Here is a 72,089-nt window from a genome sequence, read left to right as displayed (position 1 = left end):
TTGAATAACCTTTACAGAATTACAAATAAAATAGCCACTCCTCCTTCTTGGCCTACAGTTTGACAAAGTAGTAAATACAGCTAATTGCCTATAAATTTTTAATACAGTTATATAGTCATAAACCATTTTAATACAGATTCCAAAATGTCTAAATTTGAAGCATTATAAGATGCTCAAGAATAGAAAAATTAATTTGGGGAAGATATATAAATAAGTATTTTAATAAAATTTACAATGTTTTGAGCACTGTGCCATCTGCCCCTTCCCCCCCACAGTTTATTTATGCATATTCTTTTTTTTTTTTTTAATATTTTAAGTTCTGGGATACATGTGCAGAACGTGCAGGTTTATTACATAGATATACATGTGCCATGGTGGTTTGCTGCACCCATCAACCTGTCATTTCTGTTAGGCATTTCTCCTAATGCTCTCCCCTCCCCTATCCACCCAGCTCCTGACAGATCCCGGTGTGGGTTGTTCCCCTCCCTGTGTCCATGTGTTCTCATTGTTCAGCTCCCACTGATGAATGAGAACATATGGTATTTCTTTTTTTTTGTTCCTGTGTTAGTTTGCTGAGAATGGTGATTTCTAGCTTCATAGATGTCCCTGCAAAGGACATGAACTCATCCTTTTTATGGCTGCATAGTATTCTATGGTGTATATGTGTCACATTTTCTTTATCTAGTCTATCATTGATGTGCATTTGGGTTGGTTCCAAGTCTTTGCTATTGTGAATAGTGCTGCAATAAACATACGTGTGCATGTGTCTTTATAGTAGAATGATGTGTAATCGTTGCTAAGTCAAATGGTATTTCTGGTTATAGATCCTTGAGGAATTGGCACACTGTCTTCCACAATGGTTGAACTAATTTACACTTCCACCAAGAGTGTAAAAGCATTCCTATTTCTCCACATCCTCTCTAGCATCTGTTGTTTCCTGACTTTTTAATGATCACCATTCTAACTGTCATGAGATGGTATCTTATTGTGGTTTTGATTTGCATTTCTCTAATGACCAGTGATGATGAGCTTTTTTTTTCATATGTTTGTTGGCTGAATAAATGTCTTCTATTGAGAAGTGTCTGTTCGTATTCTTTGCCCACTTTTTGATGGGGTTGTTTGTTTTTTTCTTGCAAATCTGTTTAAGTTCTTTGTAGATTCTGGATATTGGCCCTTTGTCAGATGGACAGATTGCAAAAACTTTCTCCCATTCTGTAGGTTGCCTTTTCACTTTGATAATAGTTTCTTTTGCTGTGAAGAAGCTCTTTATTTAATTAGGTCCTGTTTGTCAATTTTGGCTTTTGTTGTCATTGCTTTAGGTGTTTTAGTCATGAAGTCTTTGCCCACGCCTATGTCCTGAATGGTACTGCCTAGGTTTTGTTCTAGGGTTCTAGGGTTTTTATGAGGGCCTCTAAAGCCATTATAAGGATTTTGGTCTTTACGCAATGTGTTCTGTAAAGACGCTGGAGGCTTCTAACAAGAGAAATGTTATGATTAAACTCAGGTTTTTATTGTTGCTCTGGTGGCTGGGTGGAAATAAACAGTAGGAGGGCAACAGTAAAAGCAGTGAGAACAGTTAAGTAGCACTTTCTTCAAGGGTGAAATACCAGTGGTCTGAACTAGGATGATGTCAGTGGAGGGAGATAAGAGAAAAATAGTTAGATTACAGAATAACAGATTTGTTGATATGCTGGACATTTTAAAGAGAATAGAAAAAAATATCAAAAGAGATTCTTATGTTTAGCCTCAGTACCTCAAAAAACAAGATTAAGTGACTTTGAAAATTGCATTTATTTTGGCTCTGTAGTAAACATACTAAAGATTAAATAAAGATAACCAAGTGAATCTCTAGACAAAGGGAACCAGAAAAAAAAATCTTTAAATAAATTTTTGATGTTCCGATATCAGAGTGTAACTATTCTGTCAGTATGAGAACTGATAACTTGACAAGTTACACAAAGGATAGTAAGCATCCAGGACACATAGGTCATCAGGAGGCATTCCTGGATCTATTATCTAAGAAGCAATCTACTGAATTATCTCCACTTGAAGGTATAAGCATGAAATATTGTTGAATTTCCCCTCCACACTAGTTAAGTATTCTGGAAGGAAACTATCATTTTCTTGGTTCTTTTTCCTCCCACATATTCAAAGTCCAACCTAGACCAGTCTAAAATTCCCATCTCATATCTGGATCAAAGGTTTCACTCTCTCATTGCCTGCCTGGCTTCAGGCAATGGTTTGTGAATGTGTGTTCTACCAGTAATTTACTCTTTCATGGCTGGGTACTACCAAGACAATGGATGGAAGCCTGTCTCCTTCTAAGCATCTTTTAACCCAAACAGAAATTTCTATACTCTTTCTATACCTTAGCCATTTGTATCTCTGCATTGCTACTTCTTTTCAGTCCTCTATTCTCTTGCTCAGGTAGGCTCAGAGCAGATTAACATGTCCACTAACCAAGTAGATGTCTGACTTAGGGATTGAGGAACCAGCACTGCAGATGCCTCAATCCCTAGCAAGCTTGTCCAACCTGCCTTATTTTGTTGTTGCTGTTGTTATTGTTGTTCTATTTTATGCTTTTAGCTTCTGAAGCTGTGGTCTTCAGTTTCTGTCTCTAGGGATAAACAGAAAAGAGGGATGAGGAAGGAGTTTTACTGACCCAACCAGAAACTAAGAACCCATTGCTGTATTCTCAACCTTGGACACCTGAGGATGATGATTCTCTTGGACCCTCCTTCTCCAGCTTAAACCTATGGGGATCATAATATTCTTGATGACCCAGATGACTCCTGGATGCTTCCTCTATCTAGCCTGGGATGGTGTCGAGGTACTGAGTAGTGGATAGAGAGATCAAAATTAGCCCACAGGTCTCTTAATAATAAACCCTGAGAGAGTGGTCTGGCTCTTACTGTTGTCAGCTCCCTTCAGACCGTTTGTCCTCAGCTCTAGGCCCAAGTCAGCAGTTTAAGGTGTCAACTGAAATAACAGAGAGAGCTGCTGTAAAAGAAAATGACATTTACTTCGGAATAGGGCATTGCAAGGGGAATACATGTGCCATAGTAAACTATATGCATCATCAGGGAGGTAAAGGAAGACAGGGTTTTTAAAGAAAGAATAAGGAAAATTACGTAATTGGTTTGAGGTAATTATCTTTGGCTACAAGGATCTATAGCAACGGTGATGCCAAGGTTGGACATGCAGTTGCTGGGCAGTTGTCCTCAAAAAGTATTTATTGGGTAAATACTTCTTTTTGTTTAAGGCCTTTGTACAAGATTGCAGTTTTTCTAGTTTTCTATGGTTGTTTTTGTTATCAGGTGTTTATGCATGAGAGCCGTTCTCTTCAAGGCCTTCTCTGGCTCTATTTGTTAGGTGTTCTTTCTTTGTTAACACAAATGAATCCATTTTGATCCTGACAACTTTCACAAAGACAAGAAAAATCTCACTTATATCCAGCTACGCATGCTTAAATTTTCTGAAACCTTCCCAAACAGTGTTATTAAAATACAGCTACTCCAAAAGTGGGTGGACAACTAACCAATTTAGATAGAGCTGCTGCAGAAACTGACTCATTGAAAGTAATGTTGAAATCTGCTATCAATACTCTTTGATCACATGCTCACATACATACACACATCCACCATGCTCAGACAATTAATGTTCAAGGCTGTGACAGAATGAACAGTTCTATTCCTCAGAACTGAGTCCAGAGAAGAAAATCAAAAATAGAAGATGTGAAAATGTTTGCCAACTGATGAACTCTTGACACTACTGATTGGGTAAAACATGGTTACTCGTTATCAGAATTTAAAAGGGGTTCCTTTAGTTAGCATGCAGCCAGGATCAGAGCTACAAGGAGTATAATCAGATGTATATTTATGAGCTGTTCCTAGTGAATTTGTTCCCTTTCTACACATTACACTTAAAAACTATTTTCTTATTGAGGTAATTTTTCTAATTACCCATTTATTCTGATCGGTCACTCTCACTGTGATTCCGATTGATCCATTCTCTATTACCTGGTAGGAGCCTATTCTTAGGCAAATGAAGCATCTTCAGAAGTTGATTAGAGAAATTATTTAGAAAAGAGTTCCAAAATGCTGAGGCAGAAGCAATTGGTCTTTTCTCCTCTCCGTGTAGCTAATTGTACGCTCATCCTGAGTAAGTAAAAGAGGAGACTTTTTAAAAATTGTTTTGTTTAGTTTGAAGGGGTAGTTCCTAATAGCAGTGTTTCCTAGAAATGATGGTCCCCCAAGTAGCCATTGTTTAACATGACACATTTTAACTGGCAAACAATCACACATGCCAAATACTTCTCCAGAAAAGTCTGATCATGTATCTAAAATAATTAGATTTTGTTCAGTTATAAAACTCAATCAGATGAATTCTGTGTGAACTACTTTTATTCCCACGTTGAGAAATGTGTGTCATATCCTCTGTAAATTTGCATATTTTTCCATAAACCTAAAACCAATCAATTTTGAAGAGTTATGATAATATAAAGAATCTGAGGCAATTACAGCCTTTTAAACAGGGATTCTAAATGCATTTCACTGCTGGTATTCATGTAGTAAAATAGTTAAAACTTCTTTAACCCTTTTCATGACATCTCAATTAAGCTGTAATGATTGAGACTTGGGACATTTCTTAGGATTAATGACTGGCTACGAAAGTGGTTGGCCTGAGGTGAAGCCAAGGGCCATTAATTCCCTCTGGTCATTAATCCCCCAGGAAATTTCCTACTCTGGTTTGATGTTAGCATTACAGGCGGCAAATATATTGTTGGGTTTTCTGTTTGGTTTTAAAATGGTTTATTAAGATGTCATATTTTAATTTGTGCCCTGTATACCCAACATTTCCAAATTTCTATTCCCCGTTTCTCATCTCACATTGTTGATTGCAACATAATAAAAATTGATTCCTTGGTCATATCTCACATTTCCTTTAAATAGTCAAAACTTGTTAAAGTTGTTTCCAATACGGAAGCCTCAAATGGCCATTTGTCTTTGTGGTGTTATTTTTTAGTGAAAATTTTGGCCTTGACAGTGGGTGGTATTTTATTCAGTTATACGTGTGCTGTGTTCTACTTGGTATTGCCCAAGTTCATAAAAAGGGTTAAAATCCACCCTTAATTTCGCCTGATATCCAGTGTATATAAATCTGCCCCTAATTTCCAAATAGGGGCTTGACACAGTGGCTCGTGCCTGTAATCACAGCACTTTGGGAGGCTGAGGTTGGTGGATCACTTGAGACCAATAGTTCAAAACCAGCCTGGCCAACATGGCAAAACCCCATCTATACTAAAAATACAAAAATTAGCCAAGCATGGTGGCACATGCCTGTAATACCAGCTACTTTGCTGGCTGATGCACGAGAATTGCTTGAATCTGGGAGGCAAAGGTTGCAGTGAGGTGAGATCACACCACTGCACTCCAACCTGGGCAACAGAGTGAGACTCTGCCTCAAAAAAAAAAAAAAAAAAAAAAAGAAAAAAAAGAAAGAAAGAAAAGAAAAAGAAAAAAAACCTCCAAATACGATATTTAAATTTTTAGCTTTTGTTAGAAAATAATCAACACTCAGTCATAAAAATCAAATTTTTGGGAATTACCTGAAATTTGTATGGCCTCCATCCCTCTAGACATTCAGCTTTAAATTAATTCACCACTTTTTAAAAAAGTTTGAAATATAACTGTTTTTGTGGAAATCTACTTGGGAGTTATATCTGTATTAAATATGAAAAAAGTCTTTTTTTTAGAAAATCTAACAGAACTTACTGTTTTTACCACAAATATTTTGTTAGATATTGCTTATTGTATCAAAGTGTCCTCTTACAAAGTACAGGAGAGATATTTCTTAGAAATAGCTGGGATTAAACTAAGAATTTGATCCTATTTTACCCTTGAACACTATCAATCTTGCAACTGATGTTATTTCACTTCTTTGCTCAGAAGCCCAAAGTCAAGTTTGCAAGCCATCTCTGGCAAAGTTCTTAGAGGCAATATTTAGAATATAATCTTTACTTTTGAATTTGTTTCTCTCTCTTCTACCCTAATTTACCTTCCTCATTTATTCACCATCAAGTTCAGAATATGTATCTTTATTAACTCCTGCTATTGTGTTTGGAATGAGGTGGGATATAATTAACTAGTTAATCAATCAATTGTTAGCTACATTGAGCGCCTTGTTTTTCCTTCCTCTTTGGTCCAACATTCGCTTCTATTCATCCCTCACATCTAGTTATATCTTCTTGTGACATGATTTCCACTGGTCCATCTGCTTCAGGCTGCCTGTCAGGACAAATCAGATGAAAGTCACAATCCCACAATACCTGAAACTAGAAGTCCCAAAGGTCTTTCCCAATTTAGTTAGCAACATTGTTATATATTCTTGTCCCTTACCCTAAATTACACTTAACCTCTGAAAGGTAGTTTTAGAAATTAAAAGTTGCTTCTGTTTCTCCAAATAAACCTCTGTTATATTTTCAGTCTTAACACACTGGGGTCAGTTGGAGAGAAATAGGGGAGGGATGGTGGGGGGTGGGGAGTTGGGGAGAGATAGCAAGGGGAAAGATGCCAGATGTAGGTGATGGGAAGGAAGGCAGCAAATCACACTGCCACGTGTGTTCCTATGCAACAATCTTGCATGTTCTTCACATGTACCCCAAAACCTAAAATGCAATAAAATAAATAAATGAAAAAAAAAAAAAGAATATCTACCTTATATGGTAAATTTCCAAAGCCTCTACCTGATAACATACAACATATCAAGAGTAAATAGTTGCTTAAGTTTTACCTTTGTTAAAACTTCAATGGAAAGTGACTCAATGAAAATAAAATACCACAGTAAAAATAAGTTAAGACTACTAGATCTCCCCCAGCACAATGACTCCTTCAGGGGTTATAGGTAGAATCAGCCTTGGCAAAATAACATTAATACGTAAAGGGTAAAAAAAGATTACCTGCCCCTCTATCTGTCTGACTGTACTTATCTTTCCCTATCTTTACATTTGATGATCGCCATGAAATCCTTGAGTCAACTGAAGGTCTGTATAGGAAGCATAACGTGGGCTTATTGATCTGAGCTGCGAAATGACAACACAGGTCCGTATTCTGTCCTCAGATCAATGCCGCATGTGTGTGTGTTCCTGAAGCACATGGTATATGCTGTGTCTGTCTGGCAGAAACATTTGTGCTTAAAATACAGCCTGACAGTTCCCTGCCATCTTGCAAAACAGTGTAGCTTATTTAGAACAAATCTGTTATGACTGACCACAGAAAGATGCATGTGTGTTTCTGAGCCTCTCCCTATGAATAGGCAAAAGGACCATCTGGGCACGTGGCATTTACACATCTTTGAGCAAAGTTAGCATTCCGCCTCCCAGTAAAATCCATCTCTCAGGGACTCTGTGGGTTTGTGATGCTTCCTACAGAATGGAGGAGGAAAACAAATGCACTTCAGTAAAACAGGAGTATCTTTTTTTTCATCTGTCATAGCCACAGTTTGATAGTATCTGTATTTCATTTTCACTTCAGAATATCACAAGAGAGAGAAATGGCAGGAAGCAAGTTGCTTCCACATGGTTGTGAAAAGGAGTTGTTATATTTGGTTGCTCTCTGTGGCACATCTCTGTGAAATTAAAAAAAAAAAAAAAAAAAAAACTAGCTACCATCCTGGTGGCGGAAAAAAAGTAAGGCCCTTATCTTTTCCTAAGAGGAATTATTTGGTATAATAATAGAATGATCATAATGGCATTCCCTTTTTGTCTATCTTTATTTAAAAACTGATATGATTTATGCTTCAAACAAAATACATACCCTGATGTGTTTATCTTAAAATATGCATTTTAACAGGCAATCTAAAATACTCAGAGAAAACATGAATTAAGATGGATTTAATTATTCTGTAATTGAAAGTTATTAATAAAAAATTTGGTTAGTCATAAAGTAAAGTGATGTTTTTTAAGGAAATTCACCAGAATTTATACAGCCAAACAGTTTACTGTCTGCTGCTAAAAATGACCATTTTTCTTATTGAGAATATTTTTTATTTCCTATTTGTAAACTAGCTTTTATGACATATGGCTTATTATTTTCACTATTCTTGATGGAAACATGTCTTTCATCCTTAAATAATAAATTTATTTTTAAAAAGAGTCAAACTTAGGCAAGTATTGTTAATAGGAAAGCAATCAACTGAGGGCTAATCTTTTTGGTTGAAGGGGATATGGGACTATAAAACAATAAAGATGATGTGAAATGTCTTTCAACTCTAAAATTCTACATGACATCCTTCTCTGGCATCTTTTGCAATGTGTAATTGCAGGGGGCATCTCCAAAAGAAGGGTATCAAAACGTTTGGGAGCAATAGCAACATTGTTAAATTTCATGAGCAACTTCATGAGGGCACCATTTTGAGAGACAATGATGTGTTGTCCCTTACTCTGGACAAAAATTGTCAGTCACATATTTTACTTAAGCTTTAACTGTTTCCCTTCTATCAAGCGAAATACTGAATGGGCTAAAGTGTTGCCAAATCTTACATCTTTTAATTCAACTTCCTCTTCCTCTCCCTCTTCCTCTTTGTTTCTATAGTCCCTGCAATGCTCTAGGTCAGGGGTTGGAAATTTGGGGGAATCAGACAGAGAATATTTTAGGTTTTGTGAACCACAAGGCAAAATTGAAGGTATAATGCATATACTTACTTAACGAGATAGAAAACCCCTCTCCCTCCTGCCCTGTTCGCCTGGGGAGGATATTCTGGGAAGCAGGGACACTTTGCAGCCAGCTGCTATCTAAAGAACCTTCTCAGGGCAAGGATGGACTAGACCAATAGGGAGGGGCCCTGCGGGCAGTGGAGTACGTGGCAGCCGTATTCGGTTTCACTGTCTGCCCCAGTGACACCTAGATGTAGCATGGCCATTTCAACTTGTGCGACTGCTCAGAGGTGAGGTGATTCACTAGACTGGTATTCTATCATTTGGTGCCCACCAGTTGCCAACAGGGGAGTCCCCAACATGGAGTTGGCAACATGTACTGACCCTGGCCAGGGCATGGAGAGACTAAGAAGCAGTTTCTGGGTGTGGAGGGTGAATGAGGAAGGAACTCCTTGGCCTCCTATCTCCCTCTGGCCCAGTGGTCTCCATGGCTTGTGGCACTAGCTCACTGGAGTAGTGGCCACAGATGGTATAAAACCAGCAGCCAGCTAGATTTGGCCATCTCATGATTTAGCACCCTATAATGTAGTTGTCACTTGTCAAGAAAGTTGGTATCTCTCCTTTAACATCTCTGTTTTACAACCTCCTTTACTATTCTAAGAAGAGGTCATATCTCTGAGCAATAGTTGTTTCTGCAGCAAATAGATACAGGCATAAAAAGATCTTGCCACCAATCTCAGGAATCTGTTTGGGGTTTTAGTTGCTATTTCTTCCAATAAATTATTTTTAGGCCTATCATAAATTCTTCCTTTAGCAGTTCCTCATGTTCTTCCTCAATTCAGCATAAAAATTAAAAGCTCCCAACCCAATTCCTTTGGAGTCTAAGTGGCTTAGATTCCTAACAAAGTCCAAGTGGCTTCTTAGGTGATTCTGCATTCCTTCTCTTAGAGGCTAAATTGCACTGTGTTTTAGAGCAAGGATCAGCCACCTACAGCTTGTGGGCCCAGACCGGAGCCCCTCATCCCATTTTTGTATGATTCATAAGCTAAGAATGATTTTTACATTTGTAAATGGTTAGAGAGAAAAAAATCAAAAAAGAATACTATTTTGTGACACATGAAAATTATATGAAATTCAAATTATGGTGTCCATAAATAAAGTTTTATTGGAACACAGCCATGCTCATTCATTTACATATTGTCTATGGCTATGTTGTGCTAAATGGCAGAGTTGAGTAATTGTGACAGAGACCGTATGGCCTGCAAAGCCTGAAATATTTACTATTTGGCCCTTTACAGAAAAAAAAAAAAAAATTGCTGACCTCTAGTGTAGAGTATGGTCTCTAAAATCAGACTGCGTTCAAATCTCTTCTCCCCATTTTTAGTAGTTGCATCCTCTTGGATAATTTATTTAACTTCTCCTTGCATCAAGTTTCTTAATTTATAAAACAGAGATAAGATAATATCTACTTTATACACTGATGGGAAGAATAAATGTATTCTTCTATGTAAGCAACTCATACCAGGGCCTGGCACATGGTAAGCATTTAATACATGTAAGCTACTTGTGTTTTTCTGAAATTGGATTTTGTTTGTACAAAATGCATAATAATGAAATCAATATGGTCTTTCCACCTGTAAGAAGTAATCCAATGGCAAAGATTTTGAATTTTCACAGAGTGCTTTGGTATTTTATATGTGAATAAGAAATTCTGAGTTGGCACTATATGTTGTGTACAGGAACACGGAATACATCATGACTCCTATCAGCTGTCAGTCTACTGAAGGAACAAACCTCAAACACATGAAACAGAAGCATCCTTAAAAAGATTACTTTCTCTACCAAAGAAATTAGAATACATACATTTTTTCTATTTCAGTAGCAACTCCGTGTATTGAGTTATCTTGAAAGTCTCTATCTATTGAGCCTGATAAGAGTGCTGAGCTGTAATTCATCTTTAGGACCTGCTATTCTTTCCCTTATCAACATGCTTGCCACCTATAACCTAATGTTCATTAGTCCCACCCATGGGGTAGAGTAATAGCTGAATAATGAATTGTAAATTAGCTTTTTGTTCTTCTCACTGACATCAGTGATTATAAATAGACTTGAAATTTCCCAAGGCATTTTAAATGGAAAACATTGTTAGTACATAAATTGTAAAACTCTTAATCAAGGAAACCTGTTATAAACATGAAGTTAACAATTACAGACTTTCCCAATAAGAGAAACATGACCATTTCATTAATTCAACAACTATTTACCGCATACTACATAGTACCCAGAGTTATGAATAAACCAGATAGCCAACATTCCCCTGAAACTGGAACTCTTGGCATTCCAGAAGGGTACTAAATGATTCTGACTTACCTCCCTCAAAGCTTCTTTCTTTCATTCCATCCTGCCAAGAATTGCAGACTAACTTCCCACTTTTGTCAACCCATTTTGCTCTTCAAAAAGCTTTGTCTCTCATTGTACATCACATCAAGTGCAAACTCCTTAGCATGGCATTTAGAGCCTTCCATGACCTGACCCAAGTCTATCTTTCTGTTTTCTCTTGTAACTGCATTTCCACACTCTCATTCTTAAATTCTCTGCTTCTGTCAACCTCACCTACTTTGTGTCTTTTGCTTCTCTACCTCTGAGTCATAAAAATGATTACTTCAAAAGCACTTGGGAGGCCGAGGTGGGTGGATCATCTGAGGTCAGGAGTTAAAGACCAGTCTGGCCAACATGGTGAAACTCCACCTCTACTAAAAATACAAAAATTAGCTGTGCGGTGGTGGCACATGCCTGTAATCTCAGCCACTCAGGGGGGCTGAGGCAGGAGAAGCTGTTCAACGGGGGAGGCAGAGGTTACAGTGTGTCAGGATCACGTATTGCACTCCAGCCTGGGTGGCAAGAGTGTGAAACTCCATCTCAAAAAAAAAAAGGAAATGAAATGAACATTGGCTGGTGTTCATGGAAAATTCAATTTTAAATTTTGACTACATGAGCAAAGTACAAATTGGATTTTATACTTTCCCTTAGCTATATTTTTGTCCCCTCTCCAGAATGATGCTTGACTCTTTAACCACAATATCACAAGACGGAGTCTTAGTCTAATGCTTCACACTGACTCCCGTAACTGTTCCTGCCATATCAAAAATACGTTTTTCTTCCTTTGCTTAATTTAAAAGTCATTGTTGTGATAGGCCGGTCTTTTTTAAATTTCAAATTCTCATGGTGTTAAAGTGGTTAAAATTTACTGGAAGACTTCAAAAACCAGATTCTGCCAGACTGGAAGCTTCATGAGGACAAAGGCATGTGACAACCTTGTCAGGGGTTATATCTCCAATAGAGAGTTATTCACAAACATTTTTATTAAATTAATACATCCTACCTTCTTTCTTAAAGATTTTAATATTCTTCATCTCTGAGAGGTCTGAGAAAAAAATTAAAATTAAAAAAAGCTTTTAATACTCTTCTCAATTTTTATTAATCAAAGATTTATTTAATACCTCTTTTGCATCATTCGGATACTGTGCTAATCTACAATAATGTAAAGATAAAAAACACTGAAAGAATTAACACAATATATTTTCCTAAAGCTAAAAGGAGTATAATCATTTCCCCACTTTCAATAGAATTTTATCTGAACCTTCATAATAATGCTAAATAGAGCCCTTTGCACAGTATTTTTAAATATATGTGAATTATTCCACCCATAACACCGTAAATATTGGGAGGTCAGGGACCAATCTGTTTCCTCTTTGAATTACCTACAATTTTTGGACAGTACTTTGTATGTAGTCAATACTAAATAAAAGTTGTTCTGTTGAACTGAACAATTTAGGCAATAAAAAACCATTAACAGATGAACAGCCCTTACATTATAAATGCATAATGCCACTTAGCAAACTTCACACTTGATAGTCACATATACAAGTTCAGCTTTGGTTTGTGATTTAAGTTTTCTATTCTGTTTTTGTTGTTATTTTACTTAAAGAGTGAAAACTGCCTTCAAAACCCAAGATCCCATGCCTGGGTTTGTCTTGCCAGTGAACAAACCCTTATCCACAATACGCAACCTATAATTCTCCATTACTACAGCCCTAACCTGTACTTTATTGGAAGCTAATTCCAGAGAGCAGTGTTCATGTCTCACTCTTCACCATTTTGGTTACAGCTTATCTTTTTTCTAATTCATTCACCAAGTAATGATTTATAGAACAGACCTTAACTCAGTCATATTGATCTGCCTCTTGTGGTTATTGTGATGGAGTCAAATTTTACTGCATTTTCAAGATTAAGATTCTATGTAGCCCTATCAAGTTTTCAAGTAATACTTTCACTGGCTTTTGATTCAGTGTAATTTTCTTTTTTTTACAGCAATGTTCTTACATGTTTAAAAGAGAAGTAGAATGTCTAGGGAGCGACATTTTAAGTAAATGAAGGCCCTTATTAGAAATAAAAACAGTTGTGTCAGTCTAAGTTGATACATGGGTTGCACTTCTGGATGTGATCATAATTCGTTTTTTAAAAAGAATGATTTTATATTCGTGTGTCCTGGCATTTAAAAGCAGGTTAGGTGGTAGATAATGAATTTGCATATAAACAAAAAATTAACACAGAGCTAAGCTTGTTTTATTATTATTTTATTTTAATGAACTATAATAAACTTTTAATTTGGGAAAAATACCTCTGTAAATTGTCAGCCTCCGAACCAAGTCTCTACACTGCCAGTTATGTCTAACGAAGAGTATCCTCATGCTGTCCTAAAGTAGTGGACATTTTTAGAGGAAAATCTTTCTCATTTTTGAATTGCTTCACTTAAAAATATCTTTATATGTCTCGTCTGTTTAGTCTCCAGCTTGTCCCTCTTCTTTTCAAAGGTTATCCTGTTCACCTGTGTTCTTACTCTCATTCCCTTTTGTCAGTTTCTCCCCTTTCAATTTTCTTATCTCTGTCCTGTCATCAAGCTCTCCTTATCTAGGGAAATGCTTATTTTGCTAATAGATGTATGCACAGATTTTGTAATCCAACAAATTCTCTCATAATTTACTGTCTCTCATAGACAAGTTCTGTTTCATAACTTCCTTCTATTGCCAGATTCTAAAATAATCTTGTATAACTGCCCCCATTTTTATCTACCTATTATCCTTCTAATCCTATGCATACTCACCAAATTTTTATTATGCTCCTAAAATTGCACTCTTGAAGAGTTCGTCTTGGTGATCTACTAGTGATCAAATTAAAATCACTTACCAGGCTTTGTCATCCTCTCTCTTTCTGGAATTTCTAGAAAACTTGATTATAACCAATATCTCCTTTTTGAAATATTTTTCTGTATCTGATTGCAATTTTCTATATTTACAATGGCTTCTCCTCTTGTCAACATTCACTAGAAGCCAAGTATATTCAACCTTTTGCTATAGGCTCATTTTTCTTGCTTATGGTTTGCAACTATTCTTTCATACATTTATTATGTATATTCTGTTAATGTAAAAAATGAGCCATTAAGAAAGAAACTAATAAGTGTGAGTTTCTCCTTTAACTGCTAAATCAAGGAAAGAGCTTTCTGGAGTTTCTATAATAACTGTCTTCCTTGACCTCGAGAGCAATGGGGAATAAAGAAGCTTTCATGTTTCTAGATCACAAAGAAGAGATTTTTGAGAGGGAAAAACAAATGGATCAGGATCTGACCAGAAGTAAGTTGAAGCATCTCAAATCAGAAGAGGGTGGCACAGCCCACTCTCTGATTCCAGGCAGCATCCATCCCTGGCCCACCCTGGGTAGATAGCATCATATTTAGGAGGGCAATTCTGAGTATATTTATGTTGTGGGTACCAGGGCTCAAAAGCAGCATCACATACTAAAGCAACCCTAAAAATACAGACCCTCAAACTAAGAGCCTGGTCTTCCCCAAGGTTTCCAGCCCAAAATAAGCTCAGGTTTCTTTTATAATTCTGTTGAAGGAAGAGAGAGGTTGGGAACCAACAATAATAACCGAAGTTGAGTTTTCTGCCAGTCACAACATTTTCACAGGTAAGAAATGGGTAAAGATTAAATTTCATTTAGAGAGATACATATGTTGAATCTTAGGGCAATGTTAATACTCCATATTTATATCATCTGCTTTGATCTTTCTTCTGAATTTCAGTTATGACTGCAGAATCTATATGTTTATCTTCTACATTCTGACCTCTAAATCAATTTATCTAACAATTGGGATAAATTTTAGGTTACCCAAAACCCTGCAAAGAACATGCTTATGACAATGTCTTTCTTTCAGATTATTTTCATGAGATAAATTCCCAGAAGTGCGCCCACTTCTGTTAAGGATCAGAGTCAGAAAGTCGACAAGAATTCAATAGGGTACTTGCTGAGACAACTGGAACTGTTTATAGTATATGAAAAACTAAAATGAATATAAAAGCATCCTTTAGAATAGAAATATATTATGTTGCTCTCTCCTCTGTTTTCATAGTTATACTCTCTCAAAAACATCAGCCATCTATTTGCCCTACTAAAGAGATCTCAAAAGGTTTTCTCACCTATTGACCCTTTCAGGGAGCTGGGGGACGTATTTCATGCATTGTAGAATGGTCAGCAGCATCTCCAGTCTCTCTCTACCAGCTAGATGCCAGTAGGGAAACATCTCTCTTCCTATTATAACAGTCTAAAATGTATCCAGACATTGCCAAATGTCCCTTGGGAAGAGAACCACTATACTATGTTAGGTTACAAGTTTCTTTAAATTGACCGTTTTGACGCAAAGGATATTTTGGAACAGGTATTTTATTTAGTATCTTTTGATATATGGCATTTTGATGCAGCTTGAAAAGCTCAATCATAAAACTTAAATTTTAAAAAACATGAAGTTTTACTGATATCAAATATTTTTATATCCTAGAACCTCATTAGAAACTTTATTGCCTGCCTAATCTCATGCTTCACCGAGTCTCACCTCATCAAAGATGAAGTAACGCCCAGGCATGAAATGGAGAATTAAAACATTTGTTGCTCATTATCTATATACAAAAAAGTATATAATGCAACCTTATCAAAATATCCTGGTTAACTAAATTGTCACCCTGCCTTTCCCATCTCTCTCTCTTCCTTTTTATTCCCCCTGTGGCATAATCAGCTATTTCATGCTTTCAGATTATTTGGGAAGCCCATTTGTGTTAGACATGTGGGTGGCAAGGGAGGGGTATATTCATTAATATTCATTAATCACTGGTTAAAGGAACTTGAAATAAGCTGACTATTCACCATGATGGTAAGTTAGCAAGAGTGACCCATGGAGTAGTGTGAAATAAGGCATAGGTCAAAGATCTCTTTAGTAGAGCAAATAGATGACTAGAATTTTTCTTTGATGGTCTAAAAGGTTGATATGTTAGGAATTACTTTATAGGCTCAATGACTATGCAAACTTAAAGAGTTCAAAGTAACAAGAATCAATGAATCTAGAATCATTCCCAGTGATGAAATGATATGTAATCAGTGCTGATTGTTTAAATTCAGACACTATGATGGCCAGAAAGTTTCTTTGTTTTATTTTTTCTAAAGGTAAAACTCTAAGTTATTTGGATAAAATGGAAAGTGGAACAAAGGGATTTGGTACAAGGGATTCTGGACTCTCTTCAGGTTCTGCTGCAGATTTTTCTCAACTGCTACAATGATAAGCCTTGGTCTTGGCACCCCTTCATCCTCCCTCACATGGGCAGTGTGAAAATCACCATTATTATCGTTAAAGAAAGGGAGGCACCTAGAAAAAAGTCAGCCCCTAAATATAACTGCTTAAATGCTAACCAGCTTTGTGGAGTTTGTTTGAGATGAATGACTATTTTCAGATTGCATTTCATCCATTTCTATTAAAATGCTATATCAGTGCAAAATAACAGAGTTGCTGTGAGCTGCCACCCAGCTGCTCATTTCCGTGTCAGAAGCTGTTTCTTTTCAGAGGTAATCTGGTAAGAGGCAACTTGCCACCTGAAAGAATACTGGTGAATGTCAAAAAGAAAGACACTTTACACACACACACACACACGTGTACATGAGAGAGAGGGAGAGAAAGAGATTATTACTAAAAATAATAATAATAATATGAGTTGATGTAAAAGCCCATGTAGAGGTTTTGGATCAAACTGTAGAAGATTGAAGTCTTTGGGAGTCTTGAAAATAAATTGTATTGACTTTTTTGCAACAATAATGGTTTAATTCAAAGGATGAATAACACTATCAGCAAAATTTTGAATGAGAGGTTCTCATGTATTGGGAGTTGATTTTGCTTATCTTGAAATCCCTAAGACTTACAACAGGGTCGTGGTATTCAATGCATGACCTCTCAACAGGAGAAGTATTCAATGCACTTTTATTATATTCAATACCATCGGGTCATTCCCAAATAGATAACCTACAAGGTTTTTCATTCGAATGATTTATCTTACAGCTTTCCCTGCCTGCTGCAGTTTGACTGTTCCTCTGCCCTCTCAACTTCAGTGTGAACTCATTACATATCACCCAGGCTAGTTTCTTTTTCAGATGCCTGTAATTCCATGGCAAATCCATTTACCCAATTAACCAGGAACAAAATCTCAGTTGACTTTAAATTTTCATACATAGTCACTTCGTCTTGTTTATTCCTCTTCTAAAATCACTCTCAAATCTCTTCCTGGTTATCTATTTCTACCACAGTACCATCCTAACTATAGTATTGAAAGTTCACAGGCCTTTGGTCTTTAATCACTCAAATTGAGACCCTGAGCAAGCCTCTTAGTTTTTTGTGCCTCAGTTTCTCTTCTGAAAAGTGAGGGTGCTACACCAGACCATGTTTTATAAACAGCAGGTCCAACCTTTAGAAAAATCTTAAAATAAATACGATGTGTTCCTGCCAGCATTTTCTAAAATGTAAAAATCACAGAGCTAAAAATGCCAAATGTCATTATAAGTAGTAAGGATAAATATTATCTTATTAAATGTTTTTGGGTGTGTGTATGTATAAAATATATTTCTTACTATGATTCATAGTTTTTAAAAAAAGCTGGAAAGTCACTGCAAAGATAATCTCGAAGTAATTCCATTTATAAATGATATGATTTTATTCTGGGTCCTTACTGTTTCATGCATAGATTATTTCAATAACTTATTATTATTTTTTTTTTGAGATAGAGTCTCCTACTGTTGCCCAGGCTGGAGTGCAGTGGTGCAATCTCGGCTCACTGCAACATATGCCTCTTGGGTTCAAGCAGTTCTCCTGGCAAGCCTCTTGAGTAGCTTGGATTACAGGCATGTGCCACCACATCTGGCTAATTTTTGTATTTTTAGTAGAGACAGGGTTTCACCATGTTGGTCAGGCTGGTTTCGAACTCCTGACCTCATGATCCCCCCACCTCAGCCTCCCAAAGTACTGGGATTACAGCCATGAGCCTCCATGCCCAGCAAGATTATTTTAATAACTTTCTAACTATTCTCCCTGTGCAGAGTCTCCTCTTCCAATTCGCTATGTACACTACTGGTAGACTGATCTTAAGTAGCTCTTTCCAAGTGTAATTCCCTGGCTCAAACCTTAAATTATTCCCTTTTGTCAGAAAGTCCTGTATTTAGTTCAGAATCACAGGTTCCCCCTAGTCTGGCTGTACCATAGCTTTATAAATTAATCTTCTTCCTTTGTCCTATATGACCTCTGGATTTCAGTCTAACAGACACATTTGATTGACTGACTTAGCATCTTCTGAACATTCTTTTCAAATTACTGCTCCTAAAATTTGGCCCACCCATTTTCACAGCTTGGAATACTTTGCCCCCTTTCTCCATGGATTCTAAGGTTATTTTTCCAGAAAACCTCATTCCTTCAAGTTAAAAAAATAAAAACAAAAAGCTTGGTAATATTTTGATCAGAATGATTTTAATTATTCTTCAATTTAAATGGAACTGAAAGGTTTAATGTATTGAATCTTCTTACTTGCAGACAATATGGCTTTCTAGTTGTTCAAGCCTTCTTTTGTGTCTCTAGTTAATGTTCTAAAGTTTTCTTTATGTATGTTCTATGAAATTACCTCATATATGGTAAACATTTAATAACGGTAACTTTGTTTAATGATGAATTAGTACCTAGTTTGGTTGAGAAGGAGTCAATGTCATTCATTTTAATTCGTTCAACTTAAGAGTAAAATAGAAAGTTTTTAAAAATTTTAAATGAAAATGATTTGTTGTACAATTTATAAATACTTTAAAAACAGGAAACAACCTTGGATGTAGAATCCTGAGAATTGGGGTTCATTTCTGCTACTCCCTGCTAATATTTTAAAAGAGAGAGAGAAAAAACTTGGTAAAAACAAGTAGAAATCTAAGTAAATAAAATTTCCCTATGCTGCCACTGACTTACTCTTTATCAGTTTTATTATTTGTAACTCTTTACTCTGACTTTTGTCTTTCTATACATTTAAAATATTTTTAGACCTATTAATATTTTCCTGCCCTTCACTAATCACTGATAAATTGAAGGAAAGCTTCTCTATCATGTAAAGAGTAGGATTTATGCTTTTAAAAATATAGATAGATGACCAGAAAGAAGACTGATGATGATTTGGTGAGTCCCTCAATAACTAGCATAAGTCTTCCCCACCTGGGTCAAGAGAATTTTAAAAATAAAGTGAAGAGCAATAAAGGGAGCCTAGATATTAAGCTTGTTCTGCATTGAGGCTAGTTGAATGGCTTTTTTGGAGGCTCAGTTTAGTTTGGAATGAGACTAAGGTAATTTTTTTTTTCCAGCTTTCCCTAAAACTATTACTTATTTCCTCTTACTATTAAAACAAAAAAAGAAAAAAAAAAGGAAAAGACTATAGCATTGTCACCGTAGTTCACATACAGGAAGATCATCTTGGAGGACTTTCCAACTGTTGTATCTTGTGGTTGTAAAATCCATTATCATCTTATTGCATAAAAATAACATATAAATGTTATAGACCATAAAGCTTTGAAGTGTGGTTGTAAATTATATAAGCATATCTGCACATATACATATTCATGTTGTGATGCATTTCAAACAATGAAAAATATTCTTTGCTCCATTGCTGCAGTAAGTTTATTTTCTAAAATACATTCTGGAGACATCGGCAGTGTCTCCTCTCCTTGCAAATGACTAATGTGAGAAGGGAACTTTGGAAATTACATTGCAATGTAATCATCCATATTGTATATTGTGGATAAAATTGATTAGAATAATATTGAAACTCCCCCAAGGGACTCTACAATTATAAGTCAAGTCCCAAATGGAAAAGCTTTTTTGAAAACTTGGCAGATGTCTTAATGAAAATGAAGCATTACAGTAATATATTAGGGCAATTTGTTCATTATTGACAAGCAAATCACTAAACTGTATAAATTACTGAATTGGACAGGCAGAATTACTTTTCCTTCAGTGAATGGTTAATCAAATATTACTTTTAAATGTTCATTTGTTTAAATTTTGGATATACATATTAGTAGACAAATGATTGTCCTTAGAGCTGCATGTTGGCTTTAGATGCAGAAAATTCAAGTATTTGAATTTATGTCTATTAGAAGCCAAATTCAACCTCACGACTGAAGTCTACCATTCACAGTTCACAGTAGAATATGTAAAAGCACCAAGATTTTTTATTATCCTTAATAAACCTGTTTACTTTGCATTTCTGTTTCCCTTTTCTCCTGTTTTTGTTTTTAAACAGCCTTTCATGAAAAAGCAACATTAAAATAAATCTTTGAGGAACAGATAGAGCTATTTAACAAGGGTGGCAGTTATATACCACCATTCACCATGTCAGGGATTTGTAATGACATAAAAGTTTGTTTCTGCATTTGTTTCCAAGGACTTGGCCAAACACAGAAGCTCCTGCAACTACAGCAAATTTATTCTAATAGATTTTTATTCCAAGAACAGGAATCTTTCTGTTTGATATTGCACATGAATATTAAATAAACTACCTGCTGGCAACTACATAATATTTTACTCTCTAATTTTAAAAGTACACTGTATTTTAATATCTATTTTTAAATAGATATCAATTTTTATGGAGCAGTACATGAGTTGTTGATGGATAAATCACCCAAGCATGGTTAAAGAGAGCCTAATCTCCAGCTGGTACCAGATCCATTTAATTGTGTCTTCTGACCTCACCTCACCTGAGTCTGCATTAAAATCATAATACAGTTCAAGTGTAAAAATGATATACTGTTTGTTCGCCCTGTTTATAGAGGGGCAAACATACAGTTAAATTCATATGTTTGAAATTAGTGTAGTCATTTGAAAAGGTTGAGTTAGAGCAAACTGCCTTTCAGCGTTTTTTCTGCCCTTTTTTTTTTATTTAAATCACTCTGCCTCCATAACCAGATGAAAGAGGCTGTTAAGAAAGTTGCAGCAGCTTTTCCTGGCCACCCAGAAGATTGCTCTATCAAACACAGAGAGCTATCAAGCATCATTTCATAATGGACAGTCCATTTTAAAAAATGCATTCAGCTGTTGATAGGACAGAAAATTTTGGATGTTCTAAATCTTTTATAAATGTGGTAATATCTTGGAATGGCCTAAACAGCAGATCTTGAGTTTATCTCCATTTTCATTAGGGTAAAATGTTGTCCTTAGATTCTTGTGGCAGTTTTATTTTCATAAATTAAAGTACCTAGGTTTTTCTGTTTTAAGAGCCAGGATTTTTTAAAAAATGCTGCTCCAAGCAGATTTATATTGATTTTGGTAATGTTTCTAAAAGCTGAACTGACAAATTTGAAAGTAGCATTGCTTTTGGATTCTGATTCAAAGAAACGATTAGTTAATACTCATTACAACTATCATATATGAAGAGCTTTCTATACGCCAGACAGACTTAGTAGTGAGTCCCCACAAAATGTAATGCATTGGAGGGTATAGGGCTCTCCTGGGTAAGGACCTAGTCTTTTTTATTCACTTTTTAAAACTCCATCACCTAAAAGAGTGCCTAAGAGAAAGCAAATGCCCAATGAGTAAGTATAGAATGAATCAATGAATAAAATCGTTATCTCATTGGGTTTCTGTAACTACCCTACACAACAGTAAGTATAGGTTTGTTTATCCTCATTTTACAAATGAGGAACATATCTACTTTACAGCAGAGACAAAAAATTTGGAGATAAACCTGTCTGATTCTGAAGTCCATGCTGTCACTACTGTGATAATAGCCCAGCTATAGTGTGTATTAGGGTTCTCCAGAGAAATAGAACCAATCAGAGACAGATAGATAGACAGACAGACAGACAGACAGATAGATAGATAGATAGATAGATAGATAGATAGATGATAGATAGATGGATAGATAGATGATATACTTTGACAATTGACTCATGCACTAATGGTAGCTGAGAAATCCTATGATAGGATATCTGCAAGTGGGAGAACCAGGGAAGCCAGATAGTGTGGCTCAGTCCAAGTTTGAAAGCCTCACAACCAGAAGGGCTACTGGTATACCTTTCTGTCCAAGGCCAAAGACCTAAGAAATTGAGGGGCTGCTGGTGCAAGTCCTGGAGTCCAAAGGCCAGAGAATCTGGACTTCTGGTGTCCAAGGGCAGAAGAAGAGTGTTCAGCTCACAAAGAGAGAGAGAGAGAGAAAATTCACCTTCCTTCTACCTTTTTGTTCTATCTATGCCCTCAGCTGACTGAATGGTGAGGGGAGATCTTCCTTACTTAGTCCACTGATTTAAATGTTAACCTCTTTCAGAAATACCCTCACAGATATACCCAGAAGTAATACTATACCAGATATCTGAGCACACCTCACTCCAGTCAAGTTGACACTTTCAATTAACCATCAAAAGCATATACCTTATCAACTTGGTATCCATACACATCTCCTTAAACCACACTTAATCTTCAATGAAGACAGTAACAATGTTACAGTTTTATCAAACGTGATACAACTATTCTGAATACAATAAAATATGCACTAGTCCCATCACCAGAAGAGATGCCTTACTTTTCTCCTGATATTCCATAAATTAAATAATATGATGTGATATTAACAATATTTAAATACTGATACAAACTCAATACATCTTATATAATATTATATAATAAAGGAATAAGAAAGGAAAGAAAACAAAAATAATTCTTTAATGTATGTAGATATATACATGCAAACATATTCATAACAAAATAGGGAGGAAATATTCATGACAATTACAGTCCTTGTTTCTATTACTGATCATTTGATTGTAGCTGGTATTGATAACCATCTTCTTCTATTAACCATTTTATATTCTCTTTGACTTCAGGAAGCACCCCAGCTGGTCATGGTTCTTTATCTAGGGGGCAGGGGTGACCCAAACCTTCATTCCTAAATGCTCTGAGCCATTTGCAGTCTTGCCTGGATTAGGTTGTTGTTGTCCCATTGACCTTCATAGAGCATGGTAATGTTAAGAAACACACCCAAGTGATCACTTGTATTTATATATACTGTTTTTCACCTCCACTGTGGAGTACTAGTTCACATTCCCCTTGGTATTCTGAAATGATTACCCCAGCCAACATCATAACTCCCTTCTTAGCCTGTTGGCTCAGAAGCATGAGGAGCCCAAAGTGACCAGGTGGTAGTCTTAACTTCCAGTTTAATGGAATCATTGTGTCCCCTGGCAGAAGAATCGCTTCCTCTGGAACCAAGACTTCTAGGCCAGCAGAGCATAACATCACAAGAACAAGAAGGGAAAAATTTGCTGGTAAGTTACTAGGAGTAATGGTAAGTGGTACCACTCCCATTTCCACCCCTTGATTCTAAGACTCATGAACCTTGGCTATGGAAGAAACTGTGCCACACACGAGACACTGACCCAGAGCATCTGCAGCTTTCTGGAGAACCTTGCCTCAGCCCTGCAAACTATTATCATCCAGCTGGAGCTGCATGTGCAACCTCAAAAGGCCATTCCATCATTCGATAAAGCCAGCTGCCTCAGGATGATGGGAAACATGGCAAGACCAGTGAATTCCATGAACATAAAATCTTCCCAGTAAATTATAATGTTTGGATCCACTTTTGTCCGTAATAGCTATAATAATCAGTTTTAACAAAATAAGCTCTGTTTCTATAGTTTATAATACAGATCCTTTTCCACATCCATATCCACTTGCCTTCACCCATGTTTTATGACATAAATCACTGTAGCATATACAGATGGTTCTAAATATTGAATACATTGATCATCTTGATCTATCTAATGGACATGAATTATTTTTCTAAACTAATTTTATCTTTCTTCAGACAGTTTTGCAGAAGATAGTATATCTCTCTGAACTTACAACTTATTGGATTGACTTCAGAATGATGAAAAGTGCATCTAACATTCAGTTAGAAGAATCTCAAGGTCAGAAAAATCACAATTTTTCTGTTGTCCTGTCCAAAATAAAGCAAAAAAAAAAGCCAAACACAGTAACTATACTGTGTTCTGCAAGAAATATTTGCTTAATTGTGAACTTATAAGGGTTGAATGGCCAGATGCAATGGCAGAGAAATACTTGTGAGAATATTTGCTAAGTTTGGAACTGCAATAACATGCTGATCTTTACTGTCAAGTGTAGCCATGTCCTTGGGAGGACCAAAATAATCTATTTCTTACCATGTATTTTTCTTAGACCCTTCAGGTAAAGTCAGGGTTAATTGCTAATTGATTTGTTATAGGTTTACCCCTTTATGTCAATTCTGTCTACCACTTACTATAACTGTCATCCTTTTTTCCTGGATCACTGAAAGAACATCACAATTGGTCTTCCATCTCTAGACTGGTCCCTGCCAACTTCTCAACACAGTCCTGCCAGTTATTTTCTATACTATAAGCTGATAATGGCATCCCCTTTGTCAATAGTTATTTGAGACTTCATAACACTTTCAAGGTAAAATTCAAACTCATAAACTTTGTATTGCAAGACCCCTTACAATCTCTCTGCTCCCTACAGCTCTCATTTCCTAACACTGTTCTGACATGCATCTTTCCAGCCAGTGTTACTGAACATCTTGTAGATCCTTGAATACATCATCTGGAATGGACATCTGTGCCTTTGCTCCTCCACCTAGAATGCTCTCTCCACCACTGGCATACCACACACAGACAACCCTGCACATACCTTTTGTCTACTCAATTCCTAATCATATTCAAAACACACTCCAAGTGCTGCCTCCTCCATGATCATCCCTACTTGCTTCTGATTTAAAACCTTTTGTGTTGCTTCAACAAGCTCCCTTGAAATTTATCCCCTAGCACCTAGTATGCAATATTCAAAGAAGCAGTTTACTTGTTTGCCTCCTCTTCTAGACTGTATATTTCATGAGACAAGCACCAGGTATTCTTATAGAACTACATATTGCCAGTGGTAGTAGAGTGCTACTCTCCTTGTAAATATTCAAAAATTGTTTGGCGAATGAATGAAAGAAAAAAGAAAGGAAGGGAGGAAAAGAAAGAGGAAAGGAGGAAAAGAAGGAAGGAATGGAGGGAGGGAGGGAGGGAGGGAGGAGAGACAGAGACAGAGACACAGGGAGAAGGGGGAAAAAAGTGTGATCAACAATCTCCAGTGTAAATATTCAAAAATTGTTTGGTGAGTGAATGAAAGAAAAAAGGAAGAAGGGAAGGGAGGTGAGGAGAGAAGGAAGGAGGGAGGGAAGGGGAGGGGAGACAGAGACAGAGAAATGCACAGGAAGAAGGGAGAAAAAAGTGTGATCAAGAATCCCCAAATGGTAGCTTCTAGTAGCTTGTATATTTGTTCTTTGGCAAAATCATATGCTACAGAGGAAAGGGCCCTGAACAGGAGGTACCCCCTGGAACAACTCTGGGTAACTCTCTGTTCACCCACCTTTAAAATGTTAGGTCTCTTAGGGTACTGTCCAGTATGAAATTCTGTGATTACCACCTTAGATATAAAAAGGAATTAAGTGAAAGATGCCTGAAAACTAATGGGATATGATATTAGTTTTGTTAACTGATAATATTTAATATACTTAAAGGACCACAATCCTGATGAATATTCACCTGCTACTTATTATCTTTCGTCAGGGCTGTATGTAGTAATCTATGTCCTAAGAAATGATGGCTCAAGTAATTTAAGTAGCATGTGATCATTTTGAGTATTACATGAAGTGTCACTTCTTAAACACATGACAGGGAGACTGTAGAGTCTTCGATCTTTAAGGTAGAACCAATTTAATGGTTTCAACTTTTAACAACTGATCTCTTCTCAAGCAAAATTTGCTTATAGCAAATATGTAAAAGTGATAAATATTTAATCTCTAAAACTGACAAAAGTGGCATTGCTTAATTTAAGGAAGGGGGTTTGGGGGGGCGGAAGGTAACCTATATTCCTGATGGTTATATTGCTGTCCTTCCAATGTCATCCCTGAGACTCCTCTGTTTGGATGCTGAGGACTTCTTGGAGCACAGTTTGAAAATTATTACAACAAGACTATAGTGTGTAACACAACATCCTCAAAAAAAAAAAAAAAGAAAGAAAGAAAGAAAATGAGATCCAGATGGCCAGTGATTTGCACAACATCTTGACTAATTAGTTGCAGCTAAGAACACTGGCTATCTCTTTTTGGCACCAGTATCTGCACCACGATAGCATGTATATTACTGGGGTCAAGTTGGGTTTCATGCAAAAGTCACAGAGTTTATTAAAATCCTATGAAAGTAGCTTGGCTCACTTTCTCTTCTTCCTATCTTCTAATCAAGCATCACTCCACAAATGAGCATATAGTTCGACTTTTTACACAGGTGATTTATGGTTCTTGGGTCTTATGGATTTAGGTCTGGTATAGCAGGTTTTCATTTCAAGGAATTTTGTAAGTGATTAATAATCATCATAAATGCATGTATTATATCTCAGAAATAATTCCTGTCACATTTGCGGTCATAAGCAAGGCTTTACAATGGGATTCGTGGAACACCAGAAGTGGAATTTTTAAGTGAAGTAGAGGTTCTATATTGAAAGATCACCTTTTCTTCACTGCTTTTAAATAAAGAGTTTATCATTGCGGTCAGGTGGTTAATAATTCCCTGATGATCAAGGGGAGAGAGAAGTCTCATATTTTTTAAGTGTTTACATTTTTTCAAAAATATTTCAACCTTATTTTTCTTTAAAACATCATTTTATGAGGCTTTCATTGTATTTTCAGATCCATGAATTGTCTCTCATTGATTAGGTAAATCTTAAAAAAATAAAATAAGAGAAATAATATCTACTACATCTGTTCATGATACTAGAAAGAGATTGGATACCAAATATTAAGAAAAAATTATGAAAGAATTTAACCACAAAATCCTGTGGTTAATCTTCATTTATTGCTTTTAGTTAAGCTCAAAAATTAGCAGTCACTTCTGGAGGTTCTTAAAAGTATTTAAATTGTAGGATCAGGTTATCTGTAACTTATTTTGTGGAAGCTGCTAGTCCTTGTGAATATGTATTAATAATGACAATAGATAACATTTGTGTGTGCATCATAAGCCAGGCAAGTTCTCAATGTTTTTACATCTTTAACTCATTTAATCATCAAAAAATCTCCATGAATTAAGTACTATTACTATTGCAGTTTTAATAAAGAGAAATCTGAATTCCAAACAGTTCATGTAATTTTCCTAGTATTGCATAATAATGGGGGATATGGACCAAGGCACTCAGTGCCCAATGTCAACATTCTTAAACACTATGTTATGCTATCTCTTTCTGTTGTTTACATTGGGTAGAATCTCTACAGAGGAATGGGAGGTTGATAAAAACTATTGAGAAACTCTGTCTTCCAAAACAACAAACAACATTGGTCTTGGTGACCCACAGGCTTTACCTGGCCCCTAATGACCCAACAATCCATAGACCAACTATTGAAATGTATAGTTAGGACAGTCCTCCGACCCTTCTTCTCTCCCCTTGTACTTTTTAAATAGATTTGGTCTTAAGGCACAGTGATTTGTGACTTGTCTTATCCTCCCTATTGTAAATTCTAGAATGACAGCAATAATACTATTGATAGCTCTAATCCCTGCTTTATTAGGGACTATGCCTTACAGATAATGGGAAACTATTGTCTCATCCTCCACTAAATTTTCCAATAGAGCCAAAGAATTCCTTGGCCAGGTGGTATGCTGGTAAATGTTTAACCATCGACTCTGGAGGAATTTTTAAAGTCCTGCTTTGTAGCATATTCCAGTTCCCATGGTGTAAATACTATTACCATTACCAACCTGAATCTACTAACTAACATAATGTCACTGAAAACAGGAGGAGCTAGGAAGAGATGCTAACAACAGGCCTTCACCAGCTGCCAGGGAGAATGAAAGCACATGGCCGTGTTGGCTGTTTAAAAAAAAAAAATGTAAGTTCCACTGAAGACAGTTGATGAAAAAGAAGAAAAGACAGGAGTAAACCTTGACTTCAGAGTTTCTACTGAACACCCCTTGGTCCAGTGAACTCTCACAAACCCACTGAGGTTGCATTAGTGGCTTCTTCTGTCACCTTCTCAAAGCACCTTGCAGACGATTCATCAAAGTGTTAATCTAACTGTATTTTTACTTGCTCAGATTCCCCTAGAGGATTGTAAATGCCTTTTTTTTTTCCCCAAGACAGTCTCGCTCTGTTCCCCAAGCTGGAGTGAGGTGGTATGATCTCGGCTCACTACAACCTCCATTTCCCAGGTTCAAGCAATTCCAGTGCCTCAGCCTCCTGAGAAGCTGGGACTATAGGTGCATGCCACCACACCCGGCTAATTCTTTTGTATTTTTATTAGAGACGGGGTTTCACCATGTTGCCCAGGTGTTTCTCGAACTCCTGACCTCAGGTGATTTGCCCGCCTCAGTCTCTCAAAGCCCTGGGATTACAGGTGTGAGCCACAGCACCTGGCAGATTGTAAACTCTTTGAGTGCAGAGATTATGTTATCATTGTTTTAGTCCCTGAGTCTGGTCCAAAGAAAATATAATATTTTTAAAATTATTTAATAAATAAATGCTTGCAAAATATGATTCTACCACAGGGGATTGCATCCATTTCTTTATTAGCAACTAGTGGTCATGAGTATCACCTGGATTTTGGCCTTAATGCAAAATTTTCCTGCCTTGTTGATTTATGGTTGATCTGTAGCATTACCCTTCAACATAGTTATTTGTAGCTGGTGATTAAGTTCTGTGGACTTGTGATTAAGGAGTAATTAATTTTCCATACTTAACAACACTAATGAAATTTCACGTGAAATGAAAAGTAACTACAGAATTAGCATTTGCATCTACTTAGCAGCTTGTCTTCATTATATAACAAACAGAAACAAAGTACTTCAAGTTCATCCTAGCCAAACGCTTGAGAACGGAATGTAAAGAGCTAGCTAAAGAGAGATAGGCAGGCAAGCAGACAAATAAGCAGAGAAGTCTAACTTAAATTATTATAGATGTATTTACAGAAATGGGTTATCAGTTTTATTGCAGATATACTGGATAATAGAAAAAATTGAATAATTTATCCAGCAATTTTCGCATAAGCAATATTATTAAAATAAAGACATGAAGGAAGAGGTTATAGAGGAGAATATATAGAGGCCATGAATAAATGCATTAGGCAGCAGAGATGGTGAATGTTTTAGTAGGTTTGGACTAGGTTAAAAAAAAAAGAAAAAAGTACTTAATTTCTATGAAATCTTAAAATATCTCCTGAGTGGAAGAATTGCCTAGAGTGAGAAAGTTTTTTCCCATCTTTTTATTGCCACTTGTGTATTCAAAGACTAAAAGCAAGTCTTTGTCATTCTATATTCTGGTAAATATTAAAAAGAGTAACAAATTAGAGGGTGGTGACAGGGGATAGGGAAAGAAAAGCTGAGGAAAAAGCAGTGCTCATAAGCCAAATAAACGTGGCACATGAAGACAGCCATGAAGAGCCCCAGACTGCCTTGTGCTGTTTTGCACATTTAAGGGAAAAAAAAACAAAAAACAAACAAAAAAAACACGCCTCCTGCTTTTTTAATACAAATACTCCATTTTCTCTTTAACATGGATAATTACATTAATGCCATTGTTATTTTATATTTCCATAAAATGTTATCTTTAAAAACATACTGACCTTTAATTACAGATTTAAAAACAACAACCTATTATTGCCGTTTTTGCAAGAAATAAACCTAGATGCCAACCAAGCAGCCCTGAATTCCTTAGAAGAGTTGTAGAACATTCAGACATACATTCCTGTTAATAAGTATTTGTTTTTTATAGGGGAGGGAGCCTCTCATTTAAACAAAGACAACTTCTACAACTTTAGAAAAAGATGATCCCCCCAGTTAAGAATATTTAGAACAAAAGGGATTTTTTGAGTATTAATATTAAATCAGTTTCAGCCCAATACCTTCTAATAGCCGGAGATGTCATGAGCACTCCTGAAACCAAATTCAAAACAAAGTGTCGATATTCTCTAGTTAGTGACTGCCCTATTTTAGGAAATTTTTCAGATATCAAGTATTTGTGTTTTTGAGCACCAAATTGCTTTTCTTTAATAAATATGTTCATATTTATCTAAAACATTTTAAAATCCCTATATTTTTAAGCAGAATAGATGTAATATAATTGAGTTTTTAACTCAGAATCAGTGTTATTATTGGTAGTGCTTACTGTTTAATGCTGCCATACAGGGATACCCCAAGACCCACTAAGTACATTGGGTGCTTTGATTCTACACTGAAGGTCTACAAAATGCTATGTGTTTTGAGCTCTTTACCAACAGTTTTGTCTGCTGATAATAATACTTTCTTCATCATTATTTGTTCTCTGTTAAGGCCTAAAACTGAATCATCATATTTATCAAAATGGTGCACATTAAAAACACAAAGTAGATTTTTAGTTTAAATATTCTAAAACCTCTCCTTTTAATTTTTTTTTTTTTTTTTTTTTTTTTTTTTTTTTTCGGGTTTTTTTTTTTTTCCACCTCTTTTTTTTATTTTTTTTTTTTTTTTTTTTTTTTTTTGAGATCGGGTCTCTCTTTTTTGCCCAGGCTGATCTTGAACTCCTGACATCATGTGATCCTCTTACCTGAGCTTCCCAAAGTACTGAGATTACAGGCTAAAGGTAGGTATAAGCCCCTCCTTATCAGAAAAGGGGGTGTGTGGGTGGCTGCATACATATGAAAGCCAGAGGGAAGGGGAGGGCTCAAGGTTGGGGAGAAAGAGCGAGAACTCACAGTTTTTCTTAGATAAAAGGGCAGTCTGAAATATTTCCATCTATTCTCAAGATACAAATTGACAAGAGGAATCAACAGCATACCCAGTGAACCTAGAATAAACGTTTTATCTTTGAGTCAGATTCTCATGTAGAACTTTATTTTTATTATTTTATATTGTTAGTAATCTTCATGATTTCCTGCAACATCCAGCACCACATTTATTCACATGTAAGTATTATAAATACTTTGTTTATTTTAATCACAACCAGGAAAATAAAAGTGAGTCCAAACCTAGTTGCAAAGAGGTGTGTGTGGTGGCTTACTTTTATTTTCTTGGTTCTATCCATACATCCTTTACAAAAATAAAAATAATAAGAATGACTTTTCTTAATTGTCTACCCAAGTTTCCTTCTGCATTTCAGGCCACATGTGCGATACAAAGCAACAGAGATAAAATCATGACAGATGCTCTGAGTGAACTGAAGCTGCTGAACCATCTACCACTTTTTCCTCCTCCAGCTGTAGTTTCCTGACAAAGAAAGATGAAAATTTACCAAGCAAAAAAATATTTTAGGCCACAGAGATTTAAATACAACTGTAAATATTTTGTTCCATTTCTTTGGTTGAAACCCATTTTATACCGGAAACATTAATAAAAGAGTATTTAAACATCTCTTTTGAGAACAGAGTAGGAATTCTTAATAATAGTGAAATGGGCTTCAGCCCTTGGACACTGGAGAGTCCGAGCCAATTGGGAGTAGAAGGGATACCGCAGCACAGTGCAGCAGCTCTACCAAAACATAGCCAGACTGCTTCTTTCTTTTTTAATTTTATTATATGTTAAGTTTTGGGATACATGTGCAGGTCATGCAGGTTTGTTACATGGGTATACACATGCCATGGTGTCAAGTTGCAATCTATAGCCAGCACTGAGAGGTAGGGGAACCCACACGTTCAAAGAATTGAGAAGGAGCACAGCTACAACTGTGAGGAAATTTAGGAGAGCCACACAATCGAGCAAGAATCAACCAACTCACCAGTAAGCCTAAATGCCACCTGCTGAATCACACCTCAAAGTTTCAACACCAAAAATACCCACTAACATACTCCTCTCTGAAACCAGAGACAAAGAGGCAGCTTCAAATAAAGACATACACAAAGGCCAGGCATGTGTGGCTGACATCTGTAATCCCTGCACTTTAGGAAGGCCAAGGTGGGCAGATCACGTAAGTTCAGGAATTCGAGACCAGCCTGCCAATATGGTGAAACCCCATCTGTACCAAAAATGTAAAAATTAGCTGAGCATGGTGGCAGACACCAGTAATCCCAGCTACTTGGGAGGTTGAGGCAAGAGAATCAATTGAGCCTGGGAAGCAGAGGTTGCAGTGAGCTGAGGTTGTGCCACTACACTCCAGCCTGGGTGACAGAAAAAAAAACCAAAAAAAAAAAAAAAAAAAAAAAAAAAGATTCTAAACAAAACCTCAGCCCAGTGAAAACACCAGAAAAGAAATCTATGGACTATACTCAATCTACACTACAGTAAAAGGAGCACCCACATGCAGAAATGATAAAGAACCAACACAAGAACTCTGGTAACTCAAATGACCAGTGTTGTATGTCCCCTAAACAACTGCACCAGTTCTCCAACAAAAGTCCTTAACTCGGCTGAACTGGCTAGAATGACAGAATTAGGATTCACAATATGGATAGGAAAAAAGATCACTGAGATTCAGGAGAACAGCAAAACACAATCCAAGGAAAATAAAAATTACAATAAAGTGATACAGGAGTTGAAGGATGAAATAGTCAGCATAGAAAAGAACCTAATTGTTCTGACAGAATTATGTGAATAAGACAATACAGGAATTTCATAATGCAATCAGAAGTATTAACAACAAAATAAACCAAGATGAGGAAAGAGTCTCAGAACTTGAAGACGGGTTCTCTGAAATTAGACAGTCAGACAAAAACATCTCAGAGTATGGGATTATGAATGAACAAAACATCTCCGAGTATGGGATTATGTAAACAGGCCAAATCTATGAATCACTAGCATTCCTAAAAGGCAAGGAGCTGGAGAGAAAGCAAACAACTTGGAAAACATATTACAGGATATCATCAATGAAAACTTTCCCACCCTTGCTAGAGAGGCCAACAGTCAAATGCAGGAATTCAGGATTTTCCAAGGTCAAAATGAAAGAAACAATGTTAAATGTAGCTAGGGAGAAAGGGCAGGTCACCTACCAAGGGAACCCCATCAGGCTAACAGCTTATAGGGTTTCTCAGCTGAAACCCTATAAGCCAGAAGAGATTGGAGGCATATATTCAACATTCTAATATCTAGAAAACCCCACAGTCTTGGCCTCAAAGCTCCTTAATAGTTGCAGGATACAAAATCAATGTACAAAAATCACTAGGATTTCTATATACCAACAACAGCAAAGCCTAGAACCAAATCAGAAAGGCAAGCCTGTTGGCAACTGTCACCAAAAAAAAATACATAAAATAAAATAACTTGGAATACAGCTAACCATAGAGGTGAACAATCTCTACAATGAGAATTACAAAACACTACTCAAAGAAACCATAGAAGATACAAATAAATGAAAAAACATCCCATGCACATGGATAGGAAGAATATCATTAAATTGCCTATATTGTCCAAAGCAATTTACAGATTCAGTGCTATTTCTATCCAACTACCAACCCATTCTTCACAGAACTAGAAAAAAAACTATTTTAAAATTCATATAGAACCAAAAAAAGAGCCCAAATAGCTAAAGCAATCCTAAGCAAAAAGAACAAAGCTGAAGGCATTATGTTACCCAACTTTAAACTATACAGGTTACAGTAACTGAAACAATAAGTTTCTGGTACAAAAACAGATACATAGACCAATGGAACAGAATAGAAAGCCCAGAAATAAGGCCACACATCTACAACCATTTGATCTTTGACAGGTTGACAAAAACAAGCAATGGGAAAAGACTCTGTATTCAATAAATGGTTCTAGGACACCTGGCTAGCCATATGCAGATGATTGAATCACCTTACGCTATACACAAAAATCAACTCAAGATGGATTAAAGACTTAAATGTAAAACCCAAAACTATAAAAACCCTGAAAGACAACCTAGGCAATACCATCCTGAACAGAGGAACCAGCAAAGATTTCATGACAAAGACACCAAAAGCAATCACAACAAAAGCAAAAATGACAAATGAGATCTAATTAAACTTAAAAGCTTCTGAACAGTAAAAGAAACTATCAACAGAGTAAACAGACAACCTACAGAATGGGAGAAAAATTTTGCAAACTATGCATCTACGATCTAATATCCAACATTTATAGGGAACTTAAACAAATTTACAAGAGAAAAACAAACAATCCTATTAAAAAGAGGGCAAAGGACATGAACAGACTCTTTTCTAAAGAAGACATACATGCAGCCAACAAGCATATGATAAATAGCTCCATATCTTTGATCATTAGATAAATGCAAATCAAAACCACTGTGAGATAAGATCCAGCCAGAATGGCTATTATTAAGAAGTAAAAACAATACCATTTGCTGTCAAGGTTGCAGAGAAAAGGGAACATTTATACAATGTTGGTGAGAGTATATATTAGTTCAAACATTATGGAAAGCAGTATGGTGATTCCTCAAAGAAGTAAAAACAGAACCACGGTTTGACCCAGCAATTCCATTATTGGGTATATACCCAAAGGAATATAAATCATTCTACTGTAAAGGCAAGTGCATGCATGCTTATGTTCATTGTAGCACTATGCACAATAGCAAAGACATTGAATCAACCTAAATATCCATCAATGACAGGTTGGATAAAGCAAATGTGGTACATATACACCATGGAATACTATACAGCCATAAAAAAGAACTAGATCATGCCTTTTGCAGGAACATGGGTGGAGCTGGGGGCTATTACCTTTAGCAAACAGGATAATGCAGGAACAGAAAACCAAATACCACATGTTCTCACTTATAATTCGGAGTTAAATGATAGGAACTTATAAACACAAAGAAGAAAACAGACACTGGGGTCTACTTGAGGGGGGTAGGTGAAAGAGGAAGAGGAGTAGAAAAGATAATTATTGGGTAGTGGGCTTAATTCCTGGGTGATGAAATAATATGTACAACAAAACCCATGACACATGTTTATCTATGTAACAAATCTTTACATGTACCCCTCAACATATAAAATAAAAGTTATAAAAAGAGAATTTTTAAAAAGGAAGAAAAAAGTAATAATGAAATGGAACATGGCATAATCAGGAACTATCCTGGACAAATGGGATATATGGTCGCCCTATAAAAGTAACACATGATACCAGGCATCAGAGCACAGACCCTCACTGGTCACACTGAAGACATGTTTAGTAAGAACTGTACACACATTTGTGATTAAATGTGACAGGAATATTGGAGAAGAATCAAAACTTGAAATGTGATATTTTATATCTAACTGCATATTATCATTTGGTACATTAAAAAATTATATTATGTAATCATCTTATTAGTATGTTATCCTATCTGATGAAATTATTTTTAAAAATAGTATCCTAAAAAAAGGTGCCTATTTTGATGCATTCTCAAAGAGGTGACTTTCAAAAAGGAATCTTGGTCCTTAACAGTAGGTAGTAAAGATATATTATTTTTGCTCTCCATACCTGTAATTTTTACTTCAGAGTAACATTAAGGTTTGTATATGAAATGACTTTTGGATAAATACTCTTGTTAATAAACATGACTTGAATCTCAATGTTTGAGGAGTCCTTATTAGAAATGGGAATGATAATTGTATGGCTGACTTCAATGTAGGCTTCATAACATGTAAATCAGACTAATTCTCAGCCTAAGAAAAGATTCTACAGTCAGGCTGGGATTCTGCGAAGATAAGAGCAGCTATCAATTGATGATGTCTACTCCAGGTGTAGGATGGAGAAACTTCTGTGAGCTCATGTGCCACATGTTTGCTGAGCTTGGTCTGTTAAAGTCCTAATACAATACCCTGTCATTCAAGGACTTCTCTACAAACTTGCTTTTTAAGATTTATATCCCAAACAACCACCCAACTAAACTCTATTCTAACTAGTCTGATACATTTATTGTCCCCTGAAAAATCTTATTTCATTCCTTACTTTTCTTAGATATATTTCCCAAGAAAGACTGAAATTTGCATGTAGGAAGTTTGATGGAAATGTCTCCGGGAAGCACGTGTAAGAAAATGATGACAGAAGATCAGGCGGAGGAAGAAGTTGAAAGGTGATGTGGCTGCAAAAAAGACTTCAACCACAACCATAGAAGCTTCAGAGCTGGACTGGCCTGCAGAATTGTCTCACAATGAACTGAGGAGACAGGCTTTTGGACCTTCATGTTGGCCAGTCATTGGGTATAAGTTGCCATAACCTTGACTGAGCAACACAGGTCCCTTGGGCTGAGGGTAGCTCCTAGACAAGGACTCAGCTGTAAATTTCAGCAGCTAACTCTCCTGACAGCCAAGGAATTGGTGCCTGGGTACTGTAGCAGAAATGTGAGTGGCACACCAGCACTCACGGATACCACTCTTACCTGAGAGGCCACTTTGATCTTTCTTATTCTTCCCTCCTATAGGACTCTAATTATCTTTGCAGCAAAGGTCAAGTGCCACCAGTTATTCCTTTCCTGGTCCTACCACCCTAGGCTAGAAAAAGCTTCCATTCTTCTGAATTACATTATCATATCATGAGAGCATGGTGCATAGCTGATCCCAAGCACAGTGGAAGCAGACTATAGATCTATAGATTGAAACACAACCCTATCCACTTAGACAATATTTCTTTTTGCAAGACTTGATATTGCATGATGAGGGTTATCTTGAATAATAACTCAGGAGGGTGCCTGGCATCTAGAACACAGAGATTGATAAGTATAAAAGCACAAGGCGTCAAAGCAACAGCATTGGGTTTGCTCTCATATGGTCGCATAAGCCCCCTCACCTTTATAGGGGTTAGAACCAAAACTTTAAGAGTATTTTTTTTTTTGAGACAGTCTGGCTCTGTCACCCAGGTTGGAGTGCAGTGGTGCAATCTTGGCTTACTGCAACCTCTGCCTCCAAGGTTCAAGCAATCCTCCTGCCTTAGCCTCCAAAGTAGCTGGGATTACAGGCATGTGCCACCATGGCTGGCTAATTTTTGTATTTTTAGTAGAGATGGGGTTTCACCATGTTGGCCAGGCTGGTCTCAAACTCATGACCTCAGGTTATCTACCCGCTTCGGCCTCCCAAAGTGATGGGATGACAGGCATGAGCCACCGCACCCAGCCAAGGGAGATATTTTCAAGAGTGGTTTTATTATACTTCCTATTCAAGTGCTGCAGTTTCTGGAGCTGATGTGATGCCTAGTGACCCAAGTTAGAGAGCGTGTCTTCTCAACTTTCCTATAAACTTCTGTGTAGCCCTTGCACTCCAAGGAGAAAAATTAATGATGACATTCAAAGGTTAGGTAATCCCAAGGAGGGCCCTGGCAGCCACTGGAAAGGTACGGCTATTTTTCAAGTGTCCTGCAGGCTTCAGTGAATAACCTAGAACAGAAAACATGAATGAACAATTCATGAGCACATTTGAGCAACACTTGAGACTTTCATGTGGCTTTCATTTTTCTCTGGAGAGATGATTGGATTCATAACTTGATTAATGGGGAAATTGGAGGAAGGAATACAGTTTCTCAGTTACTGAAACCCATGCATGGATTTTAGTGTGAACAAATTTGAAAATTTCAGGTTCACCTAGAAGTTATCACACATAAACAGTTAAATCTCCAAAGTTATCACACATAAACAGTTAAATCTCCAAAGCATGACAACACAGTTAAATCTCTCCAAAGCATGTGTTCTCATGCTTTGGAGATTTAAATGTTTATGTGTGTATCTTTGCTTTCTAACTAGATTACAGTAACTCTGCAGGTAGGGACCATGTCTTTCCTTCACAAATATTTAAGGATTAATTCATATATTGATGGCAACAGAGCTCTTGGGTCCCGAAGTATGTTATTTTATTTACCTGATTCTTATTTGCAGACCTGCAGACCTGGTAAGCATACAATCACAACAGGATGTTTTCTCAGTAGTCACCACCCAGTGACTAGTATCTTTTTCCATCAGTCTTTTTCTCTTAAGATCAGAGTCCCTATGCTTTTGTCTGTCTTCTAAATGTCTCATGTTTCAGTTTTCACTTCTTCCAACACTGATGATTACCTCAATGTGGTCTTGATCTATTCTTCCATCAAAACCAACAGAACTCAGGATCACTGAGTTCTCAGATGCTGATGACATTAACCCAGTTTTCATAGGGTATTTAATATGTTTGAACCACAGACAAGAAAAAAAATTAAATATAGGCCCCAGTATACGCTACTTTCTAATCTTCTTGCATTATGCTCTTAAATTTCTAGGTTTTCCCTACGTGTTTTGGCAATAAAATTAAAAACTGATAAGACATTAGTTGGTACAGTCCCAAATATTTTCAAACAGTGAATATGAAAAATAAGAGGTCAGTGAATCAATTATTCTGAGATAATTTTATGGTGTTACCCACTGGATTATAGGTTGGTTGGTTATTCCACTGTATTTTCTTGCTCTCTTTTCCCAAACATAGAAAATTCTCACTATACAAAGTCTGTTCAATCTAAACTTCAAAAATGACCTCCAACATACATACTTTGTTCAAGATGCAGGAACCATTTCCTGAATTTTAACTGGGCCAAAGAGACATATGTGTATGCATATCCATGATATTCTCATAAATACATAATATGTTACATATACAAATGTTTTATACTTTTTTCATAATGAACAATATGTAGACAAACACAGAGACTAAGACAAGTGCAAACATAAATAGGAGAGGATTCAAAATCAAATCTATGGAAAAACTGGATGGTGTTTTTAGGTGTCAGTAATTTGCCTGGTAACACGCTCTCTATGATTGGAACTTTTCCTGTGTACTTAAATGAGAATTTTTGACTGGATGATCCAGACTATTTTATCACCTTTTCCTTTTTTTGATGAAGGTAGGGCTTAGAAATGCAAAAGAGCACAGGAAATCTCCTTTTTCAAAAAAAAAAAAAAATTCAAGCATTGTCTTGCATAGGCTGTAACCACTCCCTGAACTGCCAACTCAGTGAGCACTATGAAACCATCTTATAAGGAAATGCCCTATTCTCTGCAACCCAGAAAGCATCTTGATCATCAGTTATCCTCTAGCTGAATTCCTTATTTAACCCAAGTCTTCTTTCTGCAAAGCTTTTGTTCAGGCATTTTCTTTCTACGACTGCTTACTAAAATTGAGAAGGTCAAAGTGAAAGTGGTAATTGCTCTTGGCACTTTAAAAATGGTTTTATTTCCATATCTATCATTTTCTTTAAAGCTCTGCTGAGCCTCTATCAGTTGTGCTTTGTACTGTAGATCAACACATGCAGGACCTCTCTACCTGCTAAGGCCCTTTCTAGTATTGGGGAGTTTAAAATTCAGTGAGGTTGCCCAATGTAAATATGTTTTCTATGCTATATTTCTGGCAAAAACGGAGAAGAAAGTGAATAGAAAACAAGGTTCTCTTTCTGCATTTATGATGTCATCACAGAGTAGTTGAGATTTGGAGGTAAGTTTATACACCAGAGACAAATAGGGGAGAACGTAAATGGAGAAAAAAAAATCCTAGTACTGTTAAAAGCGTCAACTGAATTAAATTTAAAAGAGTTTAATTGAGCAATGAACTATTTGGGCAGCCTCCAGAGCCTGAGTAGACTCAGAGACTCCAGTGCAGCCATGTGGTGGAGGAACGTTTATGGACAGAATAAGGAAAGTGATGTACAGAAAATGGAAGTGAGGTATAGAGACAGCTAGATGGGTTACAGTTCAGTTATTTGCCTTATTTGAGCATAATTCAAATAGTTGGCTACATTTGATTGGCCAAAACTCAGTGATTAGCACAAGTGTAGGCTACAGTCTGCTTATACCTCCACCTGTTATAGTTCATGATGTGCAGAGAAACCTTTGGGCCAAACTTAAAGTATGTAAGCAGGCAGCTTTAGGCTGAACTTGATTTAACAGTACTATTTTCCTCTATTTAAGGTCACTAAGAGAAAGGATATATAAGCAGTTCACCTTTCCACAACTAATGCATTATTCTATTTGGACTGCTACTTGCCATTCAACTAATACTTCCATGTACAAAAGCCCACTGCGTAATTTCTCCCTTTAGAGTTTCCTAGTGACTTGATTTCTCTTTTTGCCTTTGTTTTTAATCTAGAGTTTGGATTGGCTCTATCTCTGCCCACCTTTATTTCTTCAGTGGTTTAGTTGACTGGTTGCTTCTAGCCACTCTACTTACTTCATGGAAAACCAAAGAAAGGTGCTCTGAGTTAAATTTCAGTTAGATCAGTCTCCTAATTTTCTTCAGGCATCTCATCATTACTTTGAACCCTCAACTATATAGACAATGAGAATTTTCATTACTGAATTAAGACTCTTCACTTTCTCCTTCACTGTTACTGTTATAGCAAATAACAGCTTTTGCTACAATATGAACATGTAAATATATATTGAAGCTTTTTTTCATAAGCATCAAATTCTACAGTAAAAGTAAATCATATTTTACAAATTAAACTAATCCAAGGTTCTAGAATTAATGGAAAGGAAAAACATTCTGAAGATATTTACAATCCATCAATCTTTGGAGGAAAAAATATTTCAATCTGGATTCACTGATTTGCCAGTATAGTTCATGTTTCCCCTTAGCAATAAGAAAGAATGTAGTAATACTTTCACTCCTATAGCTCCCTTTTATTCTAAGATCATAAATATGCTGCAACCATTAATTAATTAAGTGTTACAGCCTTACCAGTGAAGTAGGTGAGTTTCCTGTCTCCAACTGTGGCCAATGCTCAGAGAAAGGCTGAGTCTTCCCTAATGCAGCTAATTAGGCAGTGCTCTACCACTAGGGAAAATTTCTGATCCCAGCTGGAGATCAACTTGTGCCCTGAAGAAATGGGACTTGATAGCCCTTCAAGTTTTCATCCTAACCTCTGTCCCTGCTGTTGATATTCTTAGTCATATCAATATCTAGTGCTTTTTGGTGTATTACAGAGCTGTTGGTCCCCAGGGCATCCAGGTCTAAAAGAAATCATAGATGAAAAGCACATTGTGCTAAAATAAACAAACAAACAGATTCTTATCCTCCATTTTTTTTAGTGTGAACCTCCATCTGTGGCAAGGACACGTATTTAATTGGTGTTGTGATCACCCCACAGAAGCGGATGGACCTCCCACCTCCAAGACCTGGTTCCGGTGAAACTGATAACATCACACACACAACAAGGAGATATACAAAGGTTTATTACTCATATAATGAACGTCTCTGGGGAGAGCAGGGCTGTCTTCCAAGTTGGTCTGAAAATGGCTTAAGAGAACAGGGAAAAGAGTCAGCTGTGAAGTTTTATTAAAGGTGGGTGGGGCTGTGTAAGAGTCCCGGTGGGCACAGGTTTGTGTGGTATCAACTTCCCACCAGTGCCAAAAAAGAAAATATGCAGACTTTCTTACCAGCGTGCCTAAATGTGGGCAGAAAGGAAAAAGGAAAGCATGGGGTTTGGAAGCTGTCAGCTGTCAAGTGTCAAAAATTAAGTCGCTATTACAATCAACATTCTGCATAAAATTCCCAGGTCATACAAAGATGCTGTACGTATAATTAATGAAATAATTATATGTTAAGGGACCAGTTTTGGAAGTATGAAGGAAATAAATAATTCAAAGTACCTAAAACTTCTGACTGGGATGCTGTAAGCACAAAATATAGCAGCTGGTAGGGTCTGTGGTGCCAGGAAATAAAAAGGCCTCCCATTCTAATAAACGTTAATAAAATGTGGTTAGGCTGTTACATAGATTCCAGGCCTTCTTATTTGGCTCATATCCTAAATAACACAACTGCTATTTAAAGTTTCACCAAATTACTCTTATAACCTCCCAAGAGTTCAGGAATGAGAGTTGTTTCTGACCATTTTGCAGCAGTGGAAGCTGTGGCAAAAAAGGGACTTAACCTAGGGTTGCATATGCAATATCATGATTTCTGACTTAGCTTTAATCCACTAGACCAAAATGCTTCTTCCCACTCTTATTTGCCATAATGTCAAAAATCAGACATGCATAATTCTTCCTTCTCCTAGCTTTCTAAAAATAATTTTGTTTGGTTCTTACTTGGTCTTGTAATTTAATTTATTGTGGAAAGGAAGTTTAGCCATGTCATTTTAAGAGTAAATTATGCCAAGGAACGTTTTGAAAGCAATGTTTGGGGAATTAAATACTCCCAACAAATATTCCAGGAACAAGACAAATTTCCCAGAATTTCAATTTTCTGTTGTTTTCTCATGTTATCACAGGAGCTCTGAAGCTGTTACCGAATTACACAAAATTCTACAGCAAGCAACTAGTCTCTATAGTCTCTGACTCCACTCTTGCACAATTTTTTGGTTCTCCCACTGCTGCAAAAAGACATTTCTTATTGTTTGAATGCCATGTGTTTTTCCTTTGTTCTCCTTGATCACAAACAGGTCTCAAGAAATGATCTGCTAGCTGCTATACATAAAATTTTATTTTTCTGTTGTCATCGCATATATAAGTTAATTCCACTTATTCATTCAACAAAAGTTTTTTGAGTGATATTATATTCGAGGCTCTGACAAAGCTAGATATATATAGTCCTGCCCTCATGAAGTACAGTTTAAGAGATAGTACAGGCATTCATTCTTTATGTAAGGCAAAGTTTTTATGATCACCCAAATGTCTCCAAGTGAGTACATGGAAAAGACTCAGTATGCAAATGTATACCTCTGTAACTCTAAATTGCATACCCTTCACCAAATCCTCATGTGGCAGCAAGGAGATGTTTCTAAGTTTAAATTCATTCAATTCATGGAGGAGCTATTAATTTTACAAATGGAATTGGATATTGGACAGCAGGCCTTACCTAAATCAAAACAATTGCGTTCCACATAGCCTGTCCTTCTTCAGTACATTTTGAAGACTTGGGGTTATTAATTTATTTTTCTGAATGTTTATGTAACCTTTTTCCTATATTCCTGTAGGCTGCAAAAAGCCTCAGTAGAGGTTTGTCTGTTGCTGAAGGCAAGGAAAACAGGAGTTGGCTCCAGGCATAGTTATAAAACAAATATGTTTTTTTCAAGAAGAAAAATAGCCATGAGAAAGCCAGTTTCCTAAATAGGATGTGTTGGGGTTTTTTTCCACTCATGACTGATTGTGGCACCAAACTAGGATTATCATTTTGGACATCTTTTTAAAAAATTAAAGCCCAAAATAAGCCTATAGAAGAATGTTGAAGCAAACAGACCTCATATAAATTCCTAGAATCCAACACAGAATTCATTTCAAAGCTGACCATTTGTAGATCATCTTAGTATGTGTGTTTACTCAGTTACTGATATGCAAAATGCCCTGTCATCAGTATGGTTGTTGGTTTATCTGGCATATGCTACATAACACCGTTGAAGAACAAGCCACTTAACTTTGTGTTTGAAAATGTTAAAGAAGAACTGCACTCCATGTTTATTCTGCATAACAACATCTTTGCAAAAAGGATCAACTCGGAATGAACTTGCATTTTCTTTCTTCGTGTTGTCAAGGAAATGGCCCTATGTTAGATCAATTTTTGTCTTCGTTAAACCAATTCAAGAATGAGGTTTTAAAAAGTGGATGGCTACAAAAGTGTATTTTCATACGTAATACTCTGCTGAAAAGGCATTGGCATAGAGTGTTTTGACTTTTTAAAATGTTCTTGAGATTTGAATGGCTGGTCATTATTGTTATGTCTTACTTAAACTCTCAGCAACCTGTCAGAAAGGAGTGGAATAGTCAGTAAAAACATACAAAACACTTCAAAGTAGTGAGACAGTCTTAAGCTGTTTTTCTTTCTTTTAACAACCTGTATTGTGCCTTTAAAATCTTGATAACTCATTTTGAGGATAAAAAGTCTAAATGGAACAGGAAATGGTACAACATGGAATTACTTTCACAAAAATAAAAATTACTGGAGAAAGGAAACTGATTGAGACCAAATCCTAGAAGCTCCATCTGGAAGCAAGCATGTATCCCTTCCTAAGAAGTAAGTGTCTACTCATAGTCTACAGACTCCTTTAATGTTATTTTCCACAATTAAAATGTGAAAGAAATATACTATCCATTTCTAAAATAAAAAGAAATCAAAACCCAAGGAAATTTGCCCAAATATATGGTTGCCTGCAGTAGACATCAAACTTTCACTTACTCCTTTATTAAGATACATTGTAAGTATAAACAACTTTTAAATTCCACCAATTAAATTAATTTTCTGATTTTGTCCTTTAAGACTTGGTTTTGTGTTCCAAAAACTCAAGGTTTTTTTTTATGGATAATAAGACTCACTTTCTCTGTGGTTAAATATCAGCTGTCTAACTCAGTGTCATTTAATAGGAAGGCTTAGCCTCCATATTTTTCTACTCATGCAGCATTTATAAGAAAAAATATTCACTTTTATGACAGAATGAAGCCAAAGCCCTAAATTGTTAATATTGACCAAAAATGTACACAGTCCCAGCATATGCCCCTTGCCTTTCACAGAACAGACGCTAATTGGAAGCAAATATCATCCATCCATGATTGGACTTGCAAACTCAAACTGTTTTATAAATAACAAAAGTGTGCCTTCTTTCCTTACCAAACAGCAGAAAGGAAAAAAATCGCCAGTGGCCTGGGAATACATTAATCAATACCCTATTATTTTTTGACTAAATAGAACTTATATTCTTCTGTTCTCACTGATTCTGTTCTCACTGATTCCAAGAGAAGAAATGTAGATAAAAAATGAAGAACCTCAGACACAATTTCTCAATGAATTTCATGTTCATTAAAAAAATGTATTTAAAACATGTATTCATTTCAATTATTGGTTCCCAAGTTTACTGAGTTGGTTTGTCAGATAAGAATGTTTCTTAATACTCAGAATTTTTTAGTGTGGTGCAAAAGCTTGAAGAAGTCAAATGTCCTTAAAAAAAAGAAAAATTGTTCTGAATTCTTGGTATATTAATAGTATTTATAGTTGGACAACTTTAGACCAAGCTGAATGTCATCATGTCTATATCTAAGATACAGCGACTTTTTGGTCTAATGGTACTCTCATTCCGTGATTCTTCCCTCACATCTGGTCGCCAAAGAGTCGTTCCGTCACCCTGCAGCCTGCTAATGAGATCCTCCATTTAATTAATACCATAAGAATTTTAATTCTGACTGAATCAATTTAACGTGATGTGATTTTGTCAGCTCTATTCCCCAAGTAAAAAGTGAGCCTGATGCTTATTACATACATCATTTCACGGGCCCTGCATTCCCTGCTGACTTAAACAAATTCTAATTAAGACTAATTAAAGCATCATTTATGAAAGCGCTTGTGATAGCTATGCAAACATTCTGGGTGGGTATGCTTTGCATAATAATTATCCTAGTTAATATTAAGGCTAGGTCCTTGGCAATTAGGTCTTTGAAACAGAGAGTTATTCTGAATTTAGCCCTTTTCAGTGTGAGCAATTAATAAAAAAAAAAAAGTGCTAAATTTATGTAGTGGCTTCATTAACAAAATAAATTTAGAAGTAGTAGTATTGTTTGCATTTTTAAAACTAAGCATAATTCTTAACCCAGGTGACAGTTATTAAAATAAAAAGGATGCAGTTTTTTGATCTGTTAAGTTTATTATAGCCATCCAAGAAAAAGCATTAATTTTATAAGTTGCAGTCAGAATTTTGAAATAAATCTTACTAGTCTACATCATATTACATCTATATGTAGATGTCTATAAGCAACAGACATCTGAAACAATATGTTATTTTTAAAATTAGATGTTTAGATAACATTTTAAAAATCTGATGCAAACTCAAAGTGTTATACAGGCAGATTAAATTCCTCAATTTTATAATTACTTGATAGGCCTAATATGCAAGAAAATGTGTCCTTACGCCTGCTGAGTTTAGTGAAATTAAAAATTCTGACAGCATTCATGGTTTGCTTTACCTTTGTTTTTAAAGTCTATATTATACCGTCAGTATTTATTGTACGGCAAAATTGAAATGTATTAAAATGCTGTAAAAACTGCTTGCCTTTCAAACTCCTATATACTTTTTCTAGGACTTTATGGCAGGGTCAAGTGAAGTTGGAAGTTTGCAAGAAGTAAATGGAAAAAAATGAAAGAAAATGTGCTTCTTTTATTAAATGGGTAAAAGATGGGTAAAAGAGGTTGTTAATAGTACCAAGAACAACAACAATAATAAAAACTTCTTTTACCTCCATCTTTACAATTACAGTGAATTCAAAATTCAGGCAGGCAACTCAGAGGTAGAAAACTAGCCTATTAACAGAGCTGGGTGAATTAAATAAAGAGTCTGCTAGATTTTATCCACCACCATTAAAAACCAAACAGAAGTTTTATACAAAGTTCTATCTTCGAACTCATAGGATGAGAATCACTGAAAGTGAGAAAGAAATGCTGTATCTTAGTATAAAAGAAAATAGGAAAGTTCTCTACATTTTTATCTAATACACAGCAAAGAATTTTAAAAGCCTATATTAAATCCCCACAAGAACAATATAATACTATAAAGACCAACAAATAAAGATTAAACTGTCGATTCTAGTAATTTTGTGAGACATAACTGATAGTAAAAAGTAATGTGGATAAATCTATTAAGCTCAATCACATTCTCACAAAATTACCTTTAAAAATGTGATCCTAATTCTATAACTTCAAGGATAGTGGAAAATTGTCATGAAAGACTGTGCCCAGGCGTTGAGTGATTCAACTGCTTTTAAGTCTGTATCAATTAACTGGGTGGAAGAATAGTAAGTATGCCCATTAAATTGGCAAATGACGCAAGCTGAGACCGGTATCACTGCAACACCTTGAGGAAGTATCCAAAGCAGTGTCCAGTAGAATAAGGTTAATTAAGAATAAGAATACTTCCACAGCCTAAAACTAGTGAAAAACAAACTTCATAAGGAACAGAAGTATATGAAAGAACTTCAAGGAATTGCAGTTTGATGACAACTCATAGGTTTTAGCAGTAGATTTTTCTAGATGCAGCATGATCCTGAGATAGAATCATATCACATAAGAATCATAAAGCAACCCTCCTTTTAAATAAAAATATAAACGATCAGCATAGCTAAAGAAATACGGAAAAATGGCCTGTGAGAAAGGTTCTTTAGGATAAATGATTCAATACAACTTAAAGAATTATTAAATATCTTTTTAAAGACAAGTGTTGGCAGAGACAGACCAAAGGGAGAGATAAGAATGGCACTCGTTTAAGTTATTTCTTTGTAGTTGTTGTTAAGAGATCTCTGAGAGTCAGAAGCACAATAAAATGACAAATCACAGAGGTTTCTTCTGAAAACATGGGCAGAATATTTGGGAAACTTCACTCCAAGCAGGATGAACGAAATAGCTGAAGAGTAAGCAAAAAGATTATGGGTTGGCAGAGAGTCTAAATCTGGGTGGAAGGATGAGGGCAGTTCTTGTCCAAGCTGAATAGCTTATGTATGTAGGAAGTGTGGAATGGTAAAACTTTTTAGGTATCCTTAGGCAAAAGGTGGACCAGCTGTTCTCTTTAATTGCTTAGGAGACAAAAAAAATAAAATGAACAAAATCGCTAGAAAAGAATTAGGTCAGAAAAAAAAAAAGGAAGAAAGATATATCTATATCTATATATAGATATATAGATATAGATATAGATATATATAAACCAAACCCCAAAATAACCTTACAAAGCTATGTGCTTACCTTCTAAACAGATGAATTATAAAATAGGAGTGGGCAATTAGTGATTTCCCTGACAGTGAGTGGCCCTTTAAGGCAGTTGTTTGTAGCATTGTGCCACGCGATGAGGGATGAGTTTCCTTTCCCTTGTACCCTCATCCTTTCCTTTATTTTTTATTTACTTATCTATTGGTCTCCTTTTTTGTTGTTGTTCCCTCTTTTTCTAATACACAAGAATGCTCTGTTCATGACAGTTGTTCTAGATTAAAGCAGTCAATCAAAGAAATGTCATTCAGAACAGTGGCTCTCAAACTTTGGCCTGTATCAGATTCACCCAGAGAGTGTGTTAAAAGGCAGGTTGCTGGCTCCCACACACAGACTTCTGATTCAGTGGGTCTAGGGTAAAGCCTGAGATTCTGACTTTCTAACAAGTTCCCAGGTGATGCTGAAGCCCCTGATTCTGGACCACAATTTTGAGAACCACTGTTCTGCTCAAATTCAAAGGTCCCCAAATCTGAGTACTGAACGAAACGATAAATGTAATCACTAGTTTGAACAACTGCAATCTTTACATAAAATATCATTAATATTCAGTCAGTAAACATCTGTGTGTCCATGCCAATTTTTTCCAGATAGTATCTGTTTCAATTATTTCCTATTTAGGCCAAATCAAATGTTATAAACATTAGCCCAGAAGACTATCTATGAAGTGTCCATATACTTTAAATTTCATACCAAAATTATTCCTGCTGAGAAGAAAATTATAAAGATCTTAGGCTTAACCTAAATATTGAACTTTCAATCATAACATGCGTAATTAGCAACTAGTAATGTCTGCTTTTAAAAAAGTCTCAAAATGATCACTAAATAAATTTCATATGGTAGTCTAAATCTTAATTGTTAAGGACAATCTGTATATCCACAGTAACATTTGGAAAAAAAAAACCATATAGTACAATTCAGCCATTATGGATAGAAACGTCTTTATCATTCACATGAGCAAAAAGAAAGAAAATGAGAGGCTCACCTTACATTTAGGAAATAAAAAATTCACATTAAGGATTCTTTTAAAGCATTGGAGGGTGTTACCAATAGAAGCTGTAAAGATCTTTCATCTTTAATAGGTTGTGAAGCAGCATTTCTTCTCTCTGGTTTTCTTGCTTGAAGGCATATGAAAAGACTGCTTAAAGGCTGAAGATAACTTTACAACCCAAGTTTAGGTTTTAATGACCACAAATAAGTTATTAAGATCCCAGGCTGATTTTTAGTATATGACATTATTAGGAATAGTACTTTAAATACATTTAAAATTTACAAAACATTACGATAAACTAGAGATGGTAATTAGAGCCCTTAGTGAAAGGAGAAATTGAAATCCCATGTTAGCTATAGGCAACCTAACACCAACCAACACACTGTTCACACTGAGGAGGAACAGAAAATATCTACACCTACACCAGTTGAACCAATTCACTTTACAGAAGAGGAAACTGAAGCTCAAAAAGATTAAGCGTCTTGTCAGCACTGGGTAAAGATTACATTTTCCTAAAATGGAGCAGTGGCTTTTTTCCACCGTCATCCCACCACTGCCTTCAAACTTAACCATTAAGGAAGATGTATTAAAACCTGACCATCCAGGCTGATGTTTCCAGAGAATGAATTTTGTCTCTCTTAGTGTTTTGACTTTTCTCCATACTTGCCTGCAGGCAGATGACTTTTTTGTTTTATCCCTTTTTAGATTTGCTCATTTTGTATACAAATCTGAATGCTATCTTGATTTGTTGGGAGATGAAAAGTGAGCTAGCTAATGGGCTTATGCTTCAGTTTTGCTCCCCTGTAAAGCAGGAATGATTGGCAGCTCTGATAAGAAGCAGGAATAGCTAACCTGTATCAGACACCACTGCGTTCCATGGAAATCTCTAAGAAACTGACTGACAAGAGACTTGGGAAGAGAATTTCCGTTTGTTTTCTTTTCAAGCACACAAGGTTTGTACGGATTTAGCTTGATCAAGTGAAAAGCCTATAAAGAGAAAGAGGTGGAATGAGGTTTCAGGATCTATATTCTCCAGCGACTAATAACTGGCAGTGGCAACTGGGGCCTAAGTGGAAGTGAGCAAGTTGGGCAGGGATTTAACTCACACCCCAAAGGCAAGGTCTGTACTGGTTATTTGTTCAAATAACAGCTTAGCCTTAGAATGTAATACAAGGTACTCAAGTAAAATAAAAAGTAAACTCCACTCAGCAGAGCAGCCAGATCAAAGAGGAATTTGGCTTTATGATGGAACACATTAAATCTGGTAGGAGGAAATGAGTGTGAATGGCAGTCTTCCTCTCCCAGCAGAAACGAATAACATTTGATGCTGCAGAAATCAATCACAATGCTCTCCTGAGTGCCCCCTTGCTTTTGGTCACATCTCTGATTATTACCTCCTTTATTCAGGGGCAGTGCAGGGGCCAACAAGGGGAAAGAGTAATTCACTCCAACTCACCACTTGTTAACTTCAGAGTTAAAAAAAAAAAAAAAAAAAAAAAAAAGGAGGTGGTGGATTTGAGGGAAGGAGGAGGGACTTTTGAAATGAGTTCAGGGATTACTTGTGGATTTCATTTAATTATTCTCAACTTGACCCTCAAAATAATAGAAAAGTGAAAGTTTTATTAAATCATAAGAATATATGAAATTCAGTCTCTACCTGCCACTTGTATCTTCAGGTACAACATATAAATAGGGCAGATGGAAATTATGTTGTTTACTGAATATTCAATGGGGCAAACCCAAAATCAAAATATAAATATGCATTGTATAAACAAAGAACTTTAGAAGTCCATGTTAATTGTATCTAGTTAATTTTTAACAGCTTCGTGGTATATTAGCTTTCTAGGTTGTACTCTATGCCTTTCCTGTATTACTCTATTGACAGGCAGCTGGTGCAGTAATAAAACTGCTATTCCCAGATCTGCCAAGGGCTCAGAGAGAGATGAGTACAAGACAGATATCTACCCACTCACCATTTAACGTGTACCGTTTCCTACTGAACATGCAGATGGCATGGCGGTCCCAGATTTCATTTGAGTTAATCTAATCCCTCCACTGCTCCCACTAGAAAGGAGGGCATTAGCAGCCATATGTCAACCAGATTTGTCAGATTATTCATTACAATTAATTGCTGTTCTCACTTAAGGCCTTTAAGGCTGTGAATTGCTCTGAATTCTATTGCAAACACAAAATTATGAGTAAAAGACTTTAGCCCTGTCATTCAAATTTCACGCTGACCTTTATCAGCTTTTGGCTTTTCCATGGGTGCTGGGCTGAAAGCTTTCTAATTGGTGTTCCATTTCTTCCTCACTACAGGTAAGCTGTCGGCCTAGGCAATAAGTATGACCAGAAAGACAAGAAGAAAATCTCTTAGGTCCCAGCAGACAGTATTTAACTGCCAACTAATAATACATTAGGAAGGTAATGAAACGAGCTAGATGTCATAATGACCCAGTATACTAATTAAGCCTCTAAATACTGCAGGTTTTTAAGACATTTTCTGTCTTAGAAAGGCTTATTTTTGGAACCAAATTTCTTTTTACATTGTTTCATTATTCAAACTCTTTTGTAAGTTATTATGGATGATCATTAGAAATTAACCAAATTAATACCCAAACCTTCACATGAAGAGAAAGTCAGATTGCAGGCTCCAATATGCTGGACTCCATCAATGTTGTCATTTTCGTATTCTTAGATGAAGGACACTTTAAGACTTCTCAGCACTGCAAAAATTGTTATTCAATTTATTTTATTTACTGTTCCTTGATGCCACCATCCAAAGTTAGAACCACTTTGTTTTGCAGTTTCCTTTGATTTTCAAGGTTCTGTTGAATCAGTTTGGTTATGGATGAATCCTCTTCTCTATTAAACTCAACCAAAGCAATGGTGAGATAGAATCAGTACTATTTGATTAGATGATCATCAGAGGATCCTTGATTGCCAAGAAGTGTCTGTCATTGAGATTATTAAGCCACAGTGGGGCTGCCTTGATTAATACTTTGTTTGCAACTTCAGGCCAGTGATTTCACCAGTTGTTTCACAAATCTCGACATGAAGGTTTTATTAAGGATTTCCTAAGCAGAACTTGACAGTTGAAACTTCTATGATTTCCTTCCTTGCACTTAAAGTCAGTGTTTGCAGAATAGGGTAATATCTTAGATCAGGAAAAAGTGAAAGAGAGGAAATCAGTGTTGTTTTTGTTGTTATTTTCTTGATTGTTACAGAGATACTAATAGAAGCCAAAAGTAACTCCTACCACTCTAGTGCTAGAAATGTTATATATGAATGATAGCATTAGGTTTGGCAATATTCCCTGAACACAGAATAATAATTTAGTGTTTTCATCTTAGTCCATTTTCTGCTATAACAAATACCATAAACTGTGTGGTTTATAAACAACAAAAATTTATTTCTTGCAATTCTGGAGTTTGGAAAATCCAAAATCAAGACTCCAGAAAATTCCATGACTGATGAGGGCTCCACTTCCTAGTTCATGTCTTTTCACTGTAATATCACGTGGTGGAAAGGCCCAGTGAACTCTCTGGGGCCTCTTTTGTAATAAATGGGCTCTGCTGTCATGACCAAATTACCTACCAAAAGCCCCACCTCCTAATACCATCACCCTGGGGGCTAGAATTTCAAAGTACGAATTTGGAGGAGTGGGCATAAACATTCAATCTGTTGTCGTTTCATTTAAAAATTTGTCAATAAAATAATAACAGTTATAGCAGGTGAATCATGTCTGCATTTAAACACATTGCTGAGTCTTTTTATTGGACGTGGGGATTTTCAAGTGGTAATGGAGATCAACCAAAAAGGCCCAGGATACAATAATTGACCTATAAAAACCATAATTAATACATCTTCTCTCTAAATGGAGAAAAATAATAAATATTCTCTTTCTTTTAGAACTTTCATTTACTTTTCTGATGAAAGACAACTTACCCATGAAATACCATCTCTGCTTAGATTTTTTTAAGCCCTGAAAATGATTTGGAAGAATTTACATAAGATAACCACTATGTCATGGTTAGATTTCCCTTCCTAATAATCAAATACAATTATAAATCCAAAAGCATTTAATCTAGATAAGAAATATTTGTTTACATCTTTTGTTGATATATATAAAAGAAGAATCTCAATTTCTACCAATTAATATCCTAAGAAAATGATTGCCCAATTTCAAATGCCCAAGGATTACTTTCTCTAGTTAGCTATTAAGAGCACTAAATAAATTTATCTTTAAACCTATTTTTAATATATTCTGTCACCTTTTATCCCTACTAATAGGATTTCATGACCAAAATAAGCTGAGGGATGATGTGAATAATTGAACAAACTTTGATATCAGATGACTACTATATCAAGAAAAAGTTGGGCTCTATCTTGAAGCAAAAGAAGATAAATACGAGATAAACAAGGAAGCAATAATAATGCAAAAGATAAATAAGGCGATAGTCTACATTTCCAATAACTTCAAGCAGGAATGGCAGATCTTGGCTGCTGAAAGTTTGAAGGAAAACAGTGACCCCAGAAATATCAAATAGCACTAACTTTCTTTTTTTTTTTTTGAAACGGAGTTTCGCTCTTGTTACCCAGGCTGGAGTGCAATGGCGCGATCTTGGCTCACTGCAATCTCCGCCTCCTGGGTTCAGGCAATTCTCCTGCCTCAGCCTCCTGAGTAGCTGGGATTACAGGCACGCACCACCATGCCCAGCTAATTTTTTTGTAGTTTTAGTAGAGACGGGGTTTCACCATTTTTGACCAGGATGGTCTCGATCTCTTGACCTCGTGATCCACCCGCCTCGGCCTCCCAAAGTGCTGGGATTACAGGCGTGAGCCACCGCGCCCGGCTAGCACTAACTTTCAAACTATGGTTTGGCTTCAACTAAACTGCTTAGCACTGACCTCTGCTACTATTAATCAAAACCAAATGACCTGAGCAAGTCATATCACCTCATTAAACCTTATTACTTCATATGAATAGGTGAGAGATTTGGAATAAATAGTTTGTCATTTTTATTTGCTAAATTTGATACTAAATACCATGAAATGCAAAGGAAAACAGAAAAAAAGTATAAAGCTTATCCAGAGGTCCAACATTTGTAAAGGTAGAAAAATTTTAAATAATTAATATTGGTCTCTTTTTATATCATTTATGATAATTTTCTTGAGGTGGAATGAATATAATGCCGGAAACAGAACTTTTCCTTCAAAACACCTCAGCCCACTGTTTCCTCTTTATATAGACAGTCCAAACTAGACTACAGCTGTTTGCTTTTATTGGTACAAGTAACATCTATGTCTATCTTTTGTAAATTCTGTGATGACAAGAGCTATGTACATCTCACTTATATATTCCCAGAAATTAATATGATTCCTAGTTCTTAATGAATATATAATAAGTGTTTGTTGAATTAGTGGAATAGGTAAACCACAATGACAAACAAATGCATCTTAAATCTTTTTTCCTAATTTGGTAAAAAATAGTGTCAACTGGATGGTTCTAGGAAATGACAATGTTAAGTACCCTATTGGAGTACTTTGAAATATGTAATAGATGTATCTTGATTTCCATGCAGTTTTTCTTCTTGTGCTATTTTACTTCTTTTTTTCTTAAATATCTCTGAGTATGAAGATAATTTGGGGAATTTGAGAAAAATCTATCCATTCAAGGCCGAGCTCCTCAAAAAGTTACCAATTACAGTTTTGCCAACTAAACATAAAGATGTTTTAATATTTTGAGCAGTTGTATGACTTGAAATTTGCTAAAATAATACCCATCAAATACGGAAGGTTTGGCATTTTTTCAAAAAGGTAAACTGAATAGGTAAGCCTTTTACTGTTTTAAAAACATAAAAATGCTTAAAATTTCATACTTCATTACATTTTATGTGACACTAATTTAAAGTTCTCATCATAAAGCCCATATCATTTAAGATCACTTCAGTTGAATAAGGCGTCCCAGTTAAAGGAGATAACTGTCACAAAGAAAAGGACTTTTTTCCTGCCTTAAAATAGTATACAACAAAAATGTAAAATCTCAGCTGATAAACACTGAATAGCCCTCACCAGCAGTGAAAATCAGCAATATCAGAAAGCACAATGCAATATTTAATATAGCCTTGTTACAAGTAGGTAAGCATTGTCCTCTAATGTACTGGTTTTTAAAAGGAGAAATTAAGCAATATAGTTTTAAATTGACTTAAACCAAAACATAAAGTGAATGAAATCTCAGTTTTTGTCCTAGGTATTATGTAACTATTGTGCAACTCTAATGGTTCAAAAGAAGCTAATATGTCTAAATACGAAAGAAAATCCTTATCCAAATAAGGATAATTTTGTTTTCATTTTTGCAGGAGATTCTGTTTATACCCTGGCTTTCTGCCAGGTCATGTTAATGCTATAAAAATTCTGAACTTGGAAAGTTAAAAGGGGAAGACTGAGGATAATACGGTGGCCAAAATATTTATGCTAGAGAGAGGAGCAAGGCGCCCAGTAGGCAGATCCATGCAGGTAACTTTTCTAAAGACTTCGATTTTTTTTAAAGAATAGTTATGCTTATTGCTTGATTGCAAGAGTGAACACCCCTATATTCTCCTTCTGGGACTAAGACTCTCTAGGAGGTATTTGAAATACCTTGTTGAATGGTTTCTAAAATAAAAAAAAATTGAAACTTTAGTACCTAAAATAGACCTGGAATCAAATCAGAGTCCAAAGTAGAATGTTGTAAATGTTGATTTTAAGAGAATTTTTAAAGGCTAATGGGTTACTAAATATCATATTGTTAAACATCTTTTGATAAGAAAAATGTTCCAAATATATATAAAAGTAGTAAGATCTGATTAAAAATTAGAATACATATTACTTCTGCATAAAAACACAAATGGGAAAATACTGGAGTCACATATGTATCCAAATGTTAGCAGTATTTTTCTTTTAAAAGTTTGTGTGTTTCCACTGATTTTCTCTATTTTTCTAGATATTCTGCACTGGATGTAAATTACTCTGTTGATTGGGAGAAAATGTTAAGAGCAACAGAAAGTCCAAAAGATGAGAGAGAATTTGGGAATTGAGTAGCTAAAGTATATCCAAGAAGAAAATGTGATTTGAGCTGAATTTTATGAACAAGTGAAGTTTGTTCTGGGTGCAGGGAATAGCTTAAATGACCACTAGTAGGAAAGCAGTGGGCTTGTCTGAAGCACGGCATGGAGTCTGTGTTGCTGGGTAAGGGAGAAGCGGATGGGCTGGGTGACAGAGAAGTACAAGATGGACCTCTAGAAAGTTGGCTTGGAGTCAGATTGTGGTTAGCCTCCAAAGCCATGCGTAAGGCTGTACTTAGAAGCAGGGTTCAGATAACAGTAACAGCTCATGGGAAGGGGACTCATGTGATCATAGCAGTTTGGAGGAGATTCTCCTGATGGTCACCTATTATTCAGAAATACTTTGCAGAGTACTTATGAGGTTCCTTGAACCTAATAAGAGTTAGGATAAGGAGCAAGAGATTTAAACGGCATTTCAGAGTTAAAATAACAGGATTTGCTTCCTGGCTGGATGTAAAGACATATAGGGGTGGAAGACTGACCTTTAGGATGACCGTTTGGGTTTAATAACTTGGTGACTGGGAGGAGGGTTACGAGCAGAGATTGACATCAGCCCACAAGTTAAAAACCTCACATTAGCGATCTTGCTTGAGAACATGAAGGCACCAAGTTTAGTGCATGAGTATGCAGAGAGAAAACATAAACCTAAGGATAGAGCTCTGGGGAATTTCCTCTTTTAAGGGGAAAGGGGAGGAAGATGAGCTCTTGAGAAAGCAGAGAGAATGCTCAAACAGAACCAAGATGCTTGGTTTCATAGGATACAAGAAAGGAGACTGTTTCAAAGGGCAAATGAATGGCAACAAGGCCAAAATGTTTGGAGGGGACTGGGAGAAAGTGTTGAGGTTTTCAACTTCGTTCCCTCCTCTTTATTTGCCCCATTCCCAGCCTTTGAAGCCAGGGCTTCCTGAGGCAACTGTAACACTTACTCCCAGAATTTCCCCTACAAAAAATGAACATGGTAGAGGAGAGAAAGCATAGAGCAAGAAAAGCCTGGTGTGAGGTCTACTTCACTGAATAACATTAGGTTTTAAACCTAGAGGGACCTTTAGTGATTTAGTTCAACCTTCCCATTTAATAGACAAACAAGTGAAACCACCACCCGTTTATGTGACTCAGGACCTTGGATCCTATATTTGTGCTTGTTGTTGGCATCTCCACTGATAGCGACCTTTGCTAGTTACTTGAAAACCACTGGAATTGCCACTCAGTCTATGAAGTGAAATCCTGAGTCATTCTGGTTTGAAGATTTTTATCTAAATCTAAGGTTTTATTTTTCCTTGAAACAGGCTTATCCTTAGAAAAGCCCATTCATTTGTCCATAATTAGTAGCAAGGTTTTATTTTGTTTTGATTTGTGTTGGTTCTTTTACTATTCACAGGTAAAATGAACATGGGAAATATTTTTTCTTTTTTTTTTTTTTTAAAAAAAAGAGCTGGCTAGGCACAGTAGCTCACACCTATAATCCTAGCACTATGGGACGCTAGGCAGGTGGATCACGAGGTCAGGAGTTCAGGACCAGCCTGGCCAAGATAGTGAAACCCCGCCTCTACTAAAAATACAAAAATTAGCTGGACATGGTGGCAGGCGTCTGTAATCCCAGCTAATCAAGAGGCTGGGGCAGGGGAATTGCTAGAACCCTGGGGATGGAGTTTGCAGTGAGCCAAGATTGAACCACTGCACTCCAGCCTGAGCAATGGAGCAAGACTCCATCTCAAAAACAAACAAACAAACAAACAAACAAAAACAGCTAAGTAGACAAGAAGCATAGTGAAGGAGAAAATGAGTTAGAGTATTGAGTACATATCAGAACCATTATCTGAAGTAGAAATATCAAAACTGCCAGAAATGAAAGATAAAGGAAAATAGGTGAAAAGACAGTCCTTCAGGTTCCAGGTCTCTTCTTGCCCTATGCAGAGAAAGTTATAAGGAACTGGGACTGGTTGAGAAGACCACATAGTCATAGTCTCCCCAGCAGTCAGCAGGTGGGGCCCCGTGCCTAGACAGTGGAGATACTCTCTCAAGGGAATGGTTGGATGGAAGTCAGAAGCAGCCTCCATGTGAGTCCGAGGAAGAAGGCAGTGTGTAAATGGCCATTCTTATACATAGACCAAGATGTAATTAACTTGAAGAATAGCTCTATTATGAAAAGTAAGGAGAGTTTTCTGTTATGGACTGAACTATTGTATCCTTCTCAAGACTCATATATTGAAGCATTGAAGCCCTAACTCTTGGTGTGTCTATAGTTGGAGATGGGGTCTCCAAGGAAGTGATTAAGATTAAATGAGGCCACAAGAATAGGAGCCTGATTCAATAGGATTAGTGTCCTTATAAGAAGAGATACCAGAGAGCTCACTTGCTCTCTCTTCTTGCACAAAGAGTACCATGTGAGCACGGAGTGAGAAGGCAGCCATCTTGTACTCAAGGGGAAAGTACCCATCAGATACTAGTCCTGATGGCATCTTGATCTTGAACTTCTAGTCTCCCAAACTGGGAGCAAATAAATTTCTGTTGTTCAGGCCAACCAGTCTGTAGTATTTTGTTATGGCAGCTCAAGCAAATACATTACTTATAAATAATTGCCTTCTAATTAAGATGGCATTGTAGCTAAGAATACAGGCACTAAAGTCAGACAGCCTCAGTAAAAATTTCATCACCACCACACTCAAGCCTGGTGACCCTGGGCAAATACTCAGCATTGAAATTCCTCAGTTCTCTTAACTACAATGTGGAATGATAAAACAACCTATCTCATTAACTAATGTGAGGATGAAATGAAATCATGCATGTAAAGTGTCTGGTATATACTAAGTACTCATTGAATATTTATTTAAAATAGTAAAAGAATAAGATTATTTCACCAACCATAATTATAAATAAAATTAACTGCCCTGGGCTCTCAAATGCTTACAATGTAACACAACAATTCTAGATTTTATCTGATTTAGATAAGAAAATTCTGAATTTTTAAAATAGTTTCTAGTAACAGTATAAAAGGCTTAGAAATTGAAGTTCCAAAGACACTGAATTTGGACACTTGTATCATGTTGGAGAGTCATGGAATGGATTTCAGGATCTGTTTTGCCTGCCCTTACTTAGGTGAATTCTCATCCTATTGTACCTTGAATCAGGCCTCATAACGTAGTCATAACACAAGACTTAGATCTGCTCCTGTTCTCATTATTATTCAATGCCATTTCAGTATTTCTTCATCTCCTTTATGTAATTACTTAAGTAACGAAGACTTCATAACTTGTGGTCATTTAAAATATATATTTCATTTTTAATAAATGTCCTCTTCTAATCTTCAGTTTCAAAAATAATTTAAATTCTGGTTGCTTTTGCACAACTGTCCTTCTGCTTTTCTAGAACTTAAATAAATGAAATGCAAGTTAAAAAGCACTCACTGATATTAACACTCTTTCTTTCCGCATGTCTAATTTGAAGTAGGCTTTCCTATGAAGCCAGTGAAGATTCAGGCTCCTCAGTTACATGGACCCCTTCCGAGGATCTAGCAGAGGTCCTGGGAATTCAATATTCAAAGTTCTGTATTTTATTTCTTAAGAGGGCCCTCCAAATTATATACCATCTTCAAACTGTAATTAAGCCTTGCAATTGCTATATCCTCTGAACTTTCAAAATATCTAATATTTAAAGTAAAAGTGAAAATTTAATAGGAATTCCAACTGAAGAAAAATTAAGTTATAGGGAATAGTCTATAAAAACATACCTCTGCCTATACCTCTCCACCTCCGAACTGAACCAAAATGGGTATTTCTTTATGTACTCATAGGTTCCCACTTTTATTTTAGCACCAGAGGTCTTTTTGTCAAATGAAATCTTATCAAGTAGAACTTCTCTATCTAAAGAAAGTCAAGGGAAGCTCGTCTCACTCACTATGCCTTCAACCCCCACTGCTAAAGCACCTATAGAGAGTTTGATTGGTCCTGTCCTCACAGCACCAACCAGTTTGATTGGTCCTGTCCTCACAGTTTGAAAGCCACTAATCTAGACAATAATACAAAGTGGGTATGTAATTGGAGACAGAGAAGAAAAGCCTCATGGGATTTTGTAGTGTGTAAGTATAGTCTTACCTGTAAGACTACTGTATAAGATATCACCGCAAGATAACTGGCCATTTTCCTAATGGGTGGAATATATTTTGCCTAGAATCAGGGGGAAACCAACATTCCCATCAAGACAATTTTTGAGGCTCTTTCTCACCAGTTGATTCTCAGGTCTCTCAGGAGAAGACAGGAATAACTACTCTCAAAACATTCACATTCTAAATTTCAGAGATTACTATTGTCTGATACTAATATTGGAAATATATGGAAAAACAGCTCAAGGTCTGGCAGTGAGTGCTTTTATTTTATATGGGACTCCAAACACCTATGCCTTTTAAAAGGGCTCGAATACAAGGACATGCAAAATACTCAAAGAAAACATCTTAAGTCTACATATCACCAAGTCTTTCTTCTAACTGCACTTTTGAATTTCACACCCCTGAATTCTAAATGTTTGCCAACATTTTCTGACCCAACTGAAGTACATTTCAAAGTATCTGCTTGGCTCCAGCTTTTGTAAACATTCAATGAACTTGATTTTCTTTAGGAAACATGCTACATTATTCATATTGTCCTCTTTTTTCTATATGGAATACAAAATATCAATTCTTTAATCATGTTATTTGTTAAAGCATTTAATTTTTCTTTGGTAATGTTAATCTTCAATCATTCCTTTATTCATTCAGTATAAATTTACTTGGTGTCTATCTTCCAGGTTCTGTGCAAAAAAGGGTACAAAAAGTAATAAGATTAGAACTTGTCTTCAAAAGAACAAGATCATAGAAGCCAATGATCATGCTTGTTGACTCATCCCTGGAATCTTCCAATGTAACTTGGCATTTAATAAATGTATTTTGTTGCCATGGTATTATCAACTATGCAAGGGGCATGAACATTCCATTTTGGTGGAAATTTCTTATTTACATAAATGCCCAGAAATACATTCTATATTTAATTCTCTATTTCTTTTATATATATGATTTTAAACTAATACCTAAGATAAATTACTTCTCCCTACAATTTAAATTCTTATCACTAATACATATGCTACTAATCATAAGCTTATTCGGAAATCAGACACACTGTTCTACATAGTTGCCCCCCCGATAACTACGGGCTCTGCATTCATGGATTCAACCAACCACAAATAGAAGATATTCTAAATAAAATTGTGTCTATACTGAACATGTATAGACGTTTTTCTTGTCATCATTCTCTGAACAATAGATTCTAACAACCATTTACATAGGATTTACATTATATTATAAGTAATCTAGAGATGAGTTTAAGTATACAAAAGAATATAAGTTAGGTTACATCTAAATACTATGCCATTTTATATCAGGCAGCACTTGAGTGATTATCTGCAGATTTTGATAACCAAGGGAGGTCCTGGAACCAATCCCAGTAGAGGACTGTACTCTATATTTTCTTACCTAGAGGATAAAAGTCCTGTAGTTAATCAGGAAAATCTTGTTGCTTTGTCATTGGTCCTTATTGCATCAGCCAAGAAATCAGCAATTTAGTAAAATGATTTCTAAAAAAGAACTAGGAATAATTTATTTGAGGGCTCTTACACTACTATGAATCATTCAAACCATAGTGGGGCCACAGATCCTGAGCTTCTGTTCTCACTGGTTTCCTTTCTCCCTCACCAACATTCCCATCAACCATTATACCTCCAAAGGAGGCTGGTAATCACAGCCTCGAATCCATTAGCACTTCATTCTTACCTTTCCTTTATTTAAAACATACTCGAGTTCAAGGGAATTTTTAGAAAGCAAAACTCACAGGTCATTTCTTACTAGCTTCTGCACTACCCCGGATGGAAAGGAAACAGAAGTAGAGGAGCATTATCCATCTGTTTTGAAAATGCCTGGTCTGGGGAGAATGCCCACCGTCTATTTGTTTTCCGTGATGGCCCCCACTCCTATTTTCATCAACCTATATTTTATATACTTCATGATATACCCAAGTGTAGCCTCTCATGGTTACCGGTGACTGATATTATTAAATATACAAAATCATTTTACCAGATGATAAAGGAAGCTACACTGTCTAAAAATTTCATATATCTAACGTGTTGTATAAACAGCCTAAATCCCTATACATTTTATAACTTCAGCAGTCTAAAGGTTAAAGCCTGTCAGTTGAATTTCAAAAATTCCAGGAAGAAATGGGGAAGTAGCACCAACTCTTCATTGTATACCAGTGATCAAACATCTCCTCATTACACTTCAATATTGTTGCCTCTAAAGGTCACCATTGCTGAACATAATCACACAAAATCAAAGCTGCAAACTTTATATATCATGGAGGTAGTAAATAGCTTGGAGGTTTGTTTTCTGGTGCCTGAACAACACTCTGAACCCATGTATAAATTTCTAGGAACTGTGGCATGAACCAAACATATTTGCAGTGACTAACAATAGGTTCAATTAAATCAATTTCCTGTAAAAATATTTTTTTCAGTCATTTCAGGTGAAAAATACAACTTCCTAGCCACAAAGTGGTAGAGGTCTTTTTAAATTGTCTGTTTTAAATGAATTTACCTTCTCTTATCTTCCTGTAAAAACAAGTTTGATAATTATTTCTAAGTCACCTTCCAAATGGAATACCCAAAAGTTTACCTCAAAGGGAAGTCATGAAGTTCATTTAGTAAAGCACTAGTATGCCCAATAAATCACATATGCTCCTTGCTTTTTTCATTCATTGATTTTGCACACATTATTTGGGCAACCTGTCACTTAGTAAGATCTATGGACCAAAAGTAGAAGCCTAGCCTCATCAAAGCCACCATCAGCTCTAACTACGTCCATTCTTCGTCCTTACATTCATTCTCTGTTCAACAGTCAACAATTTTCTTTTGACCATACAGCTTATATCATTTCATTTCCACACAGACGAGCCTAAAACCCTCCAGGGCTTCTGATTATACTTAAAATTCAAACTGTTCTCCATGGTCTACAGATCCTTGCATCAATTGATCCCTGAATCAGTCTGGTCTCAACTCCTACCATTCTTTTTATTTGCTTAATTCCAGTGACACCAAATTCATTTGTGTTGAATGTGCCAAGGTCATTGATGCCTAGAGATTTGCACTCTTATTCATTCCCCTGTGCAAATGAGTCCTGTTCCCAAATCTTGACATGACCATTTTTCCTTTTATTTTTCTTCCCATCTTCTCTAGAGTGCTCTCTTTTCAGGAAAACTGTGTCTCCCCACCAAAACCAACTACCTCCCATTCCTGCAATCTCTTTTATCCCACCCTCCTATATTATTTCGGTCATGGAATTTATAATCTGAAGTTGTCTTACTCAATTTGTCTACTGGTTTGTTCTCTGTTTCTGCCTTTACTAGCAAAAAGGTCTGCTAGCAGATATACTTAGTCTATCTTTTTCAGCAGCATGTGGTAGAGATGCAATAAGGATATACAAAGGCTCTTTAACTTACAGTGGGGCTACATCCTGACAAACCCGTAATAAGTTAAAAACATTGTTATGTTGAAAAAGCATTTAATATACCTAACCTACTGAACACTGTAGCTCCACTTAATTTATCTTAAATGTGCTTAGAACAATTGTATTAGCCTAAAGATGGAGGAAATCATCTGGCAACACAGTGCACTGTAGAATATATCTGTTGTTTATCACTGTGATTGTGTGGCAGACTGGAAATAGTGGCTCACTGCTATTGCTCAACATGAGGGAGTATCGCAGGGCATATTGCTAGCCCAAGAAGAGATCAAAATTGCAAATTTGAAATATAGCTTTTAGTAAATGCATATTACTTTCAAACCATTATAACATCAAAACATTCTAAACCAAACCATTGGTATGTAGATCATCAAATGAATAAAATTTTGGCATGTTTTCATTGACAGAAATTTCTTTATGCCTTTAAAGATAGTTTACCACATAAATTCAGGAAAAAAAAATAACATGACAGGTCTGTATAAATAGATACAGCATGAGTGCAAAGTATACAGTATATTTTGCACTATTATATAGATATATAAATCCATAATTGTTATTAATGTGGCATGATTAACCCAGTATACTGTTTTCCAAAAGATCTGTGATTTTCACCATGTTATGATGAAAAAGAATTTTTAATCATATTCCTGATTTCTAATATAGTTTTCACTGAAAATGGTAATAATTATGTTTGTCTTCCAGTACATAGCAAACACCATAGAGTATTTTTTTAAAAATTTCCCAGTATTCAAATCAGAATATCCAACACTGAAGGAGCTGCATTGGTGATAAAATAATGTCTTTTGTTCTGACTTCTTGCCTTGCTAATGAAGAATTTAAGATGGTCAGCTGCTTATTTTCATACTGGAACATTAAGTTGCCTACTTAAGAATTCAAAGGCCAGACAAGGTGACTCATGCCTGTAATCACAGCACTTTTGGAACCTGAGGCAAAGGATCACTTGGGCTCAGGAGTTCAAGACCAGCCTGGGCAACGTACCGAGACCTCATCTCTTCTAATAATCAAAAAAAGTAGCCAGGTGTGGTGGCATGTGCCTATAGTTCCAGTTACTTGGGTGGCAAAGGCACCAGGATTGCTTGAGCCTAGGAGGGCAAGGCTGACTGATCATGCCTCTGCACTCCAGCCTGGGCAACAGAGCAAGACTTTGTTCTCAAAAAAAAAAAAAAGAAAAAAAAAAAAAAAGAAACAAAAAAAAGAAATTCAGAGGAGAGACAATCCTAAAAAGAAATAAAGAAAACAATCCCATTTACTATAACATCAAAAAAGATAAAGTGCTTATGAATAAATTTAACCAAGGGAGCACATAAATTACACATTGAAAACTATAAAACATTCCTAAAATAAATGTTAAAAGATATAAGTAAATCTCATGCTCATGGACTGGAATATTTAATATTATTAAAATGTCTATACTACCCACAGCTACCTAAAAATTCAATGTAATTCCTATTAAAATCCCAATGACATTTTTGTAAAAAAAGAAAAAAAATCCTAATATTCATATGGATTTTCAAGAGACTCCAAATAACCAAAACAATCTGGAAAAAAAGGAAAATTTGGAGGCCTCACATTTCCTGATTTCAAAACACACAACAAAGCAACAGTAATTCAGATGGTGTAGTACTAGCATAAAGTTAAATATCTGGATTAATGGAACAAAAGAGAGAGCCAGAAATAAACCCCGATATATATATATATATGTATAATATATGGATGCCAATACTACACAATGGGGAGAGGACAGTGTCTTTAACAGATAGTATGGAAAAACTGAATATGCACATGCAAAAAAATTACTTTGGACCCTTAACATTATATACAAAAATTAACTCAAAATAAGTTATATATAAGCCCAAAAGCTACAGAACTCCTAGAGCAAAACATAGGGAAAAAAGCTCAAGACATTGGATGTGACACAATTTTTGGATGTGACACATATGACAAAATCACAGGCAACAAAAGAAAAAAAATAGATAAATGGGACTGTATCAAACTAAAAGCTAGCAAAGGAAACAATCAACATAGAGAAAAAAGCAACCTATGGAATGAGAAGAAGTATTTGCAAGACAAGTATCTGATATAGGGTTAATATCTAGAATATATAAGGAACCCCTACAATTCAACAACAAAAAAACAAATGACCCAATTTTAAAATGGACTGAGGACTTAGTTCTTCAAAGAAGAAGTACAAGTGGCCAATAAGCCTATAAAAAGATGCTCAACATCACTAATCATAAGAGAAATGCAAACCAAAACCACAATGAGATATGACTTCACACCCATTAGAATTGCCACTATCAAAGGAACAGAAAATGACAAGTGTTGGTGAAGATGTGCAGACATTGCAACCCTTGTGCACTGTTGTGGGAGTATAAAATAGTCCAGCTATTATGGAAAACAGATGGATGATTCCTCAAAAAATTAAAAATAGAATTACCATGTATCCACCAATCTCAGTTCTGGGTATGTATTTTGAATCCAAAAGAATTCAAAGCAGGGTCTCTAAGAGATATTTGCACACCCCTGTTCATTGCAGCATTATTCACAATAGCTAAAAGTGGAAGCAAACCAAATCTCCATCAACAGATATATGGATAAAGAAAGTGTGGCATATACACAATGCAATGCTATGCAGCATTTTAAAAGGGAAATTCTGTCATATGCAACAATGTGAATGAATGCTGAAGACATATGCTAAGCAAAATGAGCCAGTCACAGGACAAATGATGTGTGATTCCACTTATATAAAATATCTAAAGTAGTACAAATCATAGAGACGGAGAAGGGTTCTAGAGATCTCTTGCACAACAATATGAATATACATAACACTACCACCTTGTACACTTAAAAAATGTTAAAATGGTAAAATGTGTGTTATGTGGTTTTTACCATACTAAAAATAATAATGATTCAAGGGAAAGCTTTCTAGCCTTATTTCCTGCAGCTTACAGCAGAAATAAGCCTCCTTCATGAAATAATTGCTTCTGGTCAGTTTTCTGCACTCTTCTTTTTGATAAAAAGTTTGACAAAATTAGAGACCAGGAGTCACTAAAAAGAGTTTTCATCAAGAAACACTATCAAATAAAAATTACAAGGGAACATAAATAAAAATAAAAGATAAAATTGTTTTCCACATTAAGACGCTACTTCCCACAGCCCATGGCTTATTTGTAACTTTAATGTACATAAGTTATGCTGTGTACACAGCATGTGAATGAATGATATGAGTGATTATCTAGCAAGTCCAAGTAAAAATAGCTTATGACCAAAAATTTTCAGATATTTCTTTCCATTTTTATTTCAAAGAACATGTTCTAATTTATTCCACTCATTTATAGCTTATTTCCAACTACCTTCAAAAGAGACTTCAGAAAAGTCTAATTGAGGGAAATCAACGAGTAAACTTCTGTTCAAAGTATGAAAAAGAGTTGTCCTCTCTATTCTTTTGATTATAACATTAGATTCAATTATCACTTAAGGGAGGTCTAAAAAACTGTTTTTTGCTGAGTACAGCTGGTTTTCATTTTACATTTCAGAGAGAGAGAGAGAGAGAGAATGCGTGTGTATATTTGTTATTGTTGTTTTAATACTTATTAGATATAAGTCCACCCCCGTGTATGAATCACTCCAGTTCAAAGAACTTTGTTTCCCTTGATTTTTCATCCTTGATATTCACTTCACATAATGAATAGTGATGCAGGTCAAAACTCCCTATGAGACAGGAATTTCTTCAGAGCAGGGGGATTGGCGCATTTCTCACACAGAGCTTCTTGTGTCTCTGTTACATCCAGGACCCATGAAGTTTGCTGCTTCTTGAGCAGACAAGTCTCTCAATGTAGGTATATAAGAGAATTCCAAATAGAGTGGGATGACTGGTTTCTTAGAACTTTTGACTTCTTCATGCACTGATTCTGTTCAACTTAATGACTTAATCCGAACATTACATTTCCCACTGCTGCTGAACATTATTTCATGGAGTTATGTAGTTTTATGTTTCTCCTCTTATTTATGTTTGTTTGGGGAATTTGTGAAATGCTTTTTGATCTGCAATGAGATGAGGGTTTTTCATATTGCAAAATAATGGGACCACATTCTGCATGAACTACCTTATCTTTTGTTCATTTTGTCCATTTTATTATACCCATTGTAGCCAATAAATATGTCAACATGCTCTCATGTGAAACCTGTCAGATCTGTGAGGCATGACTTCCCATCACTGGATAGAAATCTAAACCCAAATTTATCCCTGAAAAGAAATAAATGATAGGCTAAAGTATTTAAAATAAACTAGGAAATGGTAGCAACAATTTTCTTAAATGGATGTATTTAAACGAAGAACACTTTCTTTTTCTACTTTGGAATTATTCAGAAGTTTCTATCTAAAAAGAAATCTTCAAAGTAAGTACTACAAGCTGCAGGCGAAATGGCTGCTGCCATAATCTCCTAGAGTTTAAGGCCTATTACCTAAATCTTATGATCTCTTTAAATCACTACAGAGCAATGACAAAATAACATTAGTGATCTCTCTAAAGCTGCACTATCCAATACAGGAACCACTAACTATTTAAATATAACTTTAATTAAAATTAAAATTAAACTAGAACCACGTTAGCTATATTTCAGTTGCTCAGTATGTGGCTAGTGGCTACCATATTGGATATTTCCTTCATCTCAGAAAGCTCAGTTGGATAGAACTGCTCAGAATCATTATGTATACACATTTGCCATCATTTTTTGTCTTGAAAAATGTGTTCCACGGTAAAATTGTTAAATACCACTTGTCTTAACCTGCACCTGCCCAATTTTACAAAGAATTTTAAGAAATCTCAAATTTGAGGTAAATAATAATGAGAGGCTGCCTCGTGAAACTTAGGAGCCACTTTCATGGTTTAAGGATCCCAAAATATCCTTTAGAAAAGATCTAATAATCGCTTTTAGACAATTGTTAGGTACTCTAGTATTTGTTTTTGTGAATTTCAATGAATTTTGGGAGTAAGCAGTAAACTTGTTTCCCTATTAAATATTTAGAAGGACTTTAAATATTACTAAAATCTCTAGTAGTAAAGAATTAAAACATCACGCTCTGTTCACTTATGAACATATCTTAATAATTTGAGTGTTAGCTCCTTTTCTCAGCCAGAAAGCCACCCCTTAAGCAATAATTCACCACCTTCGTTAAAGACAGAAATGCTTTCTTTTACAGAAAGAGTAAGTGGAATGTTAGTCTAAAATAAAATGGTGGAGGTATTGGTGATTAGGAAGGGAATATTTTAATGCAGGGATAACGAGAGATAAAAAGAGAAATAAGATTTTCTGACCGTGTGGGTAAAGCTGGTGTACATCACCCAAAGAAAATTATTTCTCCCAAGACAAATTTCCAGCCCTGGTCTCCAACCCAGGGCTACTCTTCCTTCTAGTCTAGGACTCACACAGAAACACACATATAAACTGTAGGTAGTTGCATTATTTTCTCCCTGTCTCTGTTCAGCCAGACACTTAAGTACAAATAGAAACAGTGAATAGTGGCTTATACTATGTGCCTTAGGGTACATGCCCTATCAAAGATTAGAGGAAGGCTCTACCCAGGACCACCCCACATAGTAATACAGGTTGGGCCGTGCACATACTTTTAAAGCAACTCTAGCTCTTCAGCTCTGCTTGCCTGGGAACATACCCAACAATGGTTCCTAAGTGGAAACTGACATTTAAGGAATCTGAGATAAGATAATTTTGAGCTTGACTTGGATAGTTTGTTATATTTGTGTGTTTTTTTTTTTTTCAAAGACCTGTTTGTGTGAATATTTTCATTGCTGGTAAAAACCTTTACCATTGCTTGACGATTTAACTTTTTAGGAAGACCATGAGGTGCTGTAGAATCACTTATATTTGGATCAAAATCTCAATCAATTCCTGCTACTTACAGGTTCAATGATCTTGAGTATATCCCTTAACCCATCTGAAAATCAACATCTTCCTCTAGAAAGGTGAGCTCTTTGGCTTCAAGAGTTCTATGAGTAGTATGAAACTACGTATGTTGAAAATGCTGTATGTTTAATTTGTACTAAAACAAGTTAATTTTCTCAGTTATTTGCTCAATGCTGCAAAATCATTGTACACAATATTCCCTCTTTTTTCAAGCACTATTATTTTTGATAACTTACCATAAATATAGTACTTGCTAAATTATTTCCTTATAATAATATTAGATTCTCTTACTGTACACACTTTCAAATGAGGAACCCAAGGTAGAGTGGAGTTAAGTAACATGCCTAAACAGATCTTGTTCAAAACAGAGCTCTATGTGTTGAAATCAAGAATTTGAGTGAGAACATGCGGTGTTTGATCTTCTGCTCTTCTGTCAGTTTGCTGAGAATGATGGTTTCTTGCATGTTCTTCACATGTACCCCAAAACCTAAAATGCAAGAAAATAAATAAATGGGGGAAAAAAAAAAGAATTTGAACTCGAGTTTCTGATTCCAAAGCTACAGTTTATGCAGCTTCTCAGTACAAGGAAATTTGATATTTAGTTTAGCATATGTGTAAGCAAAATCCTAAGAATGGGATCACTTGTCCCAAGTAAGGTAGGAACTGTCTTGCCAATTAAAATTCACTTTTGACTTGTCAAATGGAAACTCTCTGATGCTGAAGCCACGGAGTATGTCTAATTGTCTAATTCATACCTATTTCTCCATCAGCTAGCTCAGTGCCTAGTTGGCTCTCATTAAATGTTTCTTTTTATCCTTTTTCTTTTTTTTTTGAGACAGAGCCTCACTCTGTCATCCAGGCTAGAGTACAGTGATGCCATCATAGCTCACAGTAGCCTCAATCTTCTGGGCTCAAGTGATCTTCCCACTGTGGCCTCCCAAACTGCTGAGATTACAGGCATGAGCCACCACACCCAGCCTAAATGTTTCTTAAATTGATATAAAATATTTTCCACTACTTCTTTAGGGATAATTACTGAAACACATGGATATCTATTGTGTCTTGTTTTTCTAAAATATGAATGTTTCTTTGGGGATTGTTTTAAAAATTAAATGTTAAATAATGAAGAGCATACATAAACACATACAAACTTGCATACATCATTTGGTCATATCTTTTAAATCTATAACAAGTATTAAAAGAAACAATAATTTCTATATTGGTTAGCAGCACACTAATTTTTAAAAATTGCTTTTGAAATTTCAGTTTCTGATTTGTTTCCATGTAAGCAGTTTCCCCCTTTCATTTCCTGAAAGAATATTGAGTTTGTAGTAAATCAACAACAAAATTAAAGTTTGGCCACCACCTGCCAGAATTCTCAGTCTGCAACATGAAGACTCAAAGGAGATGAAAAATTCAAGGTTAATAAGATTATCACCATCTCTTTTTTTTTTTTGTATACATGTATCTAAATCTGTGCCTCCCAGCCTTTCTTCACTGAGCAGAAGATTATAATCATTGCTAAAGTCTCAGGTTTTTGCTTCTCTGCACAAAAATGAAATCAGTGGTGTGTAGCTGAATGCATTCCAGATAGCAATAGCATATCATTAGCATATCAGTGACAGCAACAAAAAAATACATGAAAACAAAAACATTGCATACAAATGGAGATGTGTAAGAGTTTTCTGCAAAAGAGAAACTTGTCCTTGTTGCTTTTTGAATGGGTCTTTAAATTATAATTATGACAGAGCCAAAGCTCTCAAAACCTGGACATCTTAGGAAATAAAATAGGAAACTAGAAACTGAGAAATCAAGGTACTGCACTGTTAAGTCACCCTGTGTTCCAGAGAATATATTCTCCCAGTGCTCCAGACTTCATCACCTGTCTTACCAAAGCTAAAATTTATCTTTATTAGGCATTAAGTAAGGGACTCCCAGTGAAACCTGCAGCGTTTGCCTAATAAAACGGCACATGGGCACCGCCCAACCTATAAGGTTTTTTTCTATCTATTTTACTCTCTATCTCTCAATAAATTTAGATACAAGAGAATTATTATTCCTGTATATACCAGATATATTAGTATAGACTAATACTAAAACAGCATATACATATATGTATATTCTATGAAATGTACATATATGTATATTCTATGATGTGTCTATTTATATATGCATATTCTACTGGAACATATATAATGTTCTAGTAGAATATGTACATGTATATATGGAGACATGTACATGATATAGAGAGAGACTGAAACACAATAAAATTTGTTTTTCACTCCCTAATAGTTCAAGACAGATATGTTCTTTGTCAACAGGGAGTTGTCTTTTACATGGTGATTCATTTGACAATCTTTCCATCTTGTGGCTCCTTAGTTTCTTAGATACCTTATCATCATCTGCATTCATTAGGCAGAAGGGGAAAGAGCATGGAGGAGCCCATTTAGAAAGTTTTGTGGGCCTTGTCCGGAGATATCACTCACAGTTCATTGGTTAGAAGGAAGTCACACACCCATACCTAACTGCAAGTCAGGCTGAGAAATGTAGTCTAGCTCTGTGTCCAGGAAAAAGAGGAGACATATTTTGTTGAACAGCTAGCAATGTCTACCATGTAAGATTTTCTGTATCTTGCCTGGCATAAATTATTGTAATTCTGTTCTAGCATTTTCTTCAACATAGTAAGTCACACTTTCTAAATCAATGACACTCCACTGAGAAATAAAAAGTGACTCACGCTATTTACTACTCCCTTAGAACCATAGCGAGCCATTCTGTCCTGCTGTGGTTTGATCTCCATACTAGTCTC

This window comes from Sapajus apella, unplaced genomic scaffold (genome assembly GCF_009761245.1).
Source record: "Sapajus apella isolate SASKATOON/1434 unplaced genomic scaffold, GSC_monkey_1.0 scaffold18, whole genome shotgun sequence".
NCBI classification, from domain to species: domain Eukaryota; kingdom Metazoa; phylum Chordata; class Mammalia; order Primates; family Cebidae; genus Sapajus; species Sapajus apella.
Note: the sequence above shows the minus strand (reverse complement) of the source record.